The following is a 60,948-nucleotide window of genomic DNA, read 5'->3' as shown; positions in this document are numbered from 1 at the left end:
ATGAGATTGTCATTTCGTACGAAATGGATCAGGCCATTTCGCTTGAATTGTTTCATGCAGAATGACTTGCCTATATATACATGTTCTGTTATTTCGTTTGTAGACTTTTGATTCCGGACGCCGAGGTGCTGCCAAAGTGTCTCTAGCCTGTAAAACGCTTTCAGATCAATAAACTAGACAGTTAATGTGTATATCAAGCTAAATCAACATCAATACATCTGTTTCCGCCTCTCGTATTGATAGAGAACTCTTCTGAACGACTCGTTTTGGTCATGAAAACAATCCTACAAAAACAGTAAAAAAATACTACAGGATAAAAAACGATGAGTTAAGAGTAAATTACTTTTTGAGTCCTTATGTTTTAGTGTTTTTAACCATTTGAGTCCAAAATCAAAATGTTTAACGCCCTAAGTCCCTAGTGTAAGACCCTCCAATTATACATATATTATAACGCTTTAACAAGCGTTTTTAAACAAAAAAAGATACCTTTGCGATAGTATCAAAAACGTTAACTACTACAAGTTAGAGTTCATCCTTATCTAAAATACAAGCCCACTAGTATAATTTTTAGAGACTAAAACAACGAAAGCTAATGAACTTTTGGGAAGTGTTCGGTTCTTGACATGGCTTGATCATCATCTGAGGTCTAAAGTGCATCGTTACCTATCATACAATTTCATTCAAACGATTAGAAATCAAAGCATTTGAACAAAAGAATTAAACACAAGAAATTATTTTTTTTCACCACCCGACCATGTCAGCTAAACATATATTTTTCGCAGAACCTTTACCCAGCCGTGTCAGGTGTCCACCCGGTCGTGTTAGCTCTGCACGTTTATTTTCCACTCATTTTACATCCAAACCTATCCAAACTCATTTTAATCGCTTGGGGTTCATTTCTTAATATATCTAAGATGTAATCCATTACTCGGATCCATAATTCATATAGTTTACGCTCCCGTTACCCGTTTTGCGTTTTACTTTAGTTTGACCCGTTTTGACCTAAGCTTAAATCATCCATAACTTTTTAGTGGGATTATTTTCCACGATTATACCCAATACTTGGGCTTAATAACTTGCGTTCCACACTCCCAATACCCGGTTTGCGAGAACACATATTCGACCTATTTGACGTGATGTCGTGGGTCACGCAAATTTAATCCCCAAAACAACTATAGATAGTGGTAAGAGGGTATCGAACTCAGGGAGTATGTGGAAGGTATGTCAATTGTATAGCTTTGTACTTAAACTAAAATTAAACTAAATTGCAGAAATTAAAATTCAAGAGTTTGGATTGTTGTTTTAGAAAACTAAATTAAAAACTAATTTCAAATCAAATGTTGGTTGTAAAACAGATTAGGAGAGAACAATGATCATCTTAGGTTTCAGTTTCTTTGAACAATTGTGTGTAATTCCAACTAGAAAGAGTTACATAGACATAACTCGTGTATAGATAATTGAAGTGATAAAAGGGAACAAAGTACTCGGATTATAAAAACGCGCGGTTGTTTCCCGATGACCAATTAATCAATAACCAACCCTAACCCTTCCCGTGGTATCTCGATTGCCAACGGCACCAAGAACGTACGATTAAGACTAGAAATTGCAATATCGATTAACAAATTACAATCAACCAAACATACACCATGATACTCAAGCAATGCAAGTTATCATTCTAGAAATTCAGAAATAAAACACACAAAAGTTCAAGAAACCTTCACCTAAGATGATCACCGAAGAGTTTAGCCGGACATGGCTTGGTGAATCATCATAATAGCAAATCCAATGTTCATGCGAATCGAAAATACAAACCGAATGATAGAAATTGTCCAAAACCAAGCAAGCACAGCCAAATTCGCCCCTAAGATGTTCTCTAACCGTTTAATGATGAGGAATGATGAAAAGACACCATCAAACTAACTTAATTGTGGCAGTTACACTTTTTCCGTCAGACACCACCGTAATTTACGGCTCCACCGTAAAGTACGGTGGACAATAAAATGTTACGGTGTCTAGAGACTGATTTACGGTGGGGAACAGATGAAATCCAGGTCCACCGTAAATTACGGTAGGACCGTAATTTACGGTTGTGAGCTGACTTGTCTTCTTTGTTTTGTCTCTTGTTCCACGCTCGACCCGTTCATCACCAAAGTCTCCAAAGCTGCATTTAATCCATCTTTTAACTCCCGAACCGCACCTGAAACATAAGCAACAGTAGTTATCTAATTCAAGATAATTACACGATTAAGTAAAGGATTATTTCATCTTTTAACATGCTTAAGGGTTGTCCAATGGACCACCCGTCACATCCCCACACTTAACCGTTGCTTGTCCCAAGCAACTCATCAAATCAATTTCAAAACAAGTGATCAAATTAACCCAAGCAAACCATGCAATCTTTTTACTAACCCTTTTTAACACCCAAGCAATGCACCCCTCTCTAATTCTCTCCTCTCGGCTACAAGTGAAAACTAGCAAAGATAAGCTAGACACACACTAGGCAAACGGGTGGTTGCACAATCATAAGCTTGTACCTAAGTCGATCATTCTCCTAAAATGGGTCAAACATGAATGCAAATCAAAGGGACTTCAAGGTTGTAACGCGGCTAGGTGTATAGGTAGGAAATGGGATATATATGAAGTAGCGAAAATTCGACCCGGTCTTTCTATTACAAAAATAAACAAACCAACAAACAAACTTAACTACTATATACAAGATAACTAACATCACTTTTTTTTTTCTATTTTTCATTGCTTTTTTTTTTTTTTTTGCAAACAACAATACAATAACGCATTAACCATATCTACTTCAAACTAGCAAAACTACTAATACTATCACTAACACTATAAGACTGGGTCAAATTTGGGTAATTTTTTGGGAAACTAGCTAAGGGGTAACAAATGATCGGCTTTTAGGCACAAAATAGGCAACTAAATGTCCAAACCCCCGCCCCTCTCACTACCATGCTCATATATATACTTATGAGGTCCAACCCCCCAAATCCCACACTCGCTCACACCAACGACGAGGCTACCTAAATGCCCTTATCCTTTCTACATTCATGTCTAACTAAGGACTCAAATCGCATTCAAGCACAAGTTCTAATGTACCCCCACCCGTAGCCACTCTCATCAAAGATAAGCATTATTTATATACAAGTGTGGCTACAATTCTCACCAAGAATGAAAAAGGTATTAAGGGTTGCCGGTGCATTATTTGGGGTTAAATTAGGGCGTTCAACTTCTCACATCGTTTCACTTGGCTCAAAATTTTCCAAAAACTTCAAAAATTCCCCCCATCCCCACACTTGGGATACATTGACCCCAATGTATGGCTTTGGGAGGCTTTGATCACTAAACTCATTCAACATCAATATTAGCTCAAACACTCAAACCCCAAATTTCTTTTTGTATTTTTTCATTTTATATTTTTTTATGCTTTTCTTCTTTTTAACACACAACACCACCAACAAGCACCAACCCAACAAACGACACAATCATACACCACCCAACCGCCCAACCATAAACAAAATAAAACTAAAACTATGCACAAATTATACAAAAGAGAGAGCACCACCTGACTAATAGTAGCGCGGTCCTGGAGGTCCAAAAATGGATGACATCATGTCATTCCATTCTCCGAATCCAAACGCGCCGCTGCTACTCCCTCCTTGTTGTTGGGCTCCCTCTTGCTGCCTCGGGTCAAGCCATTGAGAATGGTGAAGTGGTGGAGTCGGATATGAGACACTACCGTCATAAGGCGGTAACGAGGCATAATCCACATGTTGTGGATCCTCAACAACCGGCCTTCCGGCATGCCAATCTGCATGCATCCTCCTCGCTTGATCGTCATGATATCTATTATTCATTTCCACCTCTCGGGAATACACCAATGTGCGGTTCCATGCCTCAGTACGATCAAGATTATGTTTTAACGACCGCTCTATACTTGCACTATTCCTCGTGTTTTGATCATACAACGTCCTCTCCGACCCCGACCATGTATCAAAAATAGATGCCGGAGGACGTTGACTTTCAATCACTTCTTGCGTTGTACCATTATAAGCCCAACCCGGCTCATAAGTTTGTTGCGCATAGTCGTAAAACATACCACCGTGACCTCCACCATAACCCCCTTGACCCACATTCAAGTTCACCCCGCCTTGCGGTTGCTCCTCATAATCTTCATCCCCGCTTGGGATCTCTGCTTCACTCTCGGGTTCATCCTCTTCACCCGGTAACAAATCTCTCGCATTCGCCTTAAGAGCTCTCCACCTTTGGCCTTCCGACTTTAACTTGTGATAACGCTCCGTCTGAGTATACGTCCAAACATTCCCCAACTTATCCAACGTAAAAGGCTGGTGCCTTTTTGTTACTCCCCGATCTTCAGATGTTATCGCCTTCTGTTGTTTCATCAATCCCGTAATTATTCGACAATAAGGGACGATGTCTCTTCCATACTTATTACGGCAGATCCATAAGTGGTTCATGATAAGATAACGTATCGGGAAACGTGGAGCCCCATGCATCAACGAATAAAGAACGGGTACCTCCGGAAACCTCACCTGTTCTTTGTCTCCCCTTCTTGGAAGGACATTGAGAAGACAGATTGTATGCAACAATTTAGCTTCTATCTTCAAATTCTTCCGGTATAGAATACCACTGTATTTACCGGGTAAAAATATTGCTGCCAACATATCATTCCATCTAACATGTTTCTCCGGTTTGAGCAAGAGATCATCGAGAGTGGGAACCATGTACTCACGAGCCGGGAGACTATCATACTTCCCGAGCTTCTACAAAGTGTCAAATGACATCTCCACCGGTACCCCGTGCACCTCACCAATCAACTTCATCTGTGACGGCTTGTTAAAATTGTGACATTTCAAAGTCGCCATCCATTCTTGTATCTCGGTCATAAACAAGTTGCTTTTGTCTTTATCGAAACATTTGAGCGCCGATTCCCATCCTAGCGCCCGAAACTTATCAAACACCCCAAATTGTTGAAACTCCACTTCCCGAACCTCTCGTTCACAAATGAAGGCCGCCGCCTTATTCTTCAACTTATTCATGCAATCATGGTAGAGTGTCGGTTGCCACTCCTCTGCTTCATCATCTAATGGACCCGAATTCCACACCGGCTTTTCACTCGGATCCAACTCCATCTCTTCTTCACTCCCACTCTCGCTTTCACTTATACGACCCATATATTGCCTTTTTCGCGGTGGTTGTTCTTTTTGTTTGCCTTTCCCTTTTGATGATGATGAACTCGATCCCGCTTGTTCTTTCATTTTAGCCATTTCCTACACACATTAGACAATCAACAAAAGCAAACACAAAATTAAACCCTCTTTTCAAAATCATCCCCACACTTGCTTGTTATCATGGTTGTAGATGTTAGTGAACCTAAAGTATATCAAAAAAATTTTCAAAAATCGGGCATGGTGTCTCTACAATGTAAAGACACCCAAAAGTTCACTACTTTAACCACAAATCCTACATCTACAACCATATCTATGTTCAAATAATCAATTTCATAACCATATCTACAAACAAGCAAGTGGGTAAGAGCAAATAACCTAAATCACCTTACTTTTCACAATGTAGCATCAAAATATAACAAATAAGCTTTCATACCTTTGTTTAAAGATGCAAGAGTGCTTGTGAAACAAAAGCTCCCAAAACCCCCAAATTTTTCAAACTAGGGTTTAGAATTCGGACCCTAAAAGTGCGTTTTCTCGGAAATCTCTCCTCACAATCGACAAGCTTGTGAAAAATTAGTCAAGTTAGACTTCAATTTCACTTGATTTGGACAGAAATTTAGAAAGTTATGGAGGATGGAAGGTTTGGGAAGAAGAAGAAGGTTATGGAGAGTTGTGGTGGGTCTTGAGAAGAAGATGGATGGATGTAAAGTGAAAAGGATTTGTGTGGTTGGGGTGAAGTCACGTGAACTGATGTATATTTTTTTTTTTATGTACAAGCCGGACCCAAACGACGGACATGAATTTTCTCCGCACCGTAAATTACGTTCTCACCGTAATTTATGGTGAGACCTGAATCACCAATTTGTACCGTAAATCAGTAGACCTATACCGTAAAACTCAACCATTTTCATAACTCACCGTAAATTACGGTATGACCGTAATTTACGGTGAAAACTGAACATGAAATTTTCACCGTAAATCAGTAGAGTTTTACCATAAAGACCAATAACATCTCCTTTCCACCGTAAATTACGGTAGAACCGTAAATTACGGTGGATACTGGGCAATCCTGATTCGTTCAAAATGCTGTTTTAAGGTATATTTTTTTAGATTTTTTTAATTTTTTCGATTTTTTATGTTTTTAATTTTTTTCAAAAAAAAACTTGTAAAAAGTACCCTACCCCCTCAAAAATCCCGTGTTGTCCTCAACACAATGTTAGAGTAATTCGTGACCCGAACATCCCCACACTTGTTTCGAACACGGATTTCGAGGAACTATGGCAATTGTGCAAATTATACAAAACAAACAAAACAAAATACTACTATGTACACTACCAAACCTGGGCCTCTCATGGTTGTTCCTCATCGACCGGGCGTAAGATGTAGCCCGCTTTGTCAAGCTCCAAGTTATTGATGTCGTTTCCCTCCAAGTACGGCTTCCAGCGGTGACCGTTCACCGTTTGTTGTTTCAATGTGTGCTCGTCTTGGATGTCTACATCACCAAATCGCCCAACTCTCCGAATGACATACGGACCCATCCATTTGCTTTTAAGCTTGCCCGCGAACATCTTCAATCTTGAATTATACAACCAAACTTTCTGCCCCACTTCGAATGTTTTCTTTCTCAATTTCGCATCATGCACTTTCTTGAGTTTATCTTTATAGGCCGATGCACATTCGTACGCCTCATCTCGAATCTCTTCTATCTCGCTCAATTGCAACTTTCTCAACTTACCCGCCTCATCATAATCCGCGTTGACCGTCTTGATCGCCCAATGTGCCCGATGCGCCAACTCCATTGGTAAGTGACAACCCTTACCATACACCATCCGGTAAGGCGTTGTGCCAATAGGAGTCTTGTAGGCCGTTCGGTATGCCCACAATGCATCGTCTAACTTGCTCGACCAATCCTTTCTATCCGTTCTTACCGTCTTCATGAGGATCTCTTTGATTTGACGGTTGGACACTTCGACTTGTCCACTTGTTTGCGGATGGTAAGGTGTGTCAACTCGGTGGTTCACGCTATACCTCTTCAATAATTTCCCAAAGTTGAAGTTCTTGAAATGCGAACCACCATCGCTTATAATAACCCGCCGGATTCCAAAGCGAGAGAAGATGTTAGATTGAACAAATTTACAAACAACCGAATGGTTGTTTGTTCGTGTTGCAATAGCCTCGATCCACTTCGAGACATAATCCACCGCTACCAAAATGTATAGAAAGCCATTTGAATTCGGGAAGGGACCCATAAAATCTATACCCCATACATCAAATATCTCCACAACCAAGATTGGTTGTAATGGCATCTCATCCCTTTTCGATATGCTTCCTATCTTTTGACAATTAATACAATTTCTAGCGAAGGCAATTGCATCCTTGAAAATGGTGGGCCAATAAAACCCACAAGAAAGAACCCGATAGCCTGTTTTGTGCCCACTAAAATGACCCCCACATGCGGACGAATGAGCATGGGTCAAAATTTCCAACACTTCTGTCTCGGGCACACACCTCCGTATAACTTGATCCGGCCCGATCTTGAAGAGATCCGGTTCATCCCAAATGTATTGCTTCACTTGGACCATGAATTGTTGTCGACGCTTTTTGGTCCAATGACTTGGGATGGCACCCGTGGCTAAATAGTTGACATAATGAGCATACCACGGTGCAACGAAAGTGGAAACGACCAAAAGTTGCTCATCGGGGAAACTTTCATTGATTTCACTCACATCATCGGTCCCTTCCACCGGAATCCGAGACAACTGATCCGCTACTACATTCTCACTTCCCTTTTTATCTCGGATTTCTAGATCGAACTCTTGTAACAATAAGACCCACCGAATCAAACGCGGCTTCGCGTCCTTTTTCTCCATCAAGTACCGTACCGCACTATGATCCGAATAAACCACCACCTTGCTTCCCCAAATATACGAGCGAAACTTATCCAAAGCATACACCACCGCTAGTAATTCCTTCTCGGTTGTGGTGTAGTTAAGTTGCGCTTCGGATAAAGTTTTGCTTGCATAGTAAATAACCACCGGTTTCTTGTCAACCCGTTGACCCAAAACTGCACCAATAGTGGTGTCGCTCGCATCACACATTATTTCGAACGGCTTTGACCAATCGGGTGGTTGCAAAATAGGCGCCTTGACCAAGTGTTCCTTCAAAACAGTGAAAGCTTGCATACACTCGTTAGTAAAATCAAATGGGACATCTTTCAATAACAAGTTACATAAGGGTTTGGTGATAACACTAAAACCCTTAATGAAACGTCTATAAAAACCCGCGTGTCCCAAGAATGACCTTACACCCTTAACATTTTTCGGAGGTGGCAAAGATGATATTACCCGTATTTTTGCCTTATCCACCTCCATCCCCCTTTCAGAAATCACATGGCCCAACACAATGCCCTCTTGCACCATGAAATGACTTTTCTCCCAACTTAGCACTAAATTTTTCTCAACGCACCTTTTTAAAACCTTTTGTAATTCGTTGAGACAAGCATCAAAAGTAGTGCCAAAAATGGAGAAGTCGTCCATAAATACTTCGAGCGACTCTCCAACCATGTCCGAGAAAATACTCATCATACATCGTTGTAAGGTTGCCGGAGCATTACACAAGCCAAATGGCATTCGCCGAAAGGCAAAGGTGCCATATGGGCAAGTGAAGGTGGTCTTGTGTTGGTCATCCGGGTGTATGGCGATTTGATTGTAACCCGAATACCCATCTAAAAAGCAATAATATTTTTGACCCGACAATTTTTCAATAATTTGGTCAATGAAAGGTAGCGGGAAATGGTCCTTAGAAGTGGCGGCATTCAATTTTCGGTAGTCAATACATACACGCCACCCGGTAACCGGTCGGGTGGCAATTTGTTCACCACTTTCATCCTTGACTACTTGAATGCCGGCCTTCTTAGGCACAACTTGGGTGGGACTCACCCAAGCACTATCCGAAATTGGATAGATGATTCCCGCATCCAACCATTTAATTACCTCCTTTTTAACTACCTCCCTTAGGTTCGGGTTCAACCGCCTTTGAGCTTCTCGTGTCGGTTTGGCATCTTCGGTTGTGATGATCTTGTGCATGACAATTGATGGACTAATTCCTTTGAGATCGGCAATTGTCCATCCGATAGCCCCCTTGTTTTCCTTCAAGACTTCGAACAATGCTTGCTCTTGGGCCAACTCCAAATTAGAGGCAATAATGACCGGTAAAGTGTCATTATCCCCTAAAAACACATACTTCAAATGGCTCGGCAAGTCTTTGAGCTCCAACTTTGGCGGTTCCTCCAATGATGGTTTCGTACCCGAATCGATCTCCACCGGTAGACCCTCGAATTGGTGGGTCCATGGTGGTCTACCTTCTTTCAACGCCATCGCATCTTGCGCTTCCTCTTCAACCCGGAGTGCATAAGCATGTACCTGTTCAGAAAAATCACACAGGCAAATATCCAAACCATCCTCCTCATACTCATGCGGGTTGCATCCATCAACTATATCTGCCATGAAACACTCATCAACACCGTTAGCATTAGAATTGTTAGTAAAAACATTCAAACGCATTTTTCTATTTCCAAAAGCCATATCGACGGTACCAAATCTACAATCAATAATAGCATGTGCGGTGCTTAAAAACGGCCGACCCAAAATTATATTTTGTTGTTGCTTAGGGTCCGCCGATGAGTAATCCAAGACTAGAAAGTCCACCGGGTAATAAAACTCATCAATTTTCACAATTACATTTTGAACCATACCCCGAGGCAACTTATGAGACAAATCGGCCAAAACAACCGTTGTCTCCACCCTTGCTAATGGACCAAAGTCATATTGGTCATATAAGCCCCCCGGTAAAATGCTAACTCCGGCTCCAAGATCTAGCAACGCCTTAGCCATTTGAAAATTACCAACTTGTACATTAATCAATGGCGTGCCCGGATCTTGGAGCTTAGGAGGAAGCTCCCCATTTAAAACCGCACTCACTTGCCCGGTTAAATCCACCCGCTTAGGCACTTTCTTCTTGTTTTGCCTTTTTTGTGTACATAATTCTTTTAAGAATTTTGCATAAGCGGGGACTTGTTTTATTGCATCGAGGAGTGGGAGATTTATTTTTACTTGTTTAAACATGTCCCACATCTCCTCTTTTTGAGGACCTCTCGACACAATAAAATTTTTCTTTCCCGGGTCAAGTAAGGCCGATGGAAATGGGACTTGACTCGGTTCACCCTCAACTTTTTCATTCTTTTCATTTTCACCCAAACCCGGTTTTTTAACAATTGTTTCTTTTGGTTTAACCGGTGAAATTTCATCATCACTTTCAATTCCCGTGACATCCTCAACTACCCCCTCAACCAATTCGGGTGACAAATTGGCTTTAAATTCTTTTCCACTCCTCAAAACACTAACATGATTAATATTAACGTTACCTCGTGACGAACCATGTGAAGGGTTTACCTTAGTGTCGCTTGGAAGTTGACCCTTACTTTTCTTCAATTCCGCCACGTCGGTTGCCAATTGACCCATTTGGGTTGTTAGTGATTGGATGCTTTTGTCACGAACCTCATCCTTTTGCATTCGCACTTCATCAAGTTGGTTCCGTTTTTGCATCTCCATTTGCATGCTCTTTAGCATCTCCATCATCTCGTTTCCACCCGAAGACCCCCCTTGTTCTTGACCCGTTTGGTATTGCTTTTGATAACCTTGGTTATTTCCGCCTCGGTATCCACCTTGGTTATTGTAAGATTGGCGTGAACCAAAGTTACCTTGGCTACCTTGAAAATTCGGGTTTGCTTGATTTGAAGGGTTCCCATATCTAAAATTCGGGTGGTTCCTCAACCCGGGGTGGTAGGTATTGGAGTTCATGTTGTTGTAGTTCCTACCACCTCCTCGTTGACCTTGACCTTGAACCGCATGGACTTCTTCGTATTGCCCTCCCAATATCCCTTGGCAATTTTCAGCCGCATGACCTATTTCATTACACAAAGCACAAACATCATAAATTTGGTTAGTGGTTTGAGCATTACCATCATCTATGGCGTGCACTTGAGGTCGGGTAGTGGTCGGTCGGGCTCTTCTTGAGGCTTGAACTTTCCTCTTTGATGTAGTTGCCATGCTTTCCAAGAACTCCCAATCATCGTTCTCATAGTTTTTTCCAAAAGTCCCACCGGTGATAGACATCAAATCACGTGCATCTTCGGCACTCAACCCCTCGTGAAAGGCATTCATCAACTTCCACAATTCAATTCCATGGTGAGGGCAATTTTTAATCATCATATTGAAACGCTCGAATGCCTCATGAAACATCTCACCATGTTGTTGTTGGAAGCTTCTCAACCCCTTCCTTGCATCGTTGGTCTTTTGGGCGGTGTAAAACTCATCCAAGAAAGTTTGTTGCATCTCCCCCCATGTATATATGGATGCCGAAGGTAACGTGTAGAACCATTTTTTCGCCTTCTCTTCCAATGAAAATTGGAACAAAACCAATTTAATATCGTCGGCTGAAAACCCTTGACTCCCAAGAGTGTTGCAAATCGAGTCATAAGCCTCTAAATGAAAATAAGGCTCCTCCGTTGCCAACCCCTTGTACTTTGGTAAACTTTGCAAAGAGTTGGTTCTTACTTCAAATGTTCGCCCTTGATCATTATGAGGAATGACTACCGGTGAAGGGTTTTGAGTGATTACCGGCCGAAAATGTGCTTCAATGCCCCTCACATTTTCTCTAAGGTGTCTCCTTGGTACACCATACCTACCTCTTGGAATAATAGGACCATTTGGCCTTGGTACTTGCCCTTGTGGTGCGATTGGTTGTTGAAACTGTTGTTGTCGCATCGGTGGGCGTTGAGGTGGTCTTTGAAATTGTTGTTGTACATGTTGTGGCCGGACTTGTTGCAATGGAATAGGTGGTTGCATTGGTGGCCCTTGTGGTCTTGGCCGAATGTGTTGTGGTATAAGTTGTTGTTGTGGCATTCCACCAACACTTGCCATCCCTTGAGATTGACTTTGCACATACCCAAACTCCCCTTGATCACCATAACCTCCATAAACGTACCCATCATCATCATACCCCTCAAAATCTTCAAATCCCTCATCATAACCATCTCCTTGAATTCCCGAAGTTTGCCCAAATGGGATAGTCGAATACTGAAAACCCGATTGTTGTGGTCTAAAGGATGAAGTAGTATGCACAATAGTTGAATTTGGTGCAATTGTGAAGGTGGATGATGATTGACCCGCAGTTGGGGGAAAGAAGTGAGATAATGGTGGGATTGTGGTGGATGGATTGTAAGTGATGGTAGGCTCAGCTTGAGTGGTGATTGGTTGGGTGACATTGGATGGTGTAAATTCAGCGGTGGTATTAGGTAATGTGGTATTTGGTGATGGTTGGGTGGAAGTAGGTATAAAGGGTGAGGATGATTGACCCGTTGTAGGTGGAATTTGAGAATCAGCCATGATGTTTCTCGGTGTGATGGGTGAAGTGGGTGAACCGATGATTTTGTTTTCTCGTACTAAAACTCTGTTTTGTCTTAGCGTTCTTTCAATTTCCGGATCAAACGATAGCGGTGATGACCTGTGAGAGCCTCTAGTATGCATACACCTGAAGTACCTGCACACTAAACACAACCAACGTAAACCCGAAAATAACAAAACAAAACTATTAAACTAACACACGTTGCGCACTACTCCCCGGCAACGGCGCCAAAATTTGACGTGATGTCGTGGGTCACGCAAATTTAATCCCCAAAACAACTATAGATAGTGGTAAGAGGGTATCGAACTCAGGGAGTATGTGGAAGGTATGTCAATTGTATAGCTTTGTACTTAAACTAAAATTAAACTAAATTGCAGAAATTAAAATTCAAGAGTTTGGATTGTTGTTTTAGAAAACTAAATTAAAAACTAATTTCAAATCAAATGTTGGTTGTAAAACAGATTAGGAGAGAACAATGATCATCTTAGGTTTCAGTTTCTTTGAACAATTGTGTGTAATTCCAACTAGAAAGAGTTACATAGACATAACTCGTGTATAGATAATTGAAGTGATAAAAGGGAACAAAGTACTCGGATTATATAAACGCGAGGTTGTTTCCCGATGACCAATTAATCAATAACAAACCCTAACCCTTCCCGTGATATCTCGATTGCCAACGGCACCAAGAACGTACGATTAAGACTAGAAATTGCAATATCGATTAACAAATTACAATCAACCAAACATACACCATGATACTCAAGCAATGCAAGTTATCATTCTAGAAATTCAGAAATAAAACACACAAAAGTTCAAGAAACCTTCACCTAAGATGATCACCGAAGAGTTTAGCCGGACATGGCTTGGTGAATCATCATAATAGCAAATCCAATGTTCATGCGAATCGAAAATACAAACCGAATGATAGAAATTGTCCAAAACCAAGCAAGCACAGCCAAATTCGCCCCTAAGATGTTCTCTAACCGTTCAATGATGAGGAATGATGAAAAGACGCCATCAAACTAACTTAATTGTGGCAGTTACACTTTTTCCGTCAGACACCACCGTAATTTACGGCTCCACCGTAAATTACGGTGGACAATAAAATGTTACGGTGTCTAGAGACTGATTTACGGTGGGGAACAGATGAAATCCAGGTCCACCGTAAATTACGGTAGGACCGTAATTTACGGTTGTGAGCTGACTTGTCTTCTTTGTTTTGTCTCTTGTTCCACGCTCGACCCGTTCATCACCAAAGTCTCCAAAGCTGCATTTAATCCATCTTTTAACTCCCGAACCGCACCTGAAACATAAGCAACAGTAGTTATCTAATTCAAGATAATTACACGATTAAGTGAAGGATTATTTTATCTTTTAACATGCTTAAGGGTTGTCCAATGGACCACCCGTCAATTATACCCATTACTTGGGCTTAATAACTTGCGTTCCACACTCCCAATACCCGGTTTGCGAGAACACATATTCGACCTATTTGATGTTCAAGTTCATAAACTTGAATCATTCACATTCCTTCATGGAATTATTTGTTTTTCATCTACAACCCATTTACCCGGGTTCATTACTTGCTTCTGTTGTTATCTTTAAACGTTGTTTTGAACTTTAAACTTTGGACTTTAGACATTAATAGTCACTAATCGTATTGCTAGTGATGAAAACTGTTTTATTATGCTTATTGTTCAATATGATTAGTGGCATGATCCTGGTCAGTCGCACACCTCGCGGTAGTACTCCGCATGTGGAAATTGAGGGTGTGACATTGTAATTATTTAAAAAATTCTTGAATGCAAACAAGTATGAATGAAAAACATGAACAATCTATAATAAAACTGAAAACAATAAATCTGAACAAAAAACTAAACAAATTTTGATAACATATACACAAACTATAAATACTTTTATGCAAAAATTCAAAAAACCCATACAAAAAACCTTTTATACGTTAATATGAGAAGATCATCAAACATGTACCAACAACTTAAACCACATAAAATCTACAGTTTTTTATTTCAGAGAAAAATAATAGAGCTAAAAGCTTAAAAACACGTTTAAACTTATTAAAATAAAAAAAACAGTAACAACATTCAACTAGCATGTTAAGTGGTTTGAAGATTCGTTGTTCGATTGATAGTTCAAATTTAGGGTTTCAACATAAAAGATCAAAACAAAAACATTAGTAACTTCGATTAATGTTGAACAATCGAACATAACACACAAACAACATACCTATGATTTTGTCCACACGATGAAGAAGATGATGCGGAATATGTCGGTGTTGATTTCAATAACAAAAAAAAAATATACAATCAAACATCAACAACTTCGATTAACAAAAATCAATACATAATCAACACAAGTACATCACATACCTTAATTTTTTCGATCGGGTTTGAAAGATAGTAAAAGAAAAATGTTGTTAACATGATTCGAATCAATGTTTTTAAAGTTAATAATCGACATGATCAAAATGATGACATACACAAAGAAATTAATGGATCAACAACTACCTTGAGTTTTTTCCCAAAGTGGTGTTGGGGGAAAATATTTACCATTTTAGTGTTCCTTCAAAAATATTTACCAAAATAGTGTTTTCTCTTATTTTTTATTATAACTCATTTATTTATTAGAATAAAAAATTAGAAAAAGGGCAAAATCCCTCCGACGTTTCAGTTTATCAGTTCCATACCCATTGCTGTTCTCTGCACCATCGCTGAACTCCATCAAAGCCAAGTAAATCAATCATTACGAGAACATAGATCGATCGCGAAACAGGTATCTCCATAATCATCTCATCTGAAACAATATTGCATTAGGGTTTAGTTGAAACCACAATTTTTGAAAGTTTATAGTGATACGATTCTGTGTTTATTAATGGCTTCATATTAACATTGATTGTTAATGGCTTCATATTGACATTGAAACCACAATTTTTGAAAGTTTATATTGACATTGATTCTCTGTTTATTAATGGATAATTAGAATATGATTTAATGTTTAATGGCTTCATATTGACGTTGTTTGTACATTGATTCTATGTTCTCGTAATAAACACCATTGGCTTCATATTGCCACCACCCATTATTTATTATGTTGAAATCATCTTATGTTGTACAGAATGCCATAAATTTTGAAAGATATTAAAACTTCCTGAATCCTTTATTTCATAGTTAATTTTTATAATTGTTTTTTTTCCAGGATGAACCAAGTTAATGTTGTATCACATATAATTCAAAATGAGGATTTTAACGCAATTTCTCAAATGGCGGTTGTGAACAATGCCGATGTGAATGAAACTGAAACCGATGTGGATGATGTGTTAGAAGAGGATGAGATTGAAGATGAAACATTAGACGATAACATTCAAGTCCCTTCAACTTACACCAATTTAGAAGAAATAAATGTGAGTGCGGATGACAATTGGATGGTATCAGGCTCTGAGAATAAAACTGATTTGACTCGTGAGTTGGGAGTTGATGGTAATAATCAGATATTGCCGCTAGCATTTGCTATTGTTGAAACTGAATCTTATGCTAGCTGGAATTGGTTTCTTGCTCATGTCAAGAAACATGTGGTGAAAGATCATGAAGGGATATGTCTAATATCCGACTGTCATTCTGGAATCTTAAAGGCGGTTAATGAGCAAGGATCTCCTTAGTTGGAGCCACGTGGTTTTCACAGGTATTTTTTTTGTAACCTTCATCGTATTGATTTTACAACTCACACTTTAAAGCTTGTCTACAGGTATTGCTTAAGGCATTTTATCAACAACTTTAATGATAAGTTTCGCAACTCACAACTGAAAACTTTAGCTTACCGTGCTGGGAGTCAAAATCAAATTCGAAAGTTCAACTCCATTATGGAAGAAATTGGGAAAATAAATCGACAAGCTCGTCAATGGCTTGAGAGTCATGCACTTGATAAATGGACACTTGCGCATGATGGTGGTAAGCGATATGGGCTGCTTACTACAAACTTGTCAGAGATATTCAACAGTGTAGTTAAAGGTGCTCGTTTTTTACCAATCACAGCATGTGTTCAACTTACATTTTATAGATTGGTTAACTATTTTGATGTAAGGCGTCCTATGGGATCTAATGCTCAAGCTAACGGAGATGTGTATACTCCTCATGTTGCTGCAAAACAAGCAGCTTTGATGTCAAAAGCTAGTGCACATTCTTTAAGATCATTTAACCGACAAAAAGGAATATTTGAGGTGATAACTCAAAAGGGAAAAAATGTTCAAATAGTTAATTTGGAACAAAAAACTTGCACATGTGGTAAGTGGGAGATATTCAAGTATCCGTGTTCTCATGTTTTGAGTGCATGTGCCAATCTTTCTTTAAACACTTGGCAATATGTTCATAAATGCTACTCAATTGTTGATTATTGTGCTACTTGGTCGTATGAGTTTTCGCCACTCCCTCATGAAGCATATTGGCCACAACCATAATCTATTAGAGAGTTACTTCCCAATTCAGATCTAAAACGAGATAAAAGGGGTCGTCCTCGCTCAACAAGGCTACGGAATGGAATAAATATTAAAGAGAAGAAAAGGACTGTGCTTTGTGGTATTTGTAGACGACCTGGCCATAACCGGGCAAGATGTCCCGCTAAGCCTAGAAGAATGAATAACGATCACTAAGTTGGTTGAATTTTTTGACATGTTTTCTTTTAATCTGTTTGAAATTGAGATCGGTTGTGACTCGACTTTATTTGGCATTTTTAGTTTTGTTTGTATTTGATATTGAAACCAGTAATGCGTCAAGTTTAATATTTGATTAGCTTTGTCATGTTTTTTATTTCATTGTTTTGATTTATTTTAGATTATTCATGGCTGAAACGGTATTGTTGTTGGAGTTCAAATCATGATTGAAAAAACTAAAATAAAAATACAAATATATGGTAAATCAAATAAGAAGATTAAAAAATATCATAAAAGAACAAAAAAATTGATTCACTAAAACGTTAATGAGCACAAGAGTAAATTTGCCATTTTTCTAATTTTTTTTATCTAATAAACAATTGAATTAATAAAAAAGTAAATAAAAAATAAGAGAAAACACTATTTTGGTAAATACTTTTGAAAGAACACTAGAATGTAAATATTTTTTCCCCTAACACCACTTTGAGAAAAAACTCCAACTACCTTCGATCTTGAAATATTGTTAATCTTGTTCAAGAAGCAGAAGAAGCTGGGTGAGAGAGAGAGAGAGATAGAGAGAAAGAAAAGATGTGTAGATATAGAATGAGATTATGTAATTTATAGTATATCTGATTAACTGAATTCGGGTGAACCAAATCATAAATCCGACCCGAATACAATTCGGATCCCGCGTCCATATAGCCTCAAATTCATTCTCTCCCAAAATAAGCTTGAGGCTCCACCATAAAACACCACGTGTCTCAAATGCATCTCATTTATAATATTATATAGATGTGATTTTCAATAGCAGTTAAAAATATTTACCGTACATTAATTTACAATCTTTTCTCCCCTCACCAAAAAAAAAAAAAAAAAAACTATTCATTTTTTTGTTCTATTTAACCCTTTATTTTTTAACGTTTACACTTTTAACTCAATGGTTTTCATTTTTTACATAACCTCCATAGTTTTCATCTTTTACATTACCCTCATAGTTTCCATCTTTTACAGTTTAACCATACGGTTTCATCTTTTACATATTTGCCACAAACATTTCTATTAACACTTTTCCATTTTCAACTTTGGTCTATTGTATTTTACATCTTTTACAAATTTGTCTTTTTACGATTCATTCTAGAGTTTGCGTGTTAACACGCTGCAACGCGCACATGTGGTTCAATGTTTTTACGGTTTAACGACTCTTCGAAACTCGCGGGTCCTAAGCCGACTTAGTTATTATTTTCTATGTTTTACTTTTTCGGTCTAATTTTTGCGAGTTAACACGCCGTAACATGTGTTCGTGATCATTTTTACGTTTACTTTTTGTTCGACTTAATGGTTCTACTACAAAGCACGGGTCATAGATACTGATTTTATTTATTTATTAAAAATTGCTCAAAACGACATTTTAGCGAAGTTTTTTTTTTATAAAAAACAATTTCATTCCAATCATCAGGGCAAATTACATAAGGATAGCAGGTAGACGAGCAACAAACTGCGCCGCCATCCCTTTTTGAATAGAAAACCCTAATCTACTAAAAACAAAGTCTCGCCCCTGAGGGGTCGAAAAGTTGCTATGGACCACACGCTGAACTCTAGACAAGAACCGAACTGCCTCTGGCGCCAAGGAGCCGAACGTGTCAAACGCCAGGGGGACAAAGGCATGTTGATTATCCTCACAAGCTGTCGCGTGCTTTTCCACCTTCTTTGACTCTGCTTTCAGTACCGCTTGCCCCGCCACAAATCCATTTTCCCGGAACCCGACTAGTGGGGATACAAACGGTCGAAAAGAACAAACGGTCTAATGTTGCTGATAGAATACGGATTGATACTACTGGTGCTAACTGGGTATGGTCTTGGAAACGGGAGTTGTCGAGCGTGTCCGAAGTCAGCGAATTTTCTCAGCTGAACAATATTCTGCAGTCCGTCTCGGTCTCTGACGGGAAGGATTTGTGGTCTTGGAGCTTGGATCCTACCGGTCAGTTTAATATTAGCAGTATTCGGAAATTATTGGCTTCTTCCAATCGTATTCAGCCTGATTATGTGGTCGAGTGGAATAGCTGGTTACCTAAAAAGATTGGGATGGTAGCATGGAGAGCTTATAAAGAACGGCTGCCGACCAGAGAGGCCCTATATGCGAGAGGTATTTCGGTTCAAAACTTGGAATGCGTCTTGTGTCGAGAATATACTGAAACGTCGGACCATCTGCTTGTCTCGTGCGGCTTCGCTCAAACAGTTTGGCAAGTGGTATTTCAGTGGTGTAAATTGCAGCCGGTGATCGCTTTTAGCATACAGGATATACTCGATGCGCATAAGTTTTTTGGAGGTTCGGTAAAAAAGAAGAAAGCCTTTCATGCGGTGTGCTTAGTCACACTATGGGCCATTTGGACGCATAGAAACGGACTAATGTTCGAAGGAAAAGCAAAGTCTATCTCTAATTTAGTTGAAGAAATTAAGGTGAAAAGTTACGCGTGGGTGAAGCATCGATCGAAGGAACTGGCGATGTCATGGGAGCAATGGAGGGGGTTTGATGTCTTTTGAAGGTCTGTTTCTTTATGTTAGTTTGCGTAGATTCGGTTAATTAGGTATCTCGGTGTATGTAAACTTTGGTGTTAGCTGCTGGCTAAATATTAATAAAGGTTTTTTGTTGGCCGTTCAAAAAAAAAAGAAAGAGCAAATACGGACATAAATAGAGACAAGAAAAAACAATAATTGGGCATTGAAGGTGAAAGCCACCAGCACAGTGGTCAAATAAGAAGCCACTGGTTAAGACATTTATTATGCAAGACACCAAGATTGCCTTTCCCGCATGTAAGACTGATGGCTACGCTACACCAATATTTTCTTCTGCTCACTACACCCACCCATGTTACGCTTGTCTTCTAACATTACAACTTTTTAAGCTTTATCCAATGTATATAATATTTTTACTTATCAGCAAATCTTATGATTAAACGTATCCAGTAAAATCTTACTCATAACAAAAGCTATATGTATGATATAAGGAGAGACGAGATCAACCCTTATATCTATTAACGTATTAGTTGTGCGTGATAGGAGAATTTCAGAGTTAAGGAGGCTTGAGTGAGAATAATTTAAAAATGGGTGAAGCTTAAAAAAGTCTCCACTCGAGAATCATAAACAAATGTGAGAGATCTTGTCGGTAAATAGATAATATTGTTTAGTATGAGTGGCCGAATATTTACAATTACTGTGAGTATATCACTTGTATGATAAAAACTTTGTAAAGAAAAACTATCAAAACATATTTTATAATACATCAAAGATAATTACAATTAAATAAATACTCCCAGTAGCCAGAGCTTGAGAAAATCAGATTCTCAAACAAGAGCAACAAGTATAAGAAAAAGAATAGAATAAATAAATACCCATGAAACTGATACAATATAAAAACTTTGTTGCGAAGACTTTGGTAACAATATCAAGCTCCACCCTCAACTAATTAGGAGCCTAAATAATATAGCAATGCAAAGCACACCAAAAGCGAACATGATACTATTAAACTATTACCAAATTACCAATTTTTTAATTCTCTCAGTTTAAAATAAATATGAATTGTTGTAAATAACAAATTAAATAAATTGAAAAACACCATGTATACCATTTTACCATGTGAGTTGTTCCACCATGGCATTTGCATGTTTCCATACTTTCATAGAAAGAAAAACATAAAGAGAAGAGTTACATTAACCTTACTTAAATCTCCCAACAAACCAATCTTACCATGCACATATTACATACCAAAACAACCTTAATAGTTAGATACTTCAACATTAAAAACTAAAAAAGAAACTTAAAACTAACCCCAAATAACCAATTCATACAGCTTTCAGATCAAACACTCTTGTTTTCATATGCTTAGAAGATCATGTGTCTGCTTTTGTTCTTGGTCATCTTTACCACCTCTCGTCGGAGATTCCACAGCGGGTGATGGAGGAATATCAACCGTAGTAGCGGCAACCGTGGCGGTGGAATCCCCATCTCCCGACTTGGAATTCGGAGGCTTCGGAAGCTCTGTTAACATCTGAACAACTTCTCTCATGGTCGGACGCTCAACCGCCTGTTCTTCAACACACAACATTCCGACGTAGAACAAGTGCATCACCTCGTGGATCGGAACCGTCGACAACCGAGGATCCAGGATTTGAACAACACCTTCCTTGTTTCCATCTGTCATCTTTCTAACCCATTGTACAATATCCACCCCATCCCCAAACTCACCGACCGGTTTCCTCCCCGTTACCAGTTCCAACAGAACCACACCGAAACTGTACACGTCACTCTTTTCATCAACCTTAAGTGTGTAAGCATATTCTGCAATTGCATATCACATAATAAACACATCTAAAAAGTTAAAAACCTTAGTTAAATTAATAATATGAGAAACATTAATGATCATAACTCATACAAACCTGGGGCTATGTAGCCGTAAGAACCGGCGATAGCGGACATGCATTCTGAAGTACCGGAATCCTGCAAGAACTTAGCAAGCCCGAAATCGGCGACATGCGCTTCGAAATCAAAGTCCAAAAGTATGTTGTTTGACTTCACGTCGCGGTGGAGAATCAACGGCGAACAATCATGATGCAAGTAGCAAAGACCCTTTGCGGCTTCAACGGCAATCTTATACCTTGTATCCCAATGCAGATGGCCTCCTTTCTTTCCATGAAGCATTTCACCTAAACTCCCATTCGGCATGTACTCGTAAACCAACAGATTTGTCTCATGGTTAGAGCAAAACCCTAACAATCGAACAATATGTCGGTGTCGAATCCTCCCTAAAGTCTGAATCTCTGCATTGAACCCGTGGTCATGCGATGAACCACGGCTCATTGCCGGAAGTCGTTTGACTGCAACGATCTCGTTGTTCGGCATCACGCCTTTGTAAACGATCCCGGCCCCGCCTTTCCCGATTATGTTATCTTCTTTCAAACTATCGAGAACATCGTCACAAGTGAAGTCTAACCGCTGGAAAGCAGTGAGCTTCCACGCGCGAGCTTTGCTTGCTTTCTTTATAGATCGTGCTTTGATGATCGCTGCAACGGCAAATGCAATGGAGCAAAGAAGCAGGCCGATAACAAGCAGCAGCTTCACTGAAGCGGAAAGCGGTCCTTTCGAATGCGGTTGATGAGTACCGTCTGCAACCCCTTCTTTGCATGGTCCTAAATACGGTCCACAAAGATCCGAATTCCCCAAAAAGGATGTGTAATTGAAGTAACTGAACTGACCAGTACCCGGAACCAAACCCGACAGATTGTTATACGAAAAATCAACCGACGTCAAGCTTTGCATTGAAGCAATAGACGTCGGAATGCTGCCAACCAATTCATTACGCGATAGATTCAAGTAATTCAATATATGCATGTCCGTAATCTCGGTCGGGATCTCACCCGACAGCTGGTTTCGACTAAGATCGACATACGTCAACAGCTTACACCGACTAATCTCAGGTGCAATCTCGCCCGACAAATTATTATGACTAAAATCAATCTTGGAAAGCTGCTGGAGCTTCCCAATCTCACCAGGAATACTCCCAGAAAACATATTACCATCAAGCAAAAGCTTCTGCACACCAGAAAACTTACTAATAGTAGCCGGTAACGGACCGGTCAACCGATTATTCGACAAACTAAGCTGACCGAGATTAACCGAAACCGACTCACTAACCGGTAGCTCCCCAGACAGAAAGTTATTCTGCAGCTCAACCTGTGACAAATCAGGCAAACTAAAAAGCCCTTTAGGAATCGAACCGTTGAGGAAATTCTCCCCCATTCGGATTCGATACAAAGACTTACATTCCCCTAAAGCCTCCGGGATGGGTCCAAACAGAAAGTTACCCAACACAATAACCGTTTCAAGGTTGTTTCCGGTGCATAAACCAGCAGGAAGTGCACCGGTAAGCTTGTTGGAACTCAGATCAAGGAACTTCAACCTTCCGTTTAACCCAAGACCGGGCGGGATGCTGCCAGTGAAGTTATTCTCCCATAGCTGCAACACCTCTAGCTTCGGAAGCTCACCGATGAACTCCGGAATCGAACCGTGAAGTTTATTGCGAAACAAGTTCAACAAAGTCAAGTTGGTGAGATTCCGGAACGAGTCCGGAATCTCACCGGTGAACATGTTGTTAGACAGGTCCATTGATTTTAAACTTTTCAAGTATCCGAGTTCTCGAGTTAGAGAACCGGTGAGTCCGTTAACTTGAAGAAACAACGTATCTAGATTAGTTAGTTTCTCAAATTCACGAGGAACTTCACCGGTTAACCCGCAGTTAGCGGCATCTAACCGGACTAAGTTAGTTAAGTTACCGATTTCCGGCGGTATACCGCCGGTGTAAGTGTTGTAATAACCTAGATACAGTTGTTGTAATGTCGATATGTTTCCGATCTCCGGCGGAATAGGTCCGGTGAGTTCGTTACCGGAAACGGCTAGGTATTCTAACGCCGGGAGTTTACCGTACGCCGGAGGAATGACGCCGGAGAAGTAGTTACCGCCGAGATGTAAATGACGTAAGCTCGTCATTTCAGCGACGGCGACCGGTAGATCTCCGGTCATGTTGTTGTTATACAGGTCAAGGAGTTGTAGAAGCTTCAGGTTAGAAAGTTCCGGCGGGAAGGTTTCGTTGAAAATGTTGTTTGAAAGATTGAGTTGAATGAGACCGGATATGAGCGAGATCTCCGGCGGAATAGGGCCGCCGAAGTTGTTGGAGGCGAGGGAGAGGTTGACGAGGCTCTGGAGGTGGTGGATGTCGGAGGAGAGGGTGCCGGTGAGATTGAGGCCGGAGAGGTTGAGATCGGTGACGTGACGGAGAGAGTCGCACGTGACGCCGGACCAGGTGCAGTGTGACGTGGAAATGTTCCAGGTGGAGAGGGACGATTGTGGGTCGTCGGTGATTTTGGATTTGATTGATAAGAGTGCTTTGTGTTCCGGTAACCGGTGGGGTTTGGTGGTGGTGGTGATGGTGGTGGAGATGAGTTGTAGGAGGAGGATAAGGTAGAGGAACCTCATTTGTGTGTGTTTCTCTCTCACACAGTGAGATTGTAGAGAGAGAGAAGTTGCAGGAAGATGAAGGAGAAGAAGAAGAAGGGGGTGGGTGGAGTAGAGAGAGAGTGAAGTTTCTGTGTGTGTGAATGATGTTTGGTGTGATATGGATGAAAATGGTTTTATAATTATACTACTTTTTTATTTGAATTTAAATTAATATTTATTTTTTATTTATTTATTGTTTTTTTTTTTAATGGTGAATTAGGGTCACGCAAATTCTTGTAAAGCTAAAAGTATTTTATCTTTATGCCAGGCGACAAAAACATGACTAGATGTTAAAGCTCTTTTGGAAACAAAATGTTTGGTAATAGAATATGGTAATAATTATTTTTAACTACATCAAATTTTAGTGTAGTTTTCGTAGTTACTTATACTTCTTTTCAACTTTGAAAGCTACTCAATTTTATTTATTGTAAAGAGTAAACTTTCGTTTTGCTTCCTGTGGTTTGGTTATTTTAACAGTTTTGCCTCAAACCTTTAAAAGTAGCCATTTTCCTTCCTGATGTTTCGATCTTGTCTTCGGTTTGCTCCCAGGCTCTAACTTAGTTAAAATTTTCAATTTAAGGTAGGGGTATTTTGGTAATTTTACTGATACAAGTATGTAACTTTATTTATTCCTTAATTTTTTTTGTATTTTATTGATATTATAATTCTAATTATTTATTCCTCATACATATCGCCTATGATACAGGTTAGAGATTTACAACTCACATCCTGTTCAAATGGATTTCACAACCCTATTTTCTAAAAGTGAACCATCATTGGCAACGACATTCACATCCAAACAACTTCGGCTTTCTTCTAGATCTAGCAAAAATGAGAAGTGCTCTGCAGATCCGACAAACAAGATGATGTTTCGATATGGGTTAGATTACAGATCCGACCCGACCTGTAAACAACACCGGTTTCCGGTCGAGTCGCCAGCCACCGGCCTGGCCGGCCGGCAAAGTATCAAACAGTTAAACATGCTTAGTCGGACCTCCTTGACTAATGGTTGTCGGTTCAACCAGCCAGACCGGCCGGTCATCACCACCCTTCCCTTCTGTTAGAGACCACCACCACCACCATCACGTCATCATCACGACCCCTTCCCTTCTGCTAACAGACCACCACCACCACCATCACGTCATCATTACCCCTCCCCTTCTGCCGTCGGACCTCACCACTACCACCATGACTGTCGTTGGAGTTAACCACCACTAAAGTCATCGTACCCAACCACCACCGCCGCGTCTTGAAAATCTTGTAATCGGCCAAGGTTTGTAGTGATTTCCGATCAAATCTTGTCTAGGGTTTCAAATCATATTCGAGTTTATGGTTTCAAATCTCGTTTTTGATCTCGTGTGGATTTTGTGGATCTAGATCAGTTGTAGATCTCTTTGCCGTTGCCGCTTGAAGATGTAGTTTCAAATCGAGTTTGTGGATCCAGATCTAGTTTGGGGAGGGAGGGTTTAAGGATGATGCTCTTGAGTTGCGATGTGTTTAGATCTGGGATTGTTCCATCTTGTTAGTGTGGTGGTGTGTGTTGTTTTTTGTGGCAGGTGATCTATGTTGTTGATAGGTTATGGTGGCTATTAGTCTGGTATAAAGAGGGGTAAGATAGAAAGAGTGAATGTTTTAAAAAAAACATATAGAGATATTATTTATGAAAAGACGAAAATGCCCTTGCTTTTGTTAGTAAAGTTACTGAAATGCCCTTACCTTAAATTGAAAATTTTAACTGAGTTAGAGCCTTGGAGCAAACCAGAGACAAAATCGAAACATCAGGGAGGAAAATGGCTATTTTTAAAAGTTTGGGGCAAAACCGTTAAAGTGACCAAACCACAGGGAGCAAAACAGAAGTTTACCCTATTGTAAAATATAAATTACCTTTGTTTAAATTCATAAATTGAATAAGTTAATTATTATTTAGTAACCAGTAGTAATACCCGTGTGTAAAAACACGGGTGATTTTTATAAACAGTAAACTGTCATTTTGGTCTCTGAGTTTTGGTCACTTTTGACACTTTAGTCCAAAACTCAAACCTTTTAGATCTGGGTCCATGTGGTTTCACTTTTATTGCCACTTTAGTCCAAAAATGAAATCAGCTAATATTTGGCTAATAAAATCCATTTATTTTGTTCTTTCCTCAAGGGTAAAATGGTTAATATAATTTTATTATAACACATTATTAATTAAATTAATTAACTTAAATATCCCTTTGACCCTTGACCTTATAACAACAGACTTATCATCTTCATCTTCCCCCAAACCTAAACCCTAATCCATCATCTTCTCCAAACCCCATTCTCCTGCAACTGTGTTAATCGACAATGGTGGTATGCACATGTGGAGCCCCAACCCAACTGAGAACATCTTGGACAACACAAAACCCAGGTCGTCGATTTCATCGCTGCAACAAACCATCCAGCTGTGGATTCATTGCTTGGGCTGAGCCATCGAAGATTCAGAACCCTGTTGTGATGATTCCTGCACTGTTGGACACCATTAAGCGGCACGAAGAGAATGCAATACAGATGGGAAATAGGAACCTGAAACTTGAAGAAGAAGCAAAACAATGGCTCAGGAGAAGAAGATGCTAAAACTTATCTTAGGTTTCAGTTTGTTCTTGTTCACGGTCTACTATGTTAAGTCTGCTTAGGATGTGTGGCTTTGGAGAAGATGATGAATTAGGGTTTGGGTTTGGGGGAGATGAACATGATAAGTCTGCTTTTATAGGGTCAACGGTCAAATTTAATTTAATTAATTTAATTAATAATGGTTTTTTTAACGGCCAACAGAATCAATCCCGAGCACTCTCGGGGCACCCACTGGACCAAACGGAGTACTCCGAGAGTAACCCGAGTCCACCACCAATTTCGGGGAAAACCCGGTAACCCACCCGCCCGTAGGCACGACGGTGAAATTACCAGTAAAACCCATTTGGCTGAAGGTTCGAACTCAGGTTTCCCTGGGGCTCCTATCATTGCCCACCAATGCCTCACTCTGCACCAAGTGGGAGTTGAACATGCATCTCTCAAGAGAAATACAAGGCTTCTACCACTTGATCTAGAGATAATTGACAATCTAATTAATAATGTGTTATAATAAAATTATATTGACCATTTTGCCCTTGAGGAAAATGACAAAATAACAGAATTTTTATTAGCCAAGTATATCAGTTGATTTCATTTTTGGACCAAAATGGCAATAAAAGTGAAACCACAAGGACCCAGATTTAAAAGGTTTGAGTTTTGGACTAAAGTGACAAAAGTGACCAAACCTCAGGGACCAAAATGGCAGTTTACTCTTTTTAGAAATTCATGCATACCACATTTTAATAGAAAGTATAGATAGGTGTATGGATATTGTAATAGAAAGTATAGATAGGTGTATAGATATTGTAATTTTTAGTTTAGTTTTTCTTTTGATTAATTAATATTAAATTAGTCATGAGTTATTCTCATAAATTTTGCATTTTAATGCATTTGAACTCTGATTTACAACTAAACAAATAATCAGCCTAAACAAATAATCAAAAGTAGTCACTACCTTTCATCATAAAAAGCGAGAACTACTATTTTACTTTGCCGAATGTTCATATCTGTTGGAAATGGGTTTTTCAAACTTCAATACAGAAGTTGTAAAACATCAAACGAATATACTAACAAACTTAAAATCTTTACTTTGAAAAAAATCAATAGAATTTGAATACAACTTAACTTTCAACAAACATTAACTACAATCATACAATCACCTGCCTCAACAACTTTCACCAAAGCCCAATAAAGAGTCTCTTACCCAGCAACATCTCATTTGCTACATGTTGTGTCCTGACTACATATGCTGCTGATCCAACAATCTCCCTATAGAACAGATGATGCCAAAACTCTTCTTTATTACTGATCTTTATTTCTCATCAACATATCCCTGATTTATCCTTTGAATTGTAGTTCAAGGTCTAGGAAGAACATGTCTTCTTCATCATCCCTTTCAAGTTGAAGGTCCAACAAATCTTGGAGATCGTATGCATTCAGACCATATGCACTCTCCATTTTAAGTTTTTTAACACTACCATCTGACCTGATCAAAGTCAATACGTGGGTGTCTGAGGATGACTTCCACTTAACTATTTTTGGATCAGATGGTTTTCTTGAACTTGAAAAGAATAATCAGTAAACGTTAACTAAGGGAGGTCGGGGCACTATACGGGTAGGCTTCCATTGGTTGCTACCCTGGCCAACACATCGCCGCAACTCATGCGGGTTGGCTGGGCCAGCTCCCATACCCGCTAACCATCGCACACATCAAGAAAAATTGACCGTTTGAATTGTGTTTTGACCGCATGGTCAATTTAAAAAAAATCATTTCAAAAAATTTATTCACCTCTCTATATAAAACCAACCATACCACACAACCAAAACCATAAAATTCTCTGTATTTTATATTCACATTCACCAACCATTTTCAATCTTTCATATTCACAATCCAATGGCAAACCCATGGACGAAAAAAGAAGAAGACATTGTGTTGACGTTATCTTATGTAGCGGTCCAACATGAACTCATATCTCCTACGAGACGATCCACCTTTTGAAGTTGGGTGCACGGGCTATTTGCAACCTATGTGGGTGACACGAACCGAAACGCGCATCAATTAGATTTACGATTCACCTACACCCGTTACCAAATTTCTAGATTCCACGCCATATTCTTGAATGTGTCAAACCCCAACAACGAGCTCTCGAAGGATGAGCTTATTCAAGTTGCTTGTATCGACTACAAGCACCACTTCGACGAGGATTTCACCTACATAGCGGCGTGGTGTATTCTTGCGAACTATGTTTAAGTTATAAATTTTTAGGTTTTATGATTTTAATTTTATGTAATGTTTTAAAATTTAAGTTTTAATTATGTGTAATGTAGTAAGTTTATGTAATGTTTTAAGTTTAAGTCTTAATTATATGTAGTGTTTTAAGTTATTTAATCTTAAATTTTAAGTTTTAGGATATTTAATTTTGAGATATAATTAAAAAAATTAAATAAAAAAGTTTGTGGCTATGGTAGGCGTCACCATCATTTACTAGTAAATGGGTACTTGGTGCACTTTTTAAGTTGATGAATAGGGGTTAGTCGGGACTAGGGTAGATTACTTAATTTTGATATTTATGAAAAAGTTATACAGTACTTGAATAATGTTAAAAGTTGAACGTTAATTACTATTGTATAACATGTACTCTTATAAAATACTAGGTTATAACCTCGTGTATTACACGGGGTTGAATAAATAAATTTTGTATACTAAATAAAAAAACAATATATCTTTTAAAAACCTCATTTATTGTACGGGTTGAATAAATATAATTTTATATATTAAATAATAAAAGGTTAAGTCTATAAGAACCATATTGTACGGTTTGAATAAATGTAATTTTATATACCAAATAAAAAAGTTATATCTTTAAAACCACGTGTATTACACAGGTTGAATAAATGTAATATTGTTTACCAAATAATAAAATAATACATCTTCAAAAACCTCATTTATTACACGGGCTGAATAAATGTAATTTTATATACCAAATAATAAAAAATTATATCTTTAAAAATATGCGCATTACACGGTTTGAATAAATGTATTTTTCTGTACTAAATAATAAAAAATATATATCCTTAAAAAACCCCGTGTATTGTACGAATTGAATAAATCTAATTTTATATATCAAATAATAAAAAGTTATATCTTAAAAAAACACATGTATTACATGGGTCGAGTAAATGTAATTTTGTATAGTGAAAATAAAAATATTTAATATATTAATACAAAGTTTGGTTTTCATGATAAAAATAGATTATTCTGTTGTTGTAAAATTAGTTAACGAAGTCTTAATAAATTTAACCCTTTATTTAAAACTTCATAGATGTATAAATGATAAATAATATTAGTTGATTTTATTTTAAGTTTCATAAAATCTATTTGATACCAAACTAAACAAAATATTCAAATATAATTAATTCAAATAAATAATATTATAAATGAGAAGAAGATTAAACTAAATAATAATTATCCATAAGATATTAAACTAATAATATTTAGTAGGAGAGTTATCTATAATATAAGATATTAAACTAAATAATATTTAGTATGAGGGTTATCTATAATTAATTAAAAGAGATTAAACTAAAATATTAATTATCTATAAGAGATGGCCTAATATGATGACAAGTGTCTCAAAATTGGTTTCTTTTATTATAGTAGATAGATTATACTTTAAAATAGTTTAACTTAATAAATAAGTATAGCTAATAAAATATTATTATGTTATAAATTATACCAAAGCAACAGTACTTTAGCGGTACCGTGGTGAATTTTTCTATGAGAGGTTACTAGTAGGAATCTTGTTCTTAACAAAATGTCATGCACAAGCCATGGGTTTTACAACAATGGCTCTTCGGACGGTGTATTTCCCTTGGTATTGGTGACATGCCATGCCATTAGCATTGTATGCAATAACGGGCATGGGTGACCTTTTACCTATGAGTGTATCCGAGTGATTAGGCTTTGTTAGATGTTAAAAAAATGTTATAAATATACTACATGCACTTAAATCCACATCATGACATAAAAGTTATTTACTTGTGGTCTTTTGTAGAATGACACCATGTGCTTCTTCTTATTCGAGTGGTGTGATGACGTCACAGTCAAACTCACAGTGGAAGCACACGCGAGGTGCAACAGACACATGGAACAAATACATTACTTAAAAGATATTGTATTAAACACTGAGAGCATCGGTTACATCGTTCGTTTACACACTAAAGTATAATTCACAGTAGGTCATTCAAAAGCAGGTTATCCTTAGTAGGTGGTGTACATCTATCTACATAATATTCGCATATCAAAACTTGAAACTTCCACGCATATTTCTCGTTCGTTCTTCTTTAACTTTGCCTGAAAAGCATGTTAAGTTTGGAAGGTCAGCTATCAATAGTTGGTCGGTTTCACTATATTTGTTTGTTCCAAAAATTAAGTTTGAACCGAGTTGTTTTCACATCAGAACACGTTTTCATTTGCAAGTATGTACGTATGTAACATGCAATTCACCACATGTAAAACAGTTTGAAAACGGGGTAAGGAAACTCACTTAATAGTGTAATTTGATTGTGCTAAAGGCGTAGAGTATATGCTAATCCAAACCTATTGTTAGTATTGCAGGGCTAATTACCGAAAACATTTCCCAATTCGGTAATTGTTATATCTTAGGCTCAGATGGGAATATTCATCCGAGAATTTCATAGCATAACAGTAGCGCGATGCGTATCGTCTTAGTGTCAAAATTGTGTTTGCCTTCCGTGCACCTCTGCGTGCCGACCACAGTTAGCTATTTTATATGTTCGGAAAGTGGCATGATCATATACAATGTCCCAAATTGTCGTACTATAAAATAAATTGTTGTTTATTAAGGAAGTTCGGGTCTTACCCGTGCCTAACTCGTTCGAATCTCAGTTTCTGTTTTCGCCGTCAGGGAACTTCCCAAACTAGCGTGTAATGTACCCCAACTACCCAATTTACCCCGGAATAGTTTGAAATTACTATTAATTTACAATTGTCCCCAATTAAGCTCTTGGTCAGTTTACAAGTTCCGACAGGTTCCTTAAATGTTTATTTTGCCGGTTTTGTCAATAAGAATGTATTTTAAATTCAATTTTTTTATAAACAGTTATGTATTTTCAATAAAATTCTAAAAAATTTTATATGAACTTGTAATAATATATATAATCCAGGAAAAATATTTTCAGAATTATTAATTCTAATAAATGTGTTTTAAAATTGCATTTAACCGATAAATTGGCGATTACAATGATCTGACTTTCAAAAATTCTCAAAATTTACAGAAGCATCCCAACATGTCCAAAAACTTCCTGAAAAAATTTCAAATTTTTTGAATTTCCTAAACTGGGTTTCCGGCTGCCGAAACTTCGCGAAAACGCCATAATTAAAACCATGTGTAACTCAACCAATGAACCCTGAATTTTTCCAGGATGTTTCCCATGTCAAACACAACTTCCCTACCAATTTTGGTGATTTATCGAATCCGTTTAGCATTTTTCCCGAATTAATGTTGTTAAATACCGTAAAATTCACTAAAAATTCTTAAAATTACCATTTTTTCAGAGGACTTATTTTCATCACATATGATCAACATACCAATTTTCAAGTTCAAACAATACCCACAGAAAAAGTTATGCAAAAACCAAGTGTGTAGCCCCTAAATTTGGTTTTCGAATTATATACCTAGCGTTTCTTGATCTTTTGAACAATCCTAAAGCTTTCAAGACCTGAGTTTCTTCTTGTACAGTAACTATACACCACATACAACACAAATATGCATTTACCCTTGTCAATCAAGCCTTAGAACCTTTCTTTTTCGTTTAGTGTTTAAATTGTCCGAAAATTGTCGAATAGTTTGTGTTTTGACCCATAATCCGTGTTCCTACATCATCAAACACCATATACAATCTTGTTACACCTTACTTATGTTATAACAGTCTTTAAGTCACAAGAACATCAAACTTTTATTGATCAAAAGGTTTCTTTTTGTTAAAATCATGTTTTAAACATGAAAAACATAAGAAAATGCATCCAAAATCACTATGATACCTCAATATTTGATGAGTTCCTGTTGGGTTTATGTTGTGTTAGAGAGTAAGGTTGGGAGAGTATTTAGAAAGTGTTAGAAACTTGGAGAAATGAAAGGAAAGTCAGGGGAGCTAAATTCCGATCGGTCTACCTTGGGACTCCCTCGCCTCCTTTGACTAGTAAATGTTGGCAACTCTTAAACACCCATATAACTGATAATTAATGTATAGGTACGTTATGGGGTCTTAAACACGCCCCCGGTTCGATAAACGGACTCGTTTTAACGCATTTTTCGCTCGGTTTTTCATGTTTTTAAAATACGAACCCACCGGCAACGAAAACCCGAACCCTTTAACTTTTTTGCTTAAAAGACATTATATTAATGTTATATAAGTGTTTCTAGGCTTGTCTGACTGTACAATGCATGTTCTGTTGTTTCCGTGTGCGTTAAAATCAAAGGAGTTTCGTTAACCGGAAACTGCCTCGTTTAACGTGCCAGCTATATGCTAAGGCCACAAAACCTTATGTTATTGTCTAAATATTATGTCTAAGCAATTCGGTACCCTTAGAATCATTTACGGCGCTTCTGTTCGTGTTTAAATTGTTACTATACGGTTTATGCACTATTAAACGGAAATCTTCCGTTTAACTTGTTGTCTGCACCCTGAGGCATCAATATCGCACCATTGGCTATTATTCTTCGTATGCTACTCATAACATGCCCTCGGACTCATTCGAGGCATGATCCGTATCGTTTCGTTTCGTGAATCGAGTAAATCATACGCACAATTAGGGTTTATTTGGTTTTGCCACGGTTGTCACAGATGTGATGTGAGACTCATACACTATATGATAGATGAATTTTAAAGGATCTGTCCGTTAGAAAATAAAAAAGTTGTTAATATCTCTTAACGACGGATGTTTAAAAACAAAATTAATTAACTATAAATAAATACTGAAAGAAATAATTGTAGTCTATGGTATCTTTCTCAAGATCAAATTTTGTCATATATTGGAATTCTTGAAATGAATGTTGAAATTAAATGAAGTTAATATAATGGGTGTATTATTTGGACTAACTGACAGGATACAATGAATATGTTTATTTATTGAATGTGCTGATCTATAAAACCAAAATTGTACTAATTTGACATTCAAGCATCATTCAAGTATGTAACTCGTTTGATGTCAAGTCTATTACATGAACATTTTATAGATAATCATGAATCATCATAAAACGTTATAAATTCTTTATTTAGAGGGTGAATGTAACTTCTATAGATATGTATAATTTTAAATTAGTATGTAACTAATTTCAGGACATGACAGAAATATAAAGATAACTATTAAACTTTTTGGGTATTATAATGCAAAAGTAGACATGACTAAAAACTTTAGATGTTTTATAATTAATGTGATGGTACTATTGACTTAGAGTTGATATGTATGTTTAAGATAATGTAAATATCATTAGTATTTAATTATGATTAATTTTAAAGATCTTAAATAAACAGTTTTAACTAAGCAACTCTTAACTATGTTTATAGTAACGTGAAAGTAATAAATGGTGTTTGGTATGCAGGAATGAGATATGAAGTAGAATAGTCATTGAACCAAACGTTTTTGTAATTCATATTAATTTAAAATCTATACATATAATAAAGTAAACCAATTTGAGACACATGGCAATCAATGAGACTATCTAAAAATCTATTTTCCCTCCTAAAATATTATCCCTTTAGTTTCATGGTTAACCCTAAATTCAAAATAATAATAATAATAATAATAATAATAATAATAATCTACTTGAATATTCTAATAGTCTACTTGAATATTGTGAATTTCATTTAAGTTTCGGTGTTTTATTGGATAAGATTTGAGTTTTAAAAGAAGAATATTTTATTTTCGGTCAGATGTAGAAATAATAAAGTATATTAAAATAAATAGATATATATTGACTTTAAAATATATCCCTTTAGTTTCATGGTTAACCCTAAATTCAAAAAATAATAATAATAATAATAATAATAATAATAATAATAATAATAATCTACTTGAATATTCTAATAGTCTACTTGAATATTGTGAATTTCATTTAAGTTTCGGTGTTTTATGGGATAAGATTTGAGTTTTAAAAGAAGAATATTTTATTTTCGGTCAGATGTAGAAATAATAAAGTATATTAAAATAAATAGATATATATTGACTTTAAAATATGATGTTACAAATAATATTGAATCCCTAAATTCAAAATAATAATAATAATAATAATCCTGAATCTGATCTCCCTTCACTTATCAATTTAATTTTATTATTATTTATCCGTTTAAAAAACATATAAAAACAAATGTTTATAAATTATATATTTTATAGTAAAGATAAGTTTATAATTTCAAAGTAGAAAAATCACTTTAAAAACATAATCAACTTCAAATGGTTAATACCTTATCAACTTCAAACGTAATCAACTACTAATATATTTAGATTATTATAACAAAACATATTAGCACCAGAACAAAAAAAAAAAAAACACATTCATTTATCGAACAACCAATTGATGAAAATCAATAGATTTATGAATATAAAACACGTATTAGTAATTAAAAATTATAATAAAATAAAATACTATATAAATTAATATTGTAAGATGAAAGGAGAGGGTGTCATGTGACATTATTTGAAATTCTTTATTTTATTTTATTATATAATTTGACATATTAAATAAAAGAAAAACTTTAAGGAACCCCGTGTATTGTACGGGTTGAATAAATGTAATTTTATATACCAAATTCATACTATAAATAAACTAATATGTGACACGTATCATTCATTGGAGTCATCTATTTTTTATTTTCCTAAAGAAAAATTAAAAACATCTTATCTTAAATTAAAAATTTTAAATTCGAAGATAATACTTTGTTAGAAAAATAGAAGGATTCTATTTCAAATTCAAAGTAGGATACGATTTAATATTAATTTAGTATTTAATTAATATAAGATAACTATACAAAAGAGGCGGGAAAACAGAAAATTAGATGGTTCCAATAAATGACATGTGTCACACATTAGTTTACTTATCTCTTTAGTTTCATAGATAATCCTAAATTAAAAAAAATAACCCTAAAATCTTGGTAATAGTTAATCCTAATTTCAAAAAAAAAAAAAATCCTGAAATCTTAGTAACAACATTCCAAATCTTCAAATAATACATTTAATGAAAATATTCGTAAATTATCATTATTCATGTTACATCTTTTTTTTAAACATTGAGTGTCTTTGTAATTTACATCCATTCTATCTTTTTATTTATCATTAAATTTAAATGTAATGTAATACGTAAATACAATAATACGTATTATATAATATATTTCTTTTTGTATTATTTTTAGCGACAGTTTGATTACATTCTTCTCTGATAAATTTTATAATACTAACATACATCATCTTTATATTAACTTATTTATGTCAATTGGTATATAAATGTCTCCCTCTTTAGTTTGTATTTACAAGAAATATTTATTAAATAGTTTAAATTGTTCAACCCGTGTAACACACGGGGAACTAACCTAGTAAATTATATATTCAGTTTGATTCTTGCACCTATTTTGCATGAAACCGCAATATACGACTTTTCAATACTTAATCTGTTAGGCTTACCACTTAACCGCATATGTAGACTCTTTATTAATTTATTTAGTTTGCTATTATGTTACAACAAAAGTAATATTTGTGTTAATTTCTTTATCAAATTATTGTAACTAACTATTGCATTATTAAACTGATATGTAATGAAGCAAGATGTGTGTTAATTGCTATTATGTAGGTACATGCTTCTCCAAAACTGTGTTTTGTAGGCAGATAATCACTTTTTTATCGAAACACTTTTTTAGATTATTTATGTTTTACAAACGCAATAATCAAATAATCACTTTAAAACGTAATCACAAACACCCTCTTAGCAATTTTTAGCCATAATAATAGTAATGATAATATATTCCTTATTATTTTGTATAAAAATAACTTAGAAGTTTTTAGCCATAATAATAATGATAATATATTCCTTATTATCCCGGAAGAGAATGATAAAACAAATATGTAGTAATGACATTAAGTTTTACACAAACTATAGTTATAAAATTTCTAAACAAACTTGAAGTTCCTAAACATTATATATACAAGAGAACCTGAAATTCGTAGCCATGATAATAATGTCAATAATATTTCATTCCTTAGAGAGAATAATAAGGCAACTACATGGCAATGGCATCAATTCTTTGCACAAACTATAGTTTCAAGTTTTTTAAATGACTCTTAGTGTTAGTTTCACATACATCTTTGCAATATTTACGATGTTAGATTTAATATGATTGAATATTCAACAAGAGGGAGGGGCACTTAAACCCCAACATTAAGTTACACCAATCTCGTTGCGTCACGTCACTTAAATTATCTACTATTCTCTTCTATCCTATTTGGTGGCGTCACTTAAGGAGGAAAGGGCACCCAAAGGTACAACCCTTGCTCCGACCGATCAACCATCGCCATGCCAAATTCTTTACAAAGTACCCTTACACTACAAAACACTAGCGGCGCCCTATCCTTACATTACAAAGTACACTTAAATCATAGACCCGAATCTTTTACCCTGCCCACCAATCACACACACACCATTCAAGAGATGGACCCCATCTCAAACCCCTTCTCTCCTACCCTTGCACATGTACTTCTACTCGGGAATCAAACCCACAAGGCCTACCCCTTTGGGTGGCGACGGTGTGCTAGCGCAGGTTCAAACTCGGAAAGGGTACCCACATGGGTGCCCCGTCCCCCTTTAGACCGGGTTAACCTCTTTCTTTTTTCTTTTTTTTTATTAGAAATATGAATAATTAAACACATAATTAATTAATACATTCCAAAAAAAAATACATTCCTAAAATTTTAAAAAAATTGCATTCCTAAAATTTAAAAAAAAAATGACATTCCTAAAAATCCCAAGAATGATGGGGGCGGGGAGACGGAACGATCACTGTCACGATCGTCCAACCTGCGTGAGTACCAATTCCGACGACGCGGGCTTCGGGTGTTGCGCAGCGCATATCCTCATCCCTCCACATTTCTTCGTATTCCTCCCCTGGGTCAGTTTCATTGCCTTCGGCCTATGCTGGGACGTCTTTTGCCGGGTTCGGGTTTGTTGGTGGTGGGTTAGCAGTGCAAGTTGAGACGTCGCCCAAATTCTTATACCCGCAAGTTGAAGTTGGCTCATGGTTAAATCGTATGCCAAGTTCAACTCTTCAATGGTAAAAACGTTAGGATGTTGTGGTTGGTAATAGTCATAAACATGAGGTGGGTTTGAAGGCGGTGGGTTTGTAGGTTGTAAGTTTCCAAGACATCTTGAGCGTCGGCAGTTGGACGACGGTGGGTTTGAAGGTTGCGGGGTTAAACGACGACGTGTTGTTCGCCGACGGTGTGAGGATTCCTCGAGTTCGGTAGGAAACGAATAACCTCCACTAATGTTAATGGATTAAAGAAGTAGTAAAAATGGTTGTAGAGAAGTCGTAAAAATGGTAGAGATTTTGGAGTGAGGTAGAATGTGAAATGCGAGGGGTTTAAATATAGGAAAATTGGCCTGTAATAATCCCACCTATACCTTATTGGCCATTAATAATCTCACCTCAGAATATTCCCCCCACCAGTTCCACCTTTCACCTATTTTTCCTACAATGGTCCCCCGTTAAAAAACTTAACGGAGTTAAGCTTTTTTCCAAATTACAAACAGATTTTTAGGGCTTTTGATTAGAACGACGATACGAGTCCATTGATGTAAAACTTGCCTCGAAACGGTGCTCCAAACAATGAAAACGGCGCTTCAATTCAGGTGTTTAAATTTCCGATTAACCAAAATCAAGTAACTTGGAGCACAATTTCGAAGTAAGTTTTACATCAATGGACTCGTATCATCGTTGTGATCAAAAGCTCTAAAAAATCTGTTTGTAATTTGGAAAAAAGCTTAACTCCGTTAAGTTTTTTTAACGGGGGACCATTGTAGGAAAAATAGGTGAAAGGTGAGACTGGTGGGGGGAATATTCTGAGGTGGGATTATTAATGGCCAATAAGGTCTAGGTGGTATTATTACAGGTCAATTCCCCTTAAATATATGCGTGAAATGTAATTATTTAAAATAAAAAAAATATTTTTTTTGAAAATAAACGGCTATATTGTTGTCGTTCAACAACATTCACATTCAACACAAAACAACAAAAGCGATCGGTAAGTTGTTAGACCAACCCGAACCCACCCGCCTCTACCCGCTAGACCGGCAGCGGTGTTTGGGAGCGAGTAAGGGTTACCCGCCATCGCCCCGACCCCTAACATAGCCTTAGAACATGTAATGCATCTGTTTGGTTGATTTGAGTGGCTTGGTTGTTATAACAATTAACTTTAAAAAAATATATTTTAAGTTTTCTCACTAAATAACAACTACTGAATTAATAATTAAATACCTTGGAATAAAGTGATTAAGTTATTGAATGGTGTTTAAAATAATAGAGTAAACATCTGTTTTGCTCTATGTGGTTTGGTTGTTTTAACGGTTTGCCCAATCTTTTAAAAATAGCCCTTTTACTCCCTGATGTTTCAGTTTTGTTGCTAGTTTGTTCCACGACCTTAACTCCATCCATATTGTATGTTAACTGAAAAGGTATTTTGGTAATTACAAATATAAAATAAGGGTACTTTGGTACTTTATATTTAAATGTAAAGTATTAATATATATACACACACATAACAAATACAATCTTTACTCTCTCTTCTACACCACCATCCACTACCTGACACCGCCCGCCATCCACCACCCTGACGCCACCACCCGACATCACCACCACCATTCACCACCTCTCTCTCTCTCCCTCTCTCACTTTCTTTCTCTCTAAAATGAATACCCCACATTCATTATCACCTAACACACCACCACTGTCATCACCATCATCTCCCTCGTCTAACCGGCCACCACCACTATCCAACCACCATCACCACCAACCGCCACAACTCAACAACCAACACTAGCCACCCTCTGTCGTCGCTGCCTCATTTTAGATCTGAGCGTCGCTGCCTCCTTTCAATAATCAAAAGACGGAACCAAAAATCAAGCTTGAAACCCTAGCCGGCGCTGCCTCCTTTCAGATCTGAGTGAAGCCGACTAAGAGAGATACACATGGTGAACGTCAAAGAGAGAGAGAGAGAGAGTTATCTAGCGTGTGGGGGTGGTAATGGCGACGACGGTGGTGGTGCTAGGGGGTGGTGGGAGGGGCTAGTGGTAGGGATGGTGTCTGATTGTTGTGATGGTGGTGGTGGTGGTGGTGTCTAGTGGTAGAGGTGGTGTTAGTGGGTGTTACAAAAGGTAGAGAGAGAAAAGGAGATATAGAGATAGAAAGGGGGTGATGAAGTGAGGAAATGGTTCTGATTGTTTTTGTTATATATATATATATATATTTTTATTTTTATATCAACAAAAAGACAAAACAAATGGATTTTAAAAATCAATTTAAATACATATTTATTGAATTACCATAATATCCTTATCTTTAACAAACATTTTAGATAGAGTTAGTGACGGGGAGTGAAATGGAGATACGTTAAATAAATCAATGAGTAAAATAACTATTTTTAAAGAATTGGGACAAAACCGTTAAAATGAACAAACCATAGGGAGCAAAACGAAAGTTTACTCAAAATAATATAACCATAGTAAAAAGGAACAAAATACATTTAGCAAATTAGAGTTGCATGCCTATATAAAAACTCTTATCACACTTTCTTTTGTGACATGAATATGGGTGTGGGAAACAAGTAGAGGTTAAGAGATAATCCAAACTATAGTAAAGGGATATAGTTGGTTATGGCAATTTGTCATTGTTGAAAGATACTTTCAGACTATGAAACTAGTCATTTTTTCGGATGTGTTAAAACTTTGTAGCCATTTCGGTAATTAATTACGCTTATAGTCAGTAGTGACCTCACGCCATGGTCGTGTATCAAAGAAAACTGTGTCTGGTTCATGTTGAAAAAAACATAATAATGATAGCATAAACGAGAAATGTGCAAAAAAGGTTTTCTTCAATATAATTGGAGTTAAAGGAACACAAGACATCGTTTTGCATTCTTTAATTTTTCTTTGATGATACATGTATGAGAAAGCAAAGTTCTTATGCCATTTCAAATAAACACCCATACAAAACTTATAAGATACGTGACGTCGTAACATCATTTAGTTTGTCTTTGTTTGTGTAACTTACACATTTATATTCTACTGGGATGCAATACAAGGTGTCATGGACCTCGAGGTGAGCCTTAGACTAAACAGTGTGGGGAGCGGCCTAGGGCCGGCGACACCCCAGCACACCGCCCCTTAGGTCCGTCCCTGTCCTTACCGTCCTCTCGAAGACGTTCACGCCAGGCCACTTTCTACATTTATAGCCGTTACAAACGGCTAGTTTTTAAAAAAAAAGTTAGTTTTTTGTTTCCCACTTTATAAATAGAGTTAAATGTCATTTTAGTCCCTGTGGTTTGGGCATTTTGCCAGTTTAGTCCAAAGGTTTTATTTTTCGCCTGTGGGTCCAAAAAGGTTTCGCCGTTGCCATTTTAGTTCTCTTGGTTAACTTCATCCATTTTTTCTTTTCTGTTAACGAGAAGAGTAATTCAGTCATTTTATATCGCCAAATTGCCCTTCTAGTCAAACGAGAAGGGTAATTCAGTCATTTTATATCGCCGAATTGCCCCTCTAGTCAACAGAATTACATATAAAATGACCGAATTGTTGTTTGTCGTTAACAGAAAAAATGGATGAAGTTAACACAGTGGACTAAAATGGCAACGGTGAAACCTTTTTGGACCCACAAGCGAAAAATAAAACATTTGGACTAAGCTGACAAAATAGCCCAAACCACATGGACTAAAATGACATTTAACTCTTATAAATATATACCTTTTGTTCCCCCATATTAACCCGAATATTTCCAAACTCTCTCACTTTTTTATACACCACCTTAATTGTTATAAAGTTTTAGGCATGTTCTATCCTTCATCGTGGTGGGGTGAGGACGATTTGTTTTCTGTGAACGCCGTAATGCTGGCAGCATGGATGATCATGGAGGAAGAGAAAGAAACGTTGTCATAACCGCGAACTAGGCAAGCCGCCTTAAAGCGAGACCGAGAAGGTTATCTTTATTTTTCGGTGAAAATAATATATTTAATTTATTTTCGGTGTTAATAATGTATTTATATTATTTTTCGGTGTTAATAATATATTTAATTTATTTTTCGGTGTTAATATTTAGGTGCCCATGATAGATTAGTGGCCGATTATTTTGCCGAAGAACCTTTGTACACGACCGCGATGTTTAAACGTTGGTTCCGAATGAGTCATCAATTGTTCCTACGTATAGCAGTCGACTTGGCACGGTATGATCCGTTTTTCACACTTCGATACGACGCTAAGGGCCATAGAGGATTCACCACTTTACAGAAATGCATGGCGGCCATTCGCCAATTGGCATACGGGACGGCACCCGAATCGTTGGACGAGTACTTAAGGATGTTCAAAAGAACTTCACAAGAATACAAGTTTTGCGAATGGATGGTAAAGCTATATAGCAAGAAATATCTGCGGAAACCAAACGCAAATGACGTGCAAAAATTATATCAAGCGCAAGAAGAAAGGCATGGTTTTCCAGGAATGCTCGGAAGCATTGATTGCATGCACTGGTCGTGGTAGAACTGCCCTACTGCATGGCGAGGTCAATATACCAAAGGCGATCATGGTCATCCAACTATAATATTATAGGCTGTTACGTCACAAGATCTCTGGATTTGGCATGCTTTTTTTGGTGTTCCTGGTTCACTTAACGACCTTAACGTCATCTACCAATCAGAGATCTTTAACGATGTCATAGCAGGTACTGGTCCAGACACCAGTTTTACGGTTTCGGGAATGGAATAAAGGCGCGGTTACTACCTTGCGGATGGAATTTACCCAACGTACTCTACAATCATTAAAACTATTCCACACTCTACAAACGATAAAAGAAAGAAATTTGCCAAGTTTCAAGAGGCGGCGAGAAAAGACATTGAACGGTGTTTTGGTGTTCTAGAAAAAAATGGCATATCCTTGAACAACCAGCACGTGCTTTTACACCAAGAAGTTGTGATCTCTATGTATGCATGTATCTTGCTACATAACATGATCATCAAAGACGAAGGTAGAGTGATTTGTGAGTACGATGAAAACGCGCCTAACGGGAATTCTGTTCCGGTAAGTGTAGAACAACAAGATTTAAACGGATTTTCCATACATAACGAGTACGCACATCAAAACCTTCAAGCGGACTTGTTGGAATACATTTGGAACAAAGCACAAAACGAACCCAATGACGACATACCGGATGAAGACTAGTAGTTTTTAAATTATTTTTTAGGTTTAGGTTGTTTTTTTAATGTAATGTAAGAACTAATATTTATTTTAGAGTTTAAATTAATTTTAGTTATATATATATAGTGTGAGGTTCATTGGGGAACACTAAAAAAGTGGGGAACAGTGGGGAACCAACTCAAACGAACTCCGATTGGACTCATTCCAGCGGCGTTGGAACCGGCTTGTCGAACCCTAACAAGGATCTCTTAACCCTAAACCCTAAATCATAACCCCTAAACCCTAAATATATTAGGGTTTGGCTTTTAGGGTTTAGCATTTGGGTTTAGGTTTAGGGTTTAGCTTTAGAGTTTAGGGTTTAGCTTTAGGGTTTAACTTTAGGGTTTAGCTTTAGGTTTAGTCTTTAGGGTTTAGCTTTTAGGGTTTATAGTTTAGATTTTACGGTTTAGCTTAGGTTTTAGCCTTATTTTTTAGCTTTATGGTTTAGAGTTTAGGAGTTAGGATTTAGGGTTAAGAGATCCTAGTTAGGGTTCGACGAGCCGGTTCCAACGCCGCTGGATTGAGTCCAATCAGAGTTCGTTTGAGTCGGTTCCCCGCTGTTCCCCACTTTTTTAGTGTTCCCCACTTTTTTTTGTCCTTTCATCTTCTGCTTTTCCAGTTCCGCTTTTTCCCAATGTTGTTTTAATTTTTGGTTTTTAAGATTTTTGGCGTTAACCAAATTCAATAATTAATGGCGTTTTAATGGTTTCATTGTATCAACATTTTGGCGTTTATGACTTTTATGGCGTTTATTCACATCGTATGCCATTGAAACCCAGGGGGCAGGAAATCTATTTGAATGTCGTTTTAAACAAGATGCCTATTGTTCTATTATTTTTTATAAACATTTTGGCGTTTGTGGTATCTTGGCGTTTTAGTATTGTTAAATTATATTTCAACTACAGGAAAAAAATACAAGGGAAGGAAAATAACTTAAAAATCCTAATCGGATCTCTTTTTCCAAATCTTCACTGTCACCAGTCTCTCTCTTCTTTAATAGTACAAGAATTGTCACCAAATATATGGCGTTTTATGTAAAACTTAACAAACCCATCGGTTTGATTTTTTTTTGCCTGCTCGTCTGTTGAACTGGCTTTTTTGTGGATGTTTGGGGACATAGATCTATGGCGTGTGAGTGGGTTTTTCGCTTTTTCTTTATCTGGTTCTTCAGCTTTATAGTGATCCCACTCTTCAGTGTCATTGATCTCTTCTCCTCATCCAAACCTTCTTCAAGAACAAAAAATACAAAATGCCATATGACTGGCATCAGTATCTTTTTCTTGAAATTTTGTCCATCTCATGCAGCAAAATCTTTCTGAGTTACTCCCCTCTGATAACAATTCATTCAGTTTATTTGTTGGTGTTTTACAGTGGGTGGTATTTAGTAGTATTTTGGCGTTTGTTTTTTTGGTTTGATTAAATGGAAGTTGCTGAGACGTATCATTTTATATGATGTCTTTTTGGCGCTTAAATTAGGCGGTGCATTATTATAATAAAGTATTCGTCTTTTCAGTTACTGTTTTGTAATTAATATTTTTGATAAGTTTTATCTCTGAAGTCTGTAACACGTCCCATCTTTCAAGTTTGGCATTTTAGATTTTTCAATATTACTGATTTTGTATTTACTGTTTCTAGTTACATTTTCAAGTTTGCTTTTTATTTTTTATTATTATTTTTTGGGTTTTTTATAATAATTTTTCAAAGTAATTTTATTATAGTTTGGGAGTTTTGTGGCGTTTAACTGGATGATATCGTTTAAACAAGCATTTTGGCTGTTTTGGCGTTTTTATTATATATGGTGTTTTATTATATAACAATTAACTGAAAAGGAAAATTAAAAAAAAATACATAAACAATTGATCTTCCAAATCTTCTCTGTCACCAGTCTCTTTCTTCTTTTTTGAATCATGATAACTGGCTGGTTCGACTTTTCGTATGATTCCTTTTGTTTTTTTGTTTTTCAAGTAGTTTTTTGTGTTGCTGTTTGGAAGCACACAGTCTGACATCAGCATATTTTTCTTGAAGATTTGTCCATCTCATGCAGCAAAATGTTATTGAGTTTAGATCCTTCAACCAACAATCTTGAAATTTTTACAATCAACGATGTTTGATTTTTAACTTTTTTGGCGTTTTACCGATAAAAACAATGCCACGAAATAAGATCACCTTAAACCTCAAATTTTGATCATGCTAAAATCAATAATGTTTTGCTGTATGAGATGGACAACATTGTTAATCCTCGGTTAAGAAAGATAACTGACAATGTTGTCCACCCCATACAGCTAAACTTTATTGACAACAAACCTCAATAATGTTTTTGTATGTTTTAGCGTTATAAATTGGATGGAAGTTTAGGATAAGTCAATAAGATTTTACTCAATGAAATGGACAATATGCTCACTTAAGGATTTTCTCTATTTCATTGAGCGAAATCTTACTGACAGCCAAACTGAATTTCAAAAAAACGTTTTGGGGTAGAAGATATTTGATGTTTGGGTTTTTTGATGTTTTTAAGGCGAATGGGTTATATAAAATATGGTGTTTGGGTTTTTGTGTGTGTTTTTAATTGAAGGTCTGAGATGTTGTATATATAGGATTTTTTTGGCGGTTTTTTTAGGCGGGATTTAACTATAATTAAGTTTGGCGTTTCATATTTAATGGCGTTCTTTTTAGAATGGTCTGTGATTTTTGTTTTTGCGTTTTATTTCATGAGATGGCGTTTTGTTTGGAGTAGTCAAAAGACGCTTTTACCCTTAATGAAGCGCGTCCACGTAATAAAATTGATGTTATTTACGAAAATGCCACCGCGCCAATCTAGTCCATAGATTGTTTTGATCGGACGATCGTTAAGCGTTCTCACCGTTCTCACACTTTCTACCATTTTCTCTAAATCCCGACCCTATATAGATATATATTGAATATTTAATTTGCCAAAATAAAAAAAAATAAATGGGCGAGGCTCATCCCCCATCCCCCTTAGTCCATCATTGGAGGGGCATCCTTCTTGGATGTTGAAGTGGCGAGGACGTGAAGGGTATCCTTCAAGTAGTTGCCTCCTGCACACCCCATAGTCTTACTAACTATTCCGAACTTCGGGAATCTAAAGTTTTCTTGATATTGTATGTGTTCGTAAGCCTTAAAAATTAAACTAACAAGAAAATTAGAAGTAAACATGTTGATACAGAAAATAGCTAAATCCTGTATGAATATTGGGTAAATTAAAATGAAAATAAAATTGGTGGATTAAGTGTCAACTGTTAAAGACTAAAGTAATTTCCATTACGAAACTGAAGTACAAATTCCGCATCCTAACAACCAAAGTGCATGAGAGAATATGCAATCATAACTTCTACTCACTTTTACATACTTTCACCGATTTTTTTTTAAAGTTTAAACCTAATCATTGGTGCATTTTCACTAACCCCTTATACTTTTTCTGTTTTACAGTTTAGCACACGCTCATAAAAAGGGCACTAATGAGTAATGAATACACGGGTTTCCCGGAATGTTAGGTAGCCTTAATTGCACGCATTGATCGTGGGCGGCTTGTCCAACTGTTTGGAAAGGCCAACACGATCGAAGTGACCACATTATCGTTGTTTTATAATCATTGAATATGTTCGATGATGTCGTAGATGGGCTTGCACCAAATTTATCTTTTTATGCAAATGATGTTGAATACAAGTACGGGTATTATCTTGTTGATGGTACTTATCCAGAGATGGCTACGTTGGTAAAAACTCTTTTGTGCCCGAATGACATTAAACATGTGTATTTCAAGAAAAGGCATGAGTCGGCAAGAAAAGATATCGTACAAGCATTCAAGATTTTAAAGAAACGATGGACTCTCATTGCCCAACCCTCACATATATATGAAAAAAGAAAAATGAGAAATGAGAAATGTAATGTATGCGTATATTATCTTGCATAACATGATCTTGAAGGACACGGACAGAGCCTTTTGTGCCGACTTTGGCGATACATTTCAATTGACGAACCCACTACTAAACTACACCGAGATAGAAGCTATCCGAATGAAGATATGTGACAGAAATACATACTTAAATTTTCGAGCATATTTAGTTGAACATCTATGGTTTAACTATGTCGACGACGACAATAACGGAGAAGACGAGTAGAAATAATAATATTTATTTAGTATTTCGTTTTAATGTGTCATGTTTGAATTTAGTTATTTATTTTATTTGTTGTTTAATTTTAATTATAAATTAAAAGAAATAACTAAATTTAAATGAAAATTAAAATAAAATTAACAATTGAATAATGATGAGGCGGGATTTATTAGTTTTATTCCACTAGATGATAGTAAGAATAAAACTCCCCCACTTTTTTTAATGACAAACTTCATTTCATATCAAACCAAATAAATACATGGCTTCTTACTAAGTAACTAATCAACCACATTACATACACCCAAAATTATTTCACCCACTTACATACACTTGATCACAAATTACACAAAAACTTCTTACTTACGTGTCATTGATGTGACATAATATACGATTGATGAATAGTGGTAGGAATGTAGAGAGATCCTTGATAAGGTGGCTCTCAACAACAATAGGGATAAGTGGATCTGGAAGGATGATAGCCAAGATGGGTTCTCGGTGAAGGCAGTTAAAAAGGCCTTAATTGCTGAAAGGGGTAATAGTCAGCTTTCTAATTTCGATTGGTGTAATTGGGTGCGTATTAAATGCAACGTAGTGGCTTGGAGAGGTAACTTGGATAGACTTGCAACGAGAGTGAACTTAATAAGAAGGAATGTGGACATCATTTCTGTTATGTGCCCTTTCTGTAACGAGTTTGAGGAATCAACGGAGCACCTTTTTACTGCTTGTTCGGTGGCAATTAGGGTTTGGGCGGAGATAAGTGGTTGGTGTAAAATTCCCTTGATTTTTGCTTTCGATTTCAAAGACATTTTGGAGGTTCACAACTGTGCTCAAGTCGGAAAGATGGCCAAAAAAATCATTCAAGGGTTAGTGATAATTGCGTGTTGGTGTATTTGGAAAGGAAGGAACGAGATAGTTTCGATCAAATCAATCATAGTCCACAGGAGATCGTGAGGGAGATTAAGTCGAGAGGATTTAGTTGGATTAAAAATAGAACGTCTTGTAATTATATAAGTTGGGGTGAATGGTGTAAATATCCGATGTATATGTTGTAGTTTTCTGCCCTTTGCCCGTTTGAGTCGGGGGCGTGTGTTTTGTTTGGCCTTTTGCCCGTTTGGGTCGAAGGTGCGTTTTTAATTAAGTTCTCTTTTCAAAAAAGAAAAAGTTAAATCAAAATATTATTAATCTATATATACTTAAAAATTTAGTTATATCAACTTTTTTACAACCTTCATTATAAGCCTCTTAAATACATTTACGATTTATAGTGCTTATGGTACACCCCTTAATTACCTTCGTCAGGGGGCATAATTGTCCTTCTCATTAATCTATACAGAATTAATAAATTAGAAATGATTTATAATACTTAATTCATTAATCGTCTTTAATGGCCATAAACACGAATAATTGTCCGTCTATATGGATTCTTACTGGAAACTTCAATGCCATGCATTTATTCAACCCTTAATATCCCCCTAATCATATTTAGTTTATCTTTCATCATCTTCCATGACTAATCATTTGTTCCTTCGACAACAGAGAGTTTACAAGTCATCTTTATCATGCACCTTCTTTGGAGTACAAGCATTCCCTAAAAAATCTCAACATTCACATATCATCAAGACTGGTAAGGAATCACTATTATACACAATAATCATATTACTCAGATCATAAAACGTGTTTAGTTTAAAGACTATGATTTTAAATTACATTAGTTATCGCGCATCTCTGTTCTCGCAGACCGTCGCCGGAATCTCGCCATCGGACACCGCTGCATTGTCACGTCTATCACCACAAACCAGAAGTATTATCGCCGCACCGTCACTTTTCCGCGGAGACCACCCTCTGAAAACACGCATTCGGTACGATCCGGTCTGATTCACGACCCAGCCCGTATTATCGCTGCACCGTCACTTTTCCGCGGAGACCACCCTCTGACAACACGCATTCAGTACGATCCGGTCTGATTCACGACCCAGCCCGTACGCATCGGTGTGCCACCAATTCTGTTATTCATTGTTGATTCTGACCCGTCACGTTTGGTTGTTAAGGTATCTAACTCATCTAACTTAAGAGTTTTTATTTATTTATCTTTTATTATATGCGAATACAAGTCATAAACAACCGTAACGGTTTTTTGCATGAAAACCAAACAATGAATAGAGTCTGAAACATAAATTAAGTTACTTTGATGTGTCATCTAATAACAATAATAACAATAATAACAATAATAATACTGTTAATAATTATAACATAAGAGACAATCATAATAATTGTATATTTCACCTGATTTACTATGTGTTCTTAACCATATTTTAAAAATACTCAATAGTTAATGTTACTTAGTGATATATTGTTATACATGTTCCTAACAGTATGTATGGTTTCTAATTTAACATGACATTAAATTATATTCTAACCATACATCAATTAAAGGACATTGATTCCAGACCCTAACTACATATTTACCTTCATAAATACAGCTTTAATGATGTTTTTAATTCTACTTTATTATATTAATGTGACTATAATTGTTATGTCCCTTTGTATCCAAACCCCTAACTTCTCGGTTTCACTCTAATAAAAGTAAGTGACTTATCATTTTCTCATAACAATCATCAGTTAATTTTGTGTTAATTAATATTGTCCATTCCAAAAGACCATATAAATGGCTTTATAAATCTTTGTCCATATTGCAACCCATACCCGCCTTCTCTCCAACAACCTATAACCGCTCTGTCTACACATGTGGCCATGGCAAGGAACTATTCTGTTGCTGGGTATTCAGAAAAATGGACCACACTAGAAGCCATCTTGACCCACGGTAGAAGAAACAAGCATCACATGGTATGCCCCCTACAAACTATATTGTATATATAGAATATTCATTTTAGATTATGTATCTTTATCGAAATCAAAGAGTAAAGGACAATATATCTCTATTTCTACACATAATATTATGGAGGACGCATGACACGATTCCAGCCTCCGTAATTTGTTATCTCGACCGTCCCTTTTATAAAATTATAATGTTAAAGAAATATATACTTTTAAATTTAATATTAACTTAACTATATATGCTAAATATTTAATTATGGATAATTATAATATGATTACCCAAATGAGTTTATATATTTTTTATTTTGATCTTAAGTTAATTAATTTAATTGTGTTAAAAGGATACTTAAAGGATTATTTACAAAGGTAACCCAATAACCAAAAACGCATTTAGTGGGATCTTGGTGCTAGATTTTCTATCATACATATTGGGTTAGACAACAAGATTGCCACTAAATAAATATGGATGTTTTTTATTAGTTAAGACTCAAAAAGAACCATATGTTCAGTATATATATATATATATATATATATGTAAGTATCTATAGAAAACCTACTTTAATTTAGAAAACCCGGGAAACTCAAAGCTCCCGATGTTTTTTTTTTTTTGAAAAAATTTACACATGTTATATACATGTTTTTAAGGGTTTGGGCAAAAAAAATCAAAAAAGCGCCGAGTAGATATTTTTAAAAAAAAATAAACAAGTATTGGTGTAACACGTGTTACAAATATGTCAGATGAATGTAACATGTGTTACACCAAAACTTGTTTATTTTTTTTAAATATCTACTCGGCGCTTTTTTGATTTTTTTTTTTGCCCAAAACCCATAAAAACATGTATATAACATGTGTAAATTTTTTCAAAAAAAAAAAAAACATCGGGAGCTTTGAGTTTCCCGGGTTTTCTAAATTAAAGTGGGTTTTCTATACATCATTCCCCTATATACCCCATATATATATATACATTCACCCTTTTATGGTATTATTATAAATCAAAAAATGACTTCGTGACAGGTTGATTGTTATTACATATGATCATACAATTTTCATATGCATGTATGAGTTGATTGTTATATGAAGGCACTAGCTTATTTTTTAATACATTAAATCAGACATCTATTTGAACTTACATACGTATGTTAAAACCTAATAGTCAGTTTACGAGTTTGACAGGCAATAACCAAATCCAAATTCGTATAGTTTGTGACGACCAAGCTGACCCCACACGATTGTTGGTTGTATCCACATCACATAGGAGGACTATATTGCAGTTGAAAAAAATTAATGTTTTTTTTTAATACCGAAATCTATTTTCTAATACGGAACTCACATTTATAGATATTTATAAATATTTTTTTAACAGTTATAAATATTTATAAATATTTTTTAATACCGAATTCACATTTTTAATACCGAAAAAAAGTAATGCTTTTTTTTAATACCGAATTCACATTTATAAATATTTATTGAAAACATAAAATGTAATTTAAATATTGGGTAGATAAAGAGTGTACGTAGTTCGTGGCGAACCAAGCATATGTAAACGTTGGTTATTTTGGTTAAGGTCAAATCAGGTTTGCATTAGAATGTAATATACACTTAGGATATGTCATTTTGGATAAGCACAATATTGGTTATCATTTTTGAATCAAATGATTAAAGTTTATAGTTATGCTGGTAATATATGCAGAGTGCTGAATTCACCTGTCATGTTGAAGTCAAACGCATACGCAATAGCCAAGAGTGGTTCAGGCTGACATGTGGCGGTGGGAATTGCATGAAAGGTGTGGGGCGTGAAGACAACGATATGTGGCGTGATGGGTGCGAAAACCCCGTTGTCTTCCAGAGAGCAAGGTTTGTTTCTAAAAATGTTTAGTTGTATTAATTTGTAGCCATTCTCATGCAGGCTTATAACTGAAAATAAATTACAAACCTTGCACAGTTTCAGGCTAGAACTCGAGGTGTTTGACTCAACAACCGAAGCTGTCGTTGTCTGCTTTGAAGACACCGCCCAACGCTTGACAAAGACCACTGCTCATAGTATACTCACAACAGAGTAGGGCCTGTCACGCGTCTACAACCTTTCTTCCACTGACATACAGGATAAGTTCACTCCAGTGATGGTAAGGAACGCTGATGGAAGCATTTCAACACTGCCGAATTGTTTGCACTCTCTTGTGGGCAGCACTCAGACCCCCCAGCTTGATTCGTGTACGTATTATGATCATGGCCATTTTGAATCCTTCAACTGCAAGAATGTCCTGTTAGATGGGGATGGTTGTAAGACCTTTGGTTCTTCCACACCTCCATCGATCCCCGCTAAAGACAATGGGGTGCTACCCATACCGACACCAGTTAAGCGCGTTGAAGCGATCGTATGGTATATATCGGCTTACACTTTATTCGTGCCCTGTTTAATAAAACATTTTAATTAAAGATGTGTTGTTTACCTTTCTACTCGATCTGAAATGTTATTTACATACCTGGTATATGTTTACTCTATTTTAAAATTAGGAGGCTACAACAGTCGGAAACTTGAGTTCGTAAATATAAAAGTGCATTGTTCTACATTAAAAAAAATAGGAATAAAAAAACTTGGTAACGCATCACTTCGAATGTGTAAAGACATATAAGGGGAGAAGTTGGCTTTTAAAAAAAATAAACTTGGTGTCGTTATAAATGGAAAGGCAACAAAAAAACTTTCAACTATAATTGATTGATTTCCATAAACAATGTAATTGTGCATATTTATTTTTGGACAACCGTCTACATAAATGTTTCGTGCTTTTCCTTCCCAGGCCTACTTATGCAGATTCGGATTCAGAAGAAACAGTTGACAGTGACCCACATGAAAGGTATACCGTCTGCACTTAGTGTTAGTTATGAAAACCCGTACTACTTTTCGATGCATATATACGTAAACATAGTATACCATTTTTAATAGTTTTCTTTTCGTTATTTCACTGCCGTCAGTTGGCTGGTGATGGGATTGGGGATGACGGTGGCATGCGTTAGCTAAAGTTTGGTCTATGTGTTATCCAATAAGATAGGAAGGCGTGCGAGAGTTTATGCGTTTTTCCTTTGTCTGTTTCATATTTTTTTTTCTTGGAAGACATCTTTTTTCACTTCTTTTTGGCCGGCAAGTTTTGCCAAGGAAATAACTTATGGTCCATGGTTTAATAAAGTTTAAGCACGCCCCTTTGTAGGCGTATTGTCTTACATGTTATGCACCGGCCGTGTCAGACGTCTTACCACGAACAAACAATAGCTATTATGCATGTCGTGCATCGCACGGGCTTTCTCCCTAGTATTATCTATAATTTATTTAAACACCCACGCATTTAAAGTTAGATTAATTTCAAGAAAAAAAAAAGACTACGACAATTAATCGAACACAAGAAAAGATGTCATGTATTAAATACAAAATTATGACACAATATCATACTCTTGGGGGTTGGTTTAGAGAAAAAATAAATAAAGGGTTTAAATTGATGAATAGATCAAGATTTAGGCGAACGAGAGAGATTCTCCTAATCCCTTTAACTAGTAAGAATAATTATAGATGACAGGGAGATTTATTCAAACTTCAAACCCACTTTCACTTTCACGTAGATTAAGGAATCACAACACACCTATTAATTAATTTTTTTAAACCACTAAAATCACAACACACCTATTTTTTACACAAGATTCAAACTAAAATTTTTGAATGTCAAACAAAAATACTTTATTAATCATCAAAAGAATAGGAATATCAACTCCTTAGCCCACACCAAGTACATCAGACTACTTGATATGGAGGAGGGTAGTCCTCAAAGGATGATCCACCACGTATAATGGGTGTAAGAATGGGCCAGAAGGGGATGGACTTAAACTATCCACTATCACAACCCAACCCAATCCAATCTTTCATTAAAATACTAATTTCTCTCTCTTCCACCTATACAACCCAACCCAACCCAATTTTTCACTCACAATCACAACCCAACCTAAACTAATATTTTATTAAATAAAAATGATTTATAGTTATTGTTTACAAGGAAAAAGACAAAAAAAAAACAATTAAATATTAATATAAGTGGTTGCAACCTTGGGTTGTGTACACAACCTGTTTGTGAGAAATAATGAATTATTAAATTAAAAAATTGCTTGTTTTTTTTGTCTTATTATCCACCTGGCAACCGTTTGGGAAGTTTGGTCACCATAGTGGATAGTCTTATGGAAATGAAGGATGGGCCTAGATATATATATATATATATATATATATATATATATAGGGGAAGGTTCATTTGAGAAGAAAATTTTATTGAGAAGAAAAAGAACAAAGAGTACAATTGTAAAACATTAAATACTTTTTAACTTATCTCATTTATTATCATCTTTGACTAATTAATTAGTTAGAAAACTATCATCCTTCACACTAAGACCACCCGTAGTGGGGCGTGAATTTTAAAAATTTTTCAAAAAAAACGCCTTATAACGCCCCCACTCCCATTACATAGGGTGTTTTGGGGGGTTATTTTTGAAAAAAAATTTGATTAGCGTTATTATTAAAACGCCATTTTACACTTGTTGGAGGTTTGACTTGGGTTGACCCACCAATGAGAAATCAATTTGTTTTTTTTTGTTTTTTTTTGTTTAAGGATTGAAAGGGGCATTATTTGGGCATTATTCCCACTACGCCAATTTTGCAATAACGTCCCATGCTGACTGGGTTGCCACGTGTCGGATAATGCCCCATGGTGGGGGCATTATTTTTTTTAACCACTACACATGGTCTAATGTTTTTTTGACTACACACATTAAAAGTTTCCCTACACCTTTCAAAATTTACCCTACACATGTTGAAATTTATCCTACACAACCCGTAATTTATCATATACACATTGTAATTTATCCTACACTCTAAATTATTTTATTTTATTTTTTAAAAAAAATTATATATTTTGAAGAGAAGTTACAAATTTTAATGTAGTTGGATATTAAAGAGGAATAATACTAATTAATGATCTTTGTAGGTTTACCATATTACCCTTATAGTAACATTAAATACTTATATTAAATGAAGTAAAATAAAGTATTCTTATTGGTTGAAATTTCTTCTTTTTTCTTCTTACAAAAAGTTTCTTCTCATTTGAGAAGAAAATTTTATTGAGAAGAAAAAGAATAAAAGGGTACAATTGTAAAACATTAAATAGTTTTTTTCTCATCTCATTTATTATTATGTTGGACTAATTAATTAGTCATTAAGACTATAATCCTCTACACTAAGTATTTTTGCTTACACACATCAAAAGTTATCCTACATATTTCGAAATTTATCATACACATATTGAAATTTATCCTACACATATTGAAATTTATCCTACACAACTCGTAAATTATCCTACACGCCTTGTATTTATCCTACACTATAAATGAATTTTTATTTTTGTGAAAAATATATATCTTAAAAATAAGTTACAAATTTAATATAGTTAGTTATTAAAGATGAAACTACCAATTAATGATGTATGTAAGTTTACTAATATACCCTTATAGTTACATTAAGTACAAATTTTAAATGAAGTCTAATGAAACATTCCTATTGGTTGAAATTTATTCTTACAAAGAATTTCTTCTCATTTGAACCCTTCACTATATATATATATATATATATATATATATATATATATATATATATATATATATATATATATAGGGGAAGGTTCATTGGGGAACACTAAAAAAATGGAGAACAACGGGGAACCGACTCAAACGAACTCCGAGTGGACTCATTCCAGCGGCGTTGGAACCGGCTCGTCGAACCCTAACTAGGATCTCTTAACCCTAAACCCTAAATCCTAACTCCTAAACTCTAAACCCTAAAGCTATAGAATAAGGTTAAAACCTAAGCCAAACCGTAAAATCTAAAATATAAACCCTAAAAGCTAAACCCTAAAGGCTAAAGCTAAAGTTAAACCGTAAAGCTAAACCCTAAACCCTAAAGCTAAACCCTAAAAACCAAACCCTAATATATTTAGGATTTAGGGATTAAGGTTTAGGGTTAAGAGATCTTGGTTAGGGTTCGACGAGCCGGTTCCAACGCCGCTAGAATGAGTCCAATCGGAGTTTGTTTGAGTCGGTTCCCCATTGTTCCCCACTTTTTTAGTGTTCCCCCAATGAACCTCACACTATATGTTGTATGTATACGTGTTTGTGTGAGAAGAAGAGGCCCGACTTGAACGTCTTCTGGAGGACGGAGACAACGACAACGGGACTACGAAAATGGTGTTCCGGGGCGGGACTGTAACAACTCTCACTAAAAATAATATTTAGTATGATAATTATCCAATAAGGAAACCCTAATTGAGACACCCAAGTAATTTTACATAAACCCTAAAATTCCCAGAACAATCGGAATCAGGATCAGAACCCCTAAAACTCAAAGGGGGTAAACCCTAGCTAACGATTATCAACATAAAACGTTGTCTAATTCTTATTGGTCAAAATCATCAAGTCAGCAAGGCTAGTCCCGAACCTAGGCAGCCTATAAATAGAGTGCTTCCCTTACGGACCGTAAGGGATATGGCTTACGGTCCGTAAGCGTGCCAAATTTCGTGTATAAATAGCAGACATTGGCATTCGATTTCTGTTGTTCAAACGACGTTCAATTTCTCAATTGACGTCGAGTTATTCACTGTACAACACACAAATCACTAATTAGTGTAGCGGGGTGCTGCTACGATGCCGGGTATTAACTCGATCGCTGTTCAATTCTTTTCTTTCCGTCAGCTTTTATTTTTGTAAATAATAGCTCGGGATTTTGCCATCTAAATCCCTAAACTCTGCCCGTTATTAGGGTAATAACTCTAATCACTGGTACGATACTTTATCCGATCGATTATAACTATCCAACGATTGTCTGAGTGCTGCTCAAATTGAGTTATACTTTGTTATTCATCGTGATTTCGACTTGAATGTTTGAGTGCTGTCCGAACTCGGGCTATACTCTGTCATTTGTTGTGAATCCGCTGAATTGTTAAGTATTGCACCTGTAAATTGTTGTGAGGGTTCTATCTCGTGATTATCGTTAAAGTTGAATTGAGTTAATACACTAATACGAGTTCCATTGTGTCTAGAAATTAGAACTCGTAATCAGGAAACTGCTAGAATTAATAGTTAAATAAACTTAGCAGTTAAGTTAGCTGAGTAGATTAATTAATCTGTTAATTAAATTAAGTATGATTAATTAATTAGTTAATCAAGATTAATTAAGTTAATCCAGACTAATTAAGCTAAACTAGATTAATTAAGCTAAGTACAATTAATTAATATTAAGCAGGATTCATTAATCAGCTAAGCAAGATTTATTAAACACCTAAATAAATAAATATACATATATATAATAGATAATATCAAAGGAAGGTGCTAAGAGGGTGTAAGAGGATAGATATAAGTGAATAGGAAGCTTCCTAGAAGATGCATAAGTAACTTCCTAGAAAAGCTATAGGAAACTTCCTAGAACTTTCATACTTTTTGCCTATAAATAGGAAGCTTAGGAATTCATTTCCTTTGTTCATTTCTTTCTTCTTTTCTCTATACGTTGGTGTTCTAACCAATAATCACCGATGCGATGCTCTGTCCGATCGATTCATGAACCATCCAACGAATACCGAAGTGCTGTGCTTTGTGAATTTCGTTAAACGGATGCCAAAGTATTATACTTTGAGAGTTCGTTAAATGGATGCCAAAGTACTATACTTTGTGATTTCGGTAAACGGAATCCAAAGTGTTACACTTTGTGAAATTCGTTAAGGTTCGAATCTCGTGACTACCGTTAAGGTTTGATTTGGGTTTTACACAAATACGTATTCCATTCTGTTAAACTATATGTTTAACTACCAAGAATACTCCCAACTACACACTCACAATCAAACAAACTATTAAATCATCAGAAGATCCAGAATAATAAAATGCATGCTTAATTATCGGAAGAAGTAGAATCAAGAAGCTTGTTAACTCAATCTTGCATGCTTATAAAGTGAGTCATTCCTCTTTTATAAACTCTTTTCTCACAGTTTGTGAGTCATTATCTTTTTATCAACTGTTTTACAAAACTCCAAGTTATTTTCCAAAGTTATAATTACAGGGATTAAGTCTATGTAATCACCAAATTACAGCCGGTATGTGGGGTTTTGTATACATTACTTATTTCCCGTCACACTTGGACAAACGGGTGGCCAAGGGGTGATCTGACCACAGTCACAGACACCATTGGACAAATGGGCTAGCCAATGGATGGTCGAGTGACAAATACTGTGGGTAGTTGGTTTGATATCAGAAACATTGTAATTCCCCTTAATACTGTAGATTATAACAAATGTGTCGTTTTCAGTAAAATGAATGATTCACTCAGTATTTCCCGCTGACAAAACCTTTTTAAAACACGTTTCAGGTAATTACAGTAGATTGGCGTAAGGATTGGATCCGGCACTGAAAGGACTTCAAGAAGTGGCTTATTTTATTAATTAAATCAAATTAAGAAATATTGTTTTTATTAAAAGCTACCTTTGTAAAACATGGAATTTATTCCATCTATTTAAATAAAATCCGGTGTTTCTAAACTCTGATATTTTTCCTAACTCACGGTCCTGATGAAATTTCCGCTGCAATGTTTTTCCAAAATAATCACCGGTACCACTAGACTGCTCACGGCACCGATTCCGGCCAGGATGGGGTCGGGGGTCGTGACAGTAAAGGTGGTATCAGAGCTAAGCCACTGCTTTAAACCTATAAGTGTTGTGATAATAATACTTAAGCATAAATAAAAAGAGTTAGGAGATTACTGTTAAATGGTAGCACAGCCGATAGCAGTTAGACTTGAACATAAGAAAAGATGCCTTAGTATAAGCTAAGCCACTTGTTTACGCAATTAGGTGTTATAATAATACCCAAGTTTAAACGAAGAATTAGAAACTTAATATTATCTGATAGCACTCTGAATAATATTTAGACTTGAACTTAAGAATTTTGCCTTAATATAAGCTTCAAGATAAAATTACTTGTATAAGTATAATGTAATGGATAGTGATATGCTATAAGAATGACGGTTAGCAGGTAATAGCACTTAATTGCTATTAATTCTTGCTTATTGATATTACTTGGTTTAGAATAAAGATATGTTATGGAAATATAAATTTCCTTGATTCTGGATAAAAGCCCTAATAAAAGAGGCACATTTAAAATCTTGAAAAGATACTATTTATGGGAAATAGAAAATTTTCTCCGGCAAAAACTGGGTATAGAGTAGCAGACTCACCAGTTTGTCCGGATATACTGAGATTACCTCTCCGGCAAGTACCGGGTAAGACGGGGTATATGATATGTCAAACGAGTGACAAGATTTCCCTAAATAATATCTTGACCGGATTTCTGACTGGTCCTTGGAAATATGAATCTGATAAATACATTGACTTTATAAAGGATATGTATATTACCGCATTTGAAATATGTGATTATATAGATATGTATATCTATAAGGAAATCCAAAAACTATAAGGATTAACAATTTAGAATAAAACACAAGCATATGTGTCTAGATTTTTATCAAGAATCTCTTTTCCAATATCAAACATTATTTCGTTTGATCATCTACCTCGTAACTCGATCGACAATAATGACAAATGGAAAACCCATTAGGTTGGGATACCATCAAAAATATAAAGAATTACCAATGCGTTACCATAAATTATTAACGCCATAAATTATGAACGCAAATAAGAAGCATATAAAGTTGTGCTAATGCACAAGAAAACACATGAAACCTAAAATTTCACGTCCACAAGACATCAAAGTGTATCACATACAATTTCCAAGGCAAGACCTTTGAAAAATATAAATTTGGGCATGATGATACTAATACTAAATTCCGTCAGTAAAAGAACTCCTAATCAAAAAGCGGCACTTTGCCACCTGATCTTACAAACGATCAAAATATCGCTGAGGTACATTGGAACAATATTTCACAACCATCGGTGCACAGTCTAATTATAGTCATTGGCACTACAAAAGAAGTCATATACCTTTGCAAATCCCCTATTTCATTTCACTTCATTCGACATTCTCTGATAATGACATTTGACAAATAGTTATCACACGAAATTCCAGATAAGAAGTTCTTATATTTCTTTCGTTGCAATTCTGACTTCTGCCTATAAAGAGTTGACTTTCGTGTTTCTACTTCTTTTAATGGTCATCATACCATAAAGATTTCTTTCATAGTAGCAAATATTGATCTATTTCATTTCTTGGTAAATCTATACCGTACACATGCACTGTTTGTTGTACATGTGGTTCATTTGAGTTACGAAAACCATAGGAAGGTTTCATTCCAATTTATTGTTTTATCAAAAGTTCAAATCTCATTTTGCTATAATTGATCTTTGCATTGTAAACCGCGTTTTACAAAGCGATAACTCTTTAATATCGAATCAATGAATTTTTTGAAAAACTCGATTTTCTTTTG

At 36.2% G+C, this 60,948-nt stretch overlaps 1 protein-coding gene and 1 non-coding gene across 3 annotated transcripts; one reads left to right on the top strand and one right to left on the bottom strand.

Annotated features, from left to right (window-relative positions):
* Positions 1-11,441: 11,441 nt before the first annotated feature.
* LOC118485182 lies at positions 11,442-11,547 on the top strand. Its single transcript, XR_004875487.1, has one exon. It is a non-coding gene; the product is annotated as a small nucleolar RNA R71 (small nucleolar RNA).
* Positions 11,548-20,947: 9,400 nt separating this feature from the next.
* Positions 20,948-24,493, bottom strand: LOC110895499 (leucine-rich repeat receptor-like serine/threonine-protein kinase BAM1). 2 transcript variants are annotated; one of them, XM_035981067.1, is made up of 3 exons: positions 23,466-24,493; positions 21,762-23,432; positions 20,948-21,663 (listed from the first exon to the last, which is right to left on the bottom strand). In XM_035981067.1, the coding sequence occupies exons 1-3, from the start codon at positions 24,352-24,354 to the stop codon at positions 21,200-21,202; spliced, it is 3,024 nt and encodes a 1,007-aa protein (XP_035836960.1). In that variant the 5' UTR covers positions 24,355-24,493; the 3' UTR covers positions 20,948-21,199. The 2 variants fall into 2 exon arrangements, with proteins under 2 accessions (XP_035836960.1, XP_021998518.1); XM_022142826.2 differs by having other exon boundaries at positions 21,762-24,493.
* Positions 24,494-60,948: the final 36,455 nt, after the last annotated feature.

Source organism: Helianthus annuus, chromosome 12 (genome assembly GCF_002127325.2).
Source record: "Helianthus annuus cultivar XRQ/B chromosome 12, HanXRQr2.0-SUNRISE, whole genome shotgun sequence".
Lineage (NCBI taxonomy): Eukaryota > Viridiplantae > Streptophyta > Magnoliopsida > Asterales > Asteraceae > Helianthus > Helianthus annuus.
The sequence above is the reverse complement of the archived record's forward strand: the minus strand, read 5'-3'. Positions and strand labels throughout refer to the sequence as shown.

What these genes read in the sequence shown, in the direction of transcription:
- LOC110895499 (XM_022142826.2), bottom strand. Translation starts at nt 24,354, where the DNA reads ATGAGGTTCCTCTACCTTATCCTCCTCCTACAACTCATCTCCACCACC. An exon ending in TTACGGCTACATAGCCCCAG is followed by an intron (nt 21,664 to 21,761) that starts GTTTGTATGAGT and finishes ATGCAATTGCAG; the next exon opens with AATATGCTTACACACTTAAG.